Consider the following 60,948-nt stretch of genomic DNA (forward strand, 5'->3'; position numbering starts at 1 on the left):
ATATGGTAGATAAGGAAATTCTTTAGTATCTTTAGTGTGGCCAGATTGATTGATTGTGTACCATCAAGTTATTGTTAACTCTTAGCGATCACATGGATAGGTTTTCTCTAGGACAGTGTTGTCCAAACCTGGCCACTTTAAGATGAGTGGACTTCAACTCCCAGAATTCCCCAGCCAGCATGGCTGGCTGGGGAATTCTGGGAGTTGAAGTCCACTCATCTTAAAGTGGCCAAGTTTGGACAACACTGCTCTTGGAGGATCTGTCCCTAACCTGTTTTTCAGGCCTTCTAATGGTGCCCTCATCGCCACTGTAACTGAGTCCATCTGCCTTGCTGCTGGTCATCTTCTTCCTCTCTTTCCTTCCACTTTTCCCAGCATTAGAATCTTCTCCAGAGAGCTAAGTCTTTGCACAATGGATTCGAAGAAGGATAATTTGAGTCTGGTCATTTGTGCCTCAGGTGAGAACTCTGAGTTGAAGTGTGACCAGAAGCTGCAGTCAAAAACCAGAAGATTATTTCATGCTGTTACAAGGAATGGTCCAATATACTTGGGGACTAGTGTCTTAGATGTCTGCATGGGGAATAGAAACTGAAACCCCTCTGTGGTATCCAGCAGTGATGGGTGGATCCCCTCTATTGATATGTTCATCAAAGTGGATAATAGACAGGTAAAACATTTCTTTTCCTGATTCCAAGATGACGGAGCAGAAAAGATAAATGCCATGGAGGGACTATGGCTAAAAGGACTGCTTTATGCATTCTTGCCTTTTCTAGTGCTGTTCAAGGCAGTATGCAAGGAGAAGATACTGAAGGAGTAATACCAATGCCTGAACCAAAACCTCCTACTGCCAAGGCCCTTGAATTCAAATAAGCCTCCTCAATACCTTGCTTAGGCATTTGCAGATGCTGGCTCATGAGTAATCTTAAATCAGCACTTGTATTTTTGGATGGGAAAATAGGAAGTAACTAACCCCAAAAGCTGACTTGTGCCAACCTCCATTTTATTAACCGTGTATTCTCACTATAAACAGAAAATCAAATCCACGTTATCAAAAATAAGATGATTGGCATTTGACATCATTACTGGTCAGCATTTATTATACAACTATATAAAGGTTGTTTGTATCGTCCTCAGCTGGGTAAACCTTGTGGTCAGTCCCCAGTGCTGTTCAGATGAACTTGGCTCGAGCAAATTGTTGGTCTCCACTCATAAATTGGGTCATGGGGAATTTTTCTCCTTCAATATTCAATGTTTCTAATAGTTACATTTTAACTGAAGAGGCTGTGGTTCTTTCTCCTAGTGGAAATAAGTGAAGAATAATCGTGTCATCTCATAAAATAGCGACTTCCTCATTTAGCAACCATTCGCAGTTACGACGATGATGAAAAAGGTCTGTAAGGCAAAGGAAAGCTGAAGTAAGATCATAAGCACAGTTGTGGTTTCACTTAGTGACTACTTCACTTAACAACCAAGTTGCCAGTCCCAGTTGTGGTTGCTAAATGAGGACTACCTGTATATGCCTGGAAATTGAATAGAAACAATTCCAGGCTTGGTGGTAGAGACCATCTTGAACTCAAGGCAACACGCCATCAGCAAGATTTATCAGCTAGCTTAATGCATTGTTGAATGGTGATACAAAAGTCAGAAACTTGCAGCCCCTGCAACAAGGATCCCTGAACTCTGGGCTTTCTCTTGATGGGGCTAGAGAGGGAGCTAGCAGCAAACATGTTGCATAGAAGGCATCTGCTTTAGGCACTATTCTCCTGGATGGGTGAAAGTTACTCCTTTCAGGACACCCTTCCATATGCCACTTTCTCAGAAGTACATTTCTCTCACCCCCAGTGATTCATCATTTCCCTGCACGGGACTTGTCACTAGTACTCAGGGCCTTAAGAACAGCTCATTTTGAACTCATTGGATTCCTATGAACATTTTTTGCTTGGAGGAGAGCCTTTGATAGCCCTATTGTTGACTAGGAAGATTAGGGAGTTAGGGATGTTTTCAATTAGTGGGGATCTAGATGTGTTCCACCAGGATAAGATGGTTTAATAGCTGGATCCCTACTTCATACCCAAGGTTAATTTCAATTTTTTTCAAACACAAGAGATAGTCCTCCTCAGTTTTTGCCTCAACCCAACCCACTCTAAAGAATGCGTGGCACAAACTAGATGTGTGGAGGGCTGTTAAAATTGATCTGAAATGTACATTAGAGGGGCAGATGGCCCATAGCTTATTTCTTTTAAAGCAGAACATTGGGGGAGTTGAGTTTCTGCTCCACAATTAGTTGATGGTTTGGAGAATGTATTGCCCTGGAGTACCTAGCCAGTAAGAGACAGCTGTCTTCTGGGATCACAGCATATTTCTGTCTATGGCTGTGTTGACTGCCCTAACAGCCAGAGTGATGTTAAAAGATATTTGTAGGGGTGGCTAACTGGGTGGAACCTTCTAGCTTTTTTGAAAAAATGGCCTCTTCATATGTGACCTTTGGCTCCACTGTGTTACAAAAGTGCTATAAACTGTTACAATGAACCACTCTGAGGAAACTGCTGTAGTAGATCCCCTTCCTGTGAGCACCATCTCTGATGACTGAGGTATTTAGAGTTACCATGAAGTATATTTCTGGTCACTAGAAAATAGACCCAACAATCTCCCACTAGGAGGAGGAAACAATTAATAGTCCAAACAGTCCAAGGTGGAGGTGATTTTCCAAAAGCTAAAATGTTCAATTTCTTTGGAAGATAGTCTTAAAAGAGAAAAAGGAATGGTAAGTGAAAGGCTGGTAAGGGTACCATTCTTTGCATATTTACTTAGGGACAAGTCCCACTAAAGTCAACTGGCTTACTTTTGACTTGATGGCTGGTCTCAGTCAGGCTGGAGGGGGTAAACTGGGGGTAAACAATAAAGTATAGGAAGCGGAAGTGGCAGGTTGGCCTGTGTTGGGGAAGCTGATTCTGGTGCAGCACATGGCCATAGCCTGCTGGGGAAATCATGTATCAAGAATAGTGATGCAAAAACATGCTTGTGCAGTGATTTCCAGACCTGGCTGTCATCAGACTGGCCCAAGCATTTTTTGAATATCCAAATGTTATTTCTGACCACTTGCAAAGAAAAAATATATCTAACCTTAGGCAGTCCTTCATGAGTGGAATAGGTATGAAAATATAGGCTTAGGGGGTAGGGGAGGGAGGATGTATTATGGAAGACTGTAAAGAAGTTGGATTGCCAGATATTAAAGACAGTCTGTATTTGCACTATTGCTTCATAGATGGCCCTTCCAATGGAGGCAGAAAACCTAATCCTGACCCCTGCCACTGCAGGTAAAATATCATCTGAGGTGTCCCCTATGTATCAATATTTTTTGCAGATTAGCTGCTGTAGCAAAGAACTGAGGAATGAGCAGTAATGAGCATGGATGAGGAAAGCCACATTCCGTGTCTGCCCATAGGACTCTCCAGTGATGGCTGTGAACGTTTCTGTTGAAATCTGCAATGCATTTTCTTATATTGGTTTGTTCAAGCATGTATATACTTCTTTTACTAAAAAGAAAACTTCAGAAAGACTTACCAGTTGGTTCTCCCATTGCACTAAGCTATGGCTGTTTCCTATGACTGGCACAATGAGAAATCCAAAGTAAGGGGCACCCATTCCTGCACGTCAGAAACTCAAACCAAGAGAACAACAGTGAACTGAATGAGTTGGATAAAGCTACCATGTTCCATTTATCAAGATCTTGAGATGATTGTTAAGGAACTATCAGTATCATAACTGAATTCAAGTCATGGAAGGTACACAACCAAGAATAAATGATCTGAGTATTACAAAGGGACATGGGAGAAGTAAATTAGCAGCTTTATTTGCACATAACCTGAGCCCAAAGCATTTGGCAAAGTTCCAGACCAGGCTGATTCCAGGTGGAAAACATCACCTGCTGCCTGTTTAGAAAAACCACAAGTGCTTCTGCATTGCCTTTGCATATTTTGGGTACAGCAAGCTGAGCACAATCCTACCCTTTGTAAAAAAAAATAAAACCATATGTGAAACAGTGTTTGGTGTTGGACCAGTACAATTCCTCTGAACTCCCTATTTTACAAAGGAAAGGAATGATAAACTCTGCGCTTAAAAGAAGAAATTAGTTCAATGGACAGACCATCTAGCTCTAGAAATTGCTATCTTGAGAAAATGAAAGAGAAGTAGGTAAAAGATTTTACCTTTTCAGACATTTGCATGAATTCATGAGATCTTGAAATGAGTTAGAGATGGGCAACACAAATCTTTGCAAAAGTCTAAATAATGAAAAGAGTTGAATTCAAGGTTTGTGTAAACGTGCATACAACCTTCTTGCAGACCACTTGGGTGAATGCATGGAGGTAAGAGAAAATAAGGAGGCAGATTAGTATATCTCCCTTAGGACTGTGCAGTGCTTTAGATTCAGTCTCCAGACAGTGTTCAGAGCCTACGAAAATAGCATCTGACTGTGACTTCTAGAGGAAGAAATGGTGGACTGAAGACCACTCTGCAAAAAAGTGGAGCTGACGACCACATCAAAGAATGAAGAGCCGATGAGTAAACCAGCTCTTCAAACCTCCCCAGATAAAGAGAGGATGGGAGATGACCCACAAGTTCTCCAGATAGTTGCTCCTGGTGAGGAGACTGCAAGACAGCAGTCTCCAATGGGTTCTGAGCCCTGCAAGAAAAAGGACGAGCCAATTTGCTCAAACTGGTCGGCACCTTTAAAAGGGCACTAAATTTGCATACCTTTTCTAATTACATACAGAAATTGGGTGATTCTGTCTTCAATCCTTAATGAAAGATATTTTTTTACTACAAGCTTAAGAACTTTAAAAAAAGATTGAAATAAACAGCAAAAAGCTAATTAAGACTTTGTTTTTAGAATGTTATAAATGGATTAAAAGTCCAGATAAATTTGAAATAAGATTTTGGAATTAATTATAAAGAATCTTTCCCATGGGAAATTCAAATTGTTTTGAATTTTTTAAAAAACATAAAAAGATAAGATTTTAAAAAATGGACACTAGAGGGAACTAAAGATTTCAGTTAAAGGAGAATAACACATAAACTTGACTAACAGTTACAAAATGGCACAAAATATTCTCACATTGGAAATATTGAAGGACACTTTTGAAAAATGGAGTCAAAAGTGAATACTAACAATGTCAACAGCAATATCTGTTTCTATGGCTAGACTGTGTCTAAAAGATGTTATGGAAGAGGAACAAGTTTTACCTGGCATGACAGAGACTGAGTTGAAAGTGGATTTACAGATGTCAGGCTGCAAGAATGACATGGAAAAAGATGTTACACTGGACATACAAAAGAAACTGGCTGATGTTTTAATATTTAAAAGGGACATATAAACAATAAACCAAGAAAGTGACCTGGATAATTTTTCTATATTGGATTTACAAAAGAGACTTGTTAAAAATTTGAAGAATCTTGTGAAAAAGGACAAAGAAGAAATGAAATCAAGTTTTATGATATTATTTGATGGAATAAAGATTAAGTTGTTAGAAGTAAAAGGAGGGAATATAAAATTGGTTTATCTGATCAAGGTTAAAATAGATATGTTGTTATTTCTGGTAACCCTTAATGGACTTTAGCTGACCCCAGGATTGAAATGATGATACTTTATGGATTTGTTTATAGATAGGAGATGGGATATGGGAAGAAGAGATCATTTGTTGTAATTTAAGGGGTGAAAAGTTGCTAAAATTGTTTATACTTGTGATAAAGGGGAAAGTCAAATGAAGAAGTGCTGCAAGAGAATGGCAATGCTAGCAGTGAGTGACCAGTCAGCCCACCTCGGAATAGCCCACGGAGTACACCATGTAGGGTTTAAGTAGGCAAAATAGCACTGCCTCTCTCCCAAAGTAATATAAATAGTAGAAAGCACAGCCATGCAAAAGCCCTTTAATGTACCCATTTGGGACAGAACCAGCAATATTTCAATTTTTCAGTTTAAACTTTTTCAGTTTAAATGGACTGGCAGGTCCCCTCTTTCTCTCTTTTCTTTCCAGACAGGTCTACTGGTCTTTTCAAAGTGCTGAATATGTGTTTAATAACTGATCTTTTGATCTTCCAGAAGAATAGGATAAGAGTGTATCTAAACAGCCTGCATAAAGACTGAAAGGTGTTTTGCAAAGCAGGGACCAGGCATTATACAGCCAGATGCCTCCACAGAAACCAAATTCTGGTTTCTTCTGCAGCTCAAGCCAAAATGGTCATAGAGGTCAATGTCTAGTGGCAAGAAGGCGGGGGGGGGGGGGAGGGAAGCTTGCAGCAGCCTCGACTGGCCAATAAGGGCTTAGCAGATGTCGACCCCTGAGTGCATCATCACATGCTTGTGCGTGAGGCCTCCTAAATCATTCATACACTAAGTCTTCCTTTGGGAGAAGATTGAAAACACTTCTTTGAGACTGAGATAGCTAAAAATGAATTTAGGCTGCCTCCTCAAAGGAGTGGGGATGAGACAAAGGCTGTGTCGTGAGGGCATGTCCTCTATAAACATTTCAGAAGAGGTCTTCATGCTGCAGTTAGTGGGTTACCTCAATATCTGTTAATGCATGAACATAGCAGAAGATTACTACTATGGGAGACAGCAAACTCAGTTACCTCAGAAAAGGAAATAGCATTATAGTATTTGTTTTGCAATGCTGGCTTCCTCTACTGTACTGGGCAAACAATTTGGCCTGGATAGCCCCTTCCGACTCTGACTAGATGAAATTTCCATAAATGAGTGAATTGTCAAAACCTTTTCTGCTTATTTTATTTTATTTTGGTGTGTCCTGCACATGAATTCTCTCTCACACACATTCACACACACACAAATCACTGAGAATAACACTTCAAACATACTGACAACTCAGTAATTTCATCAAATGCAATTATATTTATGCTTTATTTTTATGTAATAAAATAGTAAGTACACATATTGCAAATGTCCATGTAATATGGACAGTGTTTTAATTTTGTACAGCCAAAAAACATTACATCAAAGAAACGGTTGGCTGGAGCAAGAATCATTCTAGCAGGTTCTTTCTAGCAGGTTCTCATTATGCCTGTAAATTTCGCTGTAGGCTTAGTTTATAATTAGTTGGCTTTCATTCTTCTTTTTTTCTCCCTTGGGGAGAAATATCGCACTATATTGCATCTCCAGGTCACCCCTAGGAGTTGCATTCCTCTGTGACATCTGAGACACTATTATGAACCTAGGTTCTCTGGAAACTACACATTCAGGGAATAACCTGCTTCCCAAGAACTAGTCATTAATTTCCAGGGAGTTCACTTGGTTCCCCTGGAACAGTGTGTTTCTCAAGAACTCTTGGGTCAGCAATACTGCTGCTGCAGCATTCAAGGTACCATAGAGGCAGGAAAGGTGGTGTGGAAAACTCATACTTTACTTGCTGCCTTGGCCAGGTATGAGGAAAGGGAAGTACTTATGGGGTTTGCAGAAAGATTGGTGGGGGAGAAGAAAAAGTTATGCTGGTGATCATCAAGACTAATGAATTGAAATAACTTCCTGTAAACTCAAGTGCTGCAGGGTTTCAAATTGGATGATTGGATGATATGCTATTTTCTTATTACTTTGAAAAACGTTGAGAATGTATGCCCACTCCTGTATCAAGATGAGAGGAATTTGTCCCCCCATCCATACATTCCATCTTTGAATGCTTTGAGGGTAACATACAAATGCTGAACTTTTTAGGAAGTTTCGATACCTGCTCATAAGCAGTACGTGAGTCATTCATCTCTGTTTTTGACATTTTATTATTGTTTCTCTCTCTCTATTAACGGAAGTAAATGTAAGCACTCATGTTTTTGAATTTTCATTCTATTCCACTTACTTACCCTGTTTAAGAATAAGGAGTGGCACCTATCTTGATCTAATAGTTGGGGTGACATTAGGAGCAAAAGTAATATTTCAAACTTCTCTAGCTGAAAGAAAAGGGAAGCAAACTAATGACTAAGTATGATATTTGCACTTGATAGCAAATTACACTGAAATTAATGGGAATTTGAGTAAACATGCAGAATCACATTGCCAGCAAATCAAAAAGAAGGCAGTTCATATCAACAAGTGACAATCTGTTGCAAGAATTTGGAAATGTTTATCCTCTGTTTCTATTATTCAATTTGAAAGGGTAAACTTTCAGATTTGAACCTTTGTTGAAATGCTTCAAAATGTCTGTTAAAATACTAATACTACTAATAAAAATCTCTTGTTTTTTGTAGTGTGAAATATAACTTTCAGTTATTCAACTGTTTTTAGATAATAGCTCCAGAAGATTGTTCTTGCCTTCCGATGCATTTCTGAGCATGTGCAAAATATGCCCTAAATGGGAGGGAGAAAAATCCAAACACAGAACTTGGTGGTGGCTTATTACTTCTAACAACTTTGTAAGGGAAGATTGAGTCTAGACTAGCCTTCCTCTAGATGTGTGGACTTCAACTCCCAATTAGTATAGCTACTGCTGAGAATTCTGTTATTTTAACTCTGTACATTTGGAGGATGGTGCTCGGGGTTGAAAAAGGCTATTTTGTAGGCAAATGATTCTCCTTCAAAAGGTAATCAGAGCTGTTCACTAGAAGAAAGCAGAAGTGTATGCAGACCTATTGCTATCTCCCTCATGTTTTCTTTAAAATAAAAAAGCATTTCCTCATCTGCCTCATTCTCCTTACAGAAATAAGATTTAAAGGACAGGTGGAGGCTTTTCAGTTCTGAATGAACTAATGCAACTGAAGGAATAATTCCCAACATCCTGAAAAATGCAACTCACACTAGCCTCCCTCCTCCCTGCCAATCAATTCTTATACAGAATCAGAGTTCTGAACTCAGTGTCTGATACCAAGGTCCCTGGCTGTCTAAGAATCCACACAATCCCTCACAGCCTACAAAAGCTACCTGTAATGGCTTTCTCTAGCTTGCACAAACTTTTCTACAAGATGACGTATGTGCGTTGCCTAATCTATACTGTATCTCCCTGGTCTAATCATGCCAGTTCTTCTACTGAAATGTTATTTCCCTGCACTCAATCAAATCAGATCATATTATGTTTGGCATTTAATGCTAATTACATTTAATAAATTGACTGGGGAGTAACTGGCTAAATAATTTCCTGGCCCTTCCTTGTAGATGAAGGGGACAATTACAGCGAGACCTCACTCACTTAGCATTTTAACTAGGGAGTAGTTATGTAAATAATGCTGCTAGTATATTGTTTTAGAAGATTTTAGCAGGAATACAATCAGATACTGGGCCTTGTTATCTTTCAACTGTCCAGTTAGTTGTCTCACTTCATCAGTTCATATGGTCAGCCAGCCTGGAATGGTCTCCCTATAAATCTCTCAACTGCAGTTGTAAAAATAATTTTATCACCTTGCTGAGCATGACATGTCCATTCAAAGCACAGCAAGTATAGGATTTTCAGGTCTACAGTCTGGCTTTTATATTGCCAATTGTCAGAAGGTTGGGGAATCATGCCATGGTCAGTTTCCACCAGTCCTCTCTAGACATTTTCCTCCTTTTCTTTGAGAGAAGATTGTTTATATTGCTTCTTTTTTGATAACAGGATTTGCATTATGACTGATCCTAAAGTATTCTCCAAATTTCGATATGTTTTTAATCCTTAAAATAAAATACTGGAACATTCAGAAGTGTGATTCTCCCCCCTTTGAAAGCTGACAAGGTTCAGTTCAAGAACAGCAGGAACTTGTATATTCTATGTGTGCCACACATAGAAAAGGGGGTGGGTGGGGGTTGATTGTGCAGGTTTGGGTGCATGCACCATCTTGACTTTTTTGCCCCCACTGTGACCACCTGATTCTGTGCATTCTTTTTTCTGAGGATTGGGAGCTAAGGTTTATATTGAGTCTTCTGAAAAGGGCTCTGCGCTACTCTTTTTATTTTAGTTTCGGGGAGACTTCTCAATGTTAGGTCCCCCATCAACCTCAGATCTGGGAGCTCCTCATGGTCCATTTCTGGCACATTTATTTAAAATACAAGGATTATGCTTTTTCCACTAAAAGTACTCATACAGCTGACAAATAAAATTAAAACTAAGATTTAAAATACAATATTGATTTTAAAGCAATATTTAAAAATGCAATCTGTACATTTAAAACATTACTTTGGAACAGCATTTCTCAGCCTTAACAACTTTAAGATGTGTGGACCAACTCCCAGAATTCCAACATCTTAAAGTTGCTAAGGTTGAGAAACACTGCTTTAGAATGGGGCAAGACAATTAGAAAATCAGCTAGGACCGGTAAAAACCAAGCTAAAAAGCCAAGTCTTTACTTTATGTTTGCAAACTAGAACTGGACCTTGTGACAGGAGGAAAGATGACACTGATGAGCTGACAGGAAAGTCCACTTCTTGGTGTCTATTTATTTATTTATTTAGATTTTAATCCTGCCTTCTTTTTCATATTCAGCTCATGGCAGAGAATATACTCAATACTCCTTCCTATTTTCCCCACAACAACCACCCTGTGAGGTGAGTTGGGCTGAGAAAAAGGGACTGGCCCAAAGTCACCCAGCTGGTTTTCATGCCTAAGGTGGGACTAGAACTCACTGTCTCCTGCTTTCTAGGCCAACACCTTAACCACTACACCAAACTGGCTCTCCTTATTTTATATATATTTTTTATTTATACAATTTTATTTTATTTATATGATTTTATTTTAACTATAAATATTACATTTAAATAGAATATAAAATATGTATTGTCGAAGGCTTTCACGGCTGGAATACGATGGCTGATGTGGGTCTTCCGGGCTGTGTGGCCGTGTTCTGGAAGTTTTGGTTCCTAATGTTTCACCAGCATCTGTGACTGGCATCTTCAGAGGACAGGAGCACAGACAGGAGCAGTTCTCTCTGTGCCCAGGATGATGGGATCCTCGTGGGTATTTCCATGATGGAAAAACACAACTTCCAAACAATCTTCAGACCCACCAGAAAAATACAACAAATGCTAAAATCAGCAAAAGGCAAGAGGGACCCCCTCACCACCGCAGGAGTATACCGCATACCATGCAGCTGCAGACAAGTATACATTGGAACCACAAAATGCAGCATCCAGACCAGGATAAAAGAACATGAAAGACACTGCAGACTACAGCAACCAGAAAAATCTGCAGTAGCCGAACATGCTCTCAAGCACACTGGCCACAAAATCCTATTTGAAAACACAGAGATACTGGACAACATCAACAGCCACTATACCAGGCTATACTGGGAAGCCACTGAGATTCACAAACACCAGCATAATTTCAATAAAAAAGAAGAAAGTCTAAAAATCAACAAAACCTGGCTACCAATCCTGAAAAATACAGCCTGCAAAAGGTCAATGAACTCAGCTCAACCACCAGGACGCGTGAACAATTCACACAATGAACTTGCTAATCACCCTCAGCAGCCACTCGTTAACAACTCAACAGAAAAAACCCTGCCTAACCCCCAGGAAGATACACACATATGCTGATCACCAAAACAAGCACCCACTCATTAACCCACAACCCCCCCCTGCAGGCACCCCCACTGATCTCTATAAATACCCAGGAGGGTCACATCATCCTGGGCACAGAGAGAACTGGTCCTGTCTGTGCTCCTGTCCTCTGAAGATGCTGGTCACAGATGCTGGCGAAATGTTAGGAACCAAAACTTCCAGAACACGGCCACACAGCCCAGAAGACTCACATCAGCCATAGAATATAAAATACTTTAAAGTATAGCTAATTTTATTATCCTTACTGCTCTCTGAAGATAATTAAACTGTCATAACGTCCTGAGTACCTTGGAATTTAACTCAAACTTCTCAAGAAAAGAAGACAGAGTGGGGAAAAGGAAAAATCTTAACAGAGCAAGTCTCTCAAATTCTACCTGGATCATCCAAGCTCCCAAAAGTCCACAAAGATATGGTGGACCAGGGAAACCTTCAGTGGTAAGCAATTCCACAGAATAGGAAGAGTTACTGAAAATATACCTCCTGTGTAAACATTAATCTTGCTCTGAGAGAAGTGAAGGGAGAAGGATTTGGAGCACCATTCCCCTGCTAGCTTGCCTTGCAGACCAGGCACACTGATGATGCCCTGACGCAATCCTGTCTTCTAATACTTTTTTTTAAAAGTTATTTTGTAGTATGGCCCTGGCCATTTCAGGAGTTGAGATTCACAGCATGGGTTCCTCTCCCTGTTTTTCAGGGTGTGCTGCTCCAGTGCACCTCTGCCAAATATCTCAGAAAACAGACTGCCTCTTCATAGACACTGTCAGTAACATTTCAGTTAACTTGAAATGAAGTCACTAAACATTTTTAAAAGACACTGATGGAGGAAGGGTGCCACAGAGTGGACACTATTGGTCTCTACAACACTAGATTACCTGAGGCTTTTTTGTAATTCTTCCAGTGGAAGTGGCTTAAAGAAGTCTCGGGTAGAGAGGGGTATCTACCAGTAGAGCAACCATCTCCAACTCTGTACCCTCAAATAGTTTGGCGTTCCAAATGGCTTTATTATTCTTCCCCTCATTCCCCGTCAGCATGTTCATTAGCTATGTCTGGCCAAAACAAGAAAATGAGGCTCAATAGAATAAATGCTTGGATTTATTCTGACCACAAAAGTCATAAATCTGTAACCGCATATGTGGTTTTTGATCAGCTTACACTTATGTAAATCAATTGTGCATACACATCACATAATCGCTTCTATTAAATGATACCATCTGGGACCCAGGAAGTGGGCCTTCTCCATAGCGGTACCTGCCCTATGGAACAGCCTCCCCCATGAAATATGGAGGGTTCCTACTCTCTTAGCCTTCCCAAAGGCTGTGAAGACCTGGCTCTTCCCTCAGGATCAGGATGAGCATTGAGCCCAACACATGTGGATTTGGGATGAAAATGTTATGGCACCTTGATAGTGTGTAATAGTTTTAATTTTGTTGAGTTTATTGTTGTATGTTGTTAGCCTCCCAGGATTACATTATATAAGGTGGGTGGCCATATAAAACTTTTGGATAAATAAATGCATGTTATGTGTCTGTGGGACAAAGAGAGAGAAAAAAGTTGTCTTGTCCATTCCCCTTTTCAATGACTTCACCACTAACAATGAAGTGGTTTAATTAATTAATTGAAGAAAAAGCTGAAGATATTTCAAGCTAAGTTAAGGACCACCAAGATGTTTTTTTTTAATTGCTTTTGGAGGATTTATTTATTTATTTGATTTGATTTACATGGCTGCCCATCTCACATATATGACTCTGGGCGGTGCACAACTTTAAAATAAATAAAAATATATACAATTACTAAAAGGAACTTTAAAAATAAAACACCCCCCCCCCAAAAGACACAGCAGCCAGAGAATCATAAAAAGTGTTCAACATAGCTACAAAATGGAGCTCCAGGCTCAGGCACAGAACCAGGTCTTCAGGTAGGCCAGCAAGGTGAAGACCAACCATGAAGGATCCTATGATAGAATCAAAGAATCATAGGGTTGGAAGGGACCTGAAGTCTTCTAGTCCAACCCCCTGCCCAAGGCAGGAGTCCTCATAACCATCCTGGACAAAAGGCTGTCCAATCTTTTCTTGAAAACCTCCAGCAATGGAACATGATCTTCCAGAGGGCGTATGCTATGGCAGAAAAGGCTCTTCTTTGGAGTCCCACCAGCTGACACTGCTTGGCTGACGGTACCTGTAAGATGCCTCTCTTGGCAGATTGGATAAGACAGTAGAAACAACCAGGAAAAGACATTCCCATAAGTAAGCAAGGATGCTATACCGACATTAACGTAAAACTAGACTTTCTTACTTTAGAACATGTTATAAAAACACATTTTTATTCTGGCATTATGTAAAAAGAACCACTGTGCAAAAAGCTGTTCTGAAATTTTCTACCTCTCATAAAAATGGAGAAATCTCATACAATGTAATTTCTGCAGAATCAAACTGTATATGATATGAGGGATCTGTACTCAAAAGGAATTTTTCAAGTGAGGAAGGCAAAAGAATTTTAAAAATCCAAGCAGCCTCAAAAATTCCTGATAGATTGTGATCATGGCTTATATGGTAGTTTACACAGTTAACCGCATGATATGATTCACAGGACAAATCGCAGTTGAGGAGGGCTAGGTTTGGAAGAGATTGCAGTTGAATAAAGAGTAGAAGATAAAGGACTATAGCAACTCCCTTTCAAATCCACAGCCCTGCTTTAATTCAGGTATCTCTCTGCACTGCTTTAATCTTCAGCAAAAACTGCTAAAGGTTCTACTTATAGAACTTCTACATAATGACTAGTTTGATTCTGCCTGTAGCAGTTTTGAAAAGTATTCTAGTTTAGCTCAATAGCTCCCTCTGGCAATACTTTTTTTTTTTTCTATTGCAACCTTAAGAAAACGATTAGTTCAATTTTCTACAATATGAGGCAGAATAAAGACAAGTTCTCGGACCTACAGTACTTGGTGGGTGAAGTACGATAGGTGCTGTCTTCAGCAAGATCCAGTACTTTAACTCTTTAGAACAGGAATAGGCAACATGATCACAGCAGATTTCCTGCCCCGTCTGACTTTTCTTTAAAGACTATTTTTGTATTAAAACAATTAAATAGGAAGATAGCATTCTGCAAAGCAAAGCATTAGACTCTAACTTTATTTACAGAAACATTTGTTTGTTTTTTAGGCCTTCAAGTCAGTATTGACTCTTGGCAACTGCCTAGGCTGGTTCCTGCAGTTTTCTTGGCAGGATTTTCAGAATGGTTTATCACTGTTTCCTTCCTAGGGCTGAGAGACAGGGGCTAGCCCAACGTCACCCAGCCGATTTTTCATGCCAAAGGTGGGACTAGACCGCCCAGTCTCCTGGCTTCTAACTACTACACCAAACAGAACTTTCTAATCTCAAATTATTCATGTCTTTCTGGCACAGAGGCACATCCTGATTCTCCTCCTGCCAAAATGCAAAGAGCCCTGAAAATCAGTGGCCAGGAACCAGAGAGCATGTGTGTATCTGTGCCAGCCTTAGGTGGTCAGTAGATGAAAGGCAGGCCCCCACCTCTCACCTTATGTCATTATGATTGCACTTGAGGCAGACCAGATAGTACAGCTTGTGCTAGAAGAAGTTCCAAAGCACTACTTCTGGAGTGGAACAAAAAAGACAAGCAGATGCTGCCTTTATAATAGGCTGGGAGCATGTTAAGGATGACCTCGGGCACCAATGTCCTCATTAAGCAGTTAGTGGGGTGATTTTGTGCTGCTAAGCTGGGGTGAGGAAGTGAGTCCCAAAACAGAGTGAAGCACTGTAGCTCAGAAGTGGAACATCAGCTTTGCATGCAAGTCTTCCGTTTATGCCCTGACCTCTCCAGTTAGTGCTGGGAAAGACTCTGGTCTGAAATCCAGTACAGTAGTTACTGTGGTCAGTGATGAGCTATACAAAGCACAATCTGAGTTAACACAAAATGAGTTTCGTGTGTTTCTACTCAAAGCAGACAGGCATGAAAAACCCAGCTATATTGTAGCAATGCACTCTATGTGTACAAATTATAACTGCATCCTACACTGTAGCTTCACTTTCCTTCACTGTATAAAAATTCTGGACGACACTCATATATGGGACATTTATGAGAAAAACACAGTCATGCATTGCCTGACTTCACAGTCCTCCATTCTGAACCTAACCGTCAGGTAAGATGATGGTTGAACTGGGCTCCACCCAAGGTCAGCTCAACACCAACCCCACTGGCCTTTGGGAAACCTGACAAGATCTGGTTGTTCCAGAGGAGACTGGTGGTATGGTGGGTTCCCTTCCTGTAGCAGGTAATGGTTGCTGCTAGGACTTTTTTTCTCAGTGTACCAATGGCTAGGAAGATGATCGTATTGGGTCTGGTTGGTTATTCCCTCTCTCCCTCCCTCCCTCCCTCCCTCCCTTCCTTCCTTCCTTCCTTCCTTCCTTCCTTCCTTCCTATTAGTAAGACGCTCTGAGACTTTTTGCAAAGTAGCAGCATATAAATCGGAGAAGAAACATATAAATAAAAGGTATTTACATCCACCTCCCCCCCCCCGCCCCATCCTGGTGCTCTCTGGGTGGACTACAACTTACATCATCCCCAGCCAGCATGGCCAGGGATAGGCAGTGCAGTCCAACATTTCTGAGAGCACCCGTTTAGGGCACGTGCTACAGCTTCTGGGCCAAAGCAGTCGTATATCAGAAACGCTGCATATTTTCGGGTCCTCTGGGCAGACACTTCCGCTTCTAAAGAACCTTCCGGTTGTTTTTCCATCGTGTAACAAACTTTCCGTCGGTAGTTTCCTGACCACACCTCTTGGGGGCGCCCCCGGGCCAGCCGACGAGGCAGCGCCTTGTCCGCCACGGGTTACTTTAGGCTAGCGAGGGCGCGTGCCAGGGGCCGCTCCTTTCCCGGGGTGCCCCGCCCTCCCCGGGGAGGACTGTTGCGAACTTGAGGACGAGCCGTAGAGCGGCTGCGAAAGTTCTTGATGGGGCGAAATTGCGAGCCGGTCGCGAAGGTAAGGACTGGAAAAAGTGGCTAAGGCGTGCCGTGCCTAGAATCGCCGGTGGGCTTTTATCGGGGTAGGTTGGTCGGCTGGGACTGAGTCCTGGGGGCTTCGGAATCTCTTCTTCTCTCCTGGCTTCGGCTGAGCCAAGGAGAAACATCTCAGGGTTTTCTGATTTAATCCGGACTACAGATCGAGAGGAGCGCAGTTCTCTTCTGGAAGGGGGTTTGAACCACTTCGGTGTTTGCTTCAGTTCTGAGCTCGACCGCGGCGAAGGCCAAAGAGAAACCAGCGCTCGGCGGCTGCCACCAAGCCTGGAGCTTTGGGTTGGCCGCTGGGGAAGTAGAATATTTAAACAGAGGGGCGTAGGAGCTCCCGTCCTCTTGTGAAACGTGGTACTTTGGTTGCCCCGGGTCTGTACGAGGGAGTGGAGCGTGAGCGATTACTTGTGCTGACGGAAGCCCTCTGTGTATGCTCGGAGGCCCTCTTATACTACTATTTAGCCAACATAATTGGGAGATTTTGGGACGGAGACTTTGTCCAAATTAAGCCTAGGTGATTTCCTCAGTGATCCCCTGTATAATCTTTACAGGAACTGCAGCAATTAATATGGATTGGGAGGTTCTGTGGTTTGCTTGCTGCTATGTAGACGGTCCATTGTTTGGTTGAGATACTGGACAGCTGCTCTATTTTAATTTGATCTCTGGCTTTCTTTATGATGGGTGGCTATATCAAGGCCTGCCTCTGTGTGCTTCCTATTGCCCTTAGCAGGCATCTATCTCCAGGTTCCTGCACCGCCCAGGATATGGCTAGAGGGAAGAGGGAGTGGCCCAAATGGAGTGCTGTCGCTAGGGAAATTCGCCTGCTTCCTCTTGTGATACACCTTGTTCTCAGGCAGACTTTTATATTTTCTCAGGGCTTCGTTGTCTAATTGGCTAACTTTTATCCTGGCTTTGTAAATACAGTATAAATTCCAAGGGCAACTAACACAGTTGGAAGACACAGACATACCTACACGGCCATATTTAACTTGCATGTTTTAAATTAGATTATGAAGATATGTATTTGTGTATGTAGGTTCCAATGTTGATAGCTGCCCTAGGAATTTACTGAAGGGAGAGTATCGGTTCTTCATGTCAGGGACTTTGACACACCTTACACCTGTGTTCCACAGCCTGGTACTTTCATCCCGAGCCAGTGTGGCTGGTAGGCATGATGGGAGGCGTAGTCTAATAACACCCCTGGGTTCTCCAGTTGGGGGAAGGTTCCTTTATGCAGTGAGAGGCATTGAGTGGAAAATGGGGGGAAAGTTACCGGCAGCAGGGCAGTCTGAATTTCCTCTATGGAGAGATCAAGGAGGCTTCCCCACTAGACTGAGATGATGCTTGAGCATTTCAGAAACCAATACTTGGTGGAGGAAGCCAGCCAAAACCTGGTGACAATTGCGCAGTGATGTAATGGGCGGAGCAGGGCCTTTTCCGAACTGTTTTGGCTGGCACTGCCAAATCCTTGACCTTGCCACACACCAGCAGAGCAGCAAGATCCCTGACCTCTCCAACCCAGTCCAAAACGTGGTGCCTTTAGGTTTCTTTTTCAGTCTGTTACACAACAGCTAGCTGGAAGTTATGAAACCAGCCAAAAACGTCTGGGCAAACATGAAACTAATGTGTTGACGCTGAAGTTGCTTCATCATGGGTTTTAAGAAGCTAGCACAGTTGGTGCTGGCAGGGCTGGGAACATGGCTGCCCTGGGTCTGCTCTCCTGTGAAAAGCATTTGGCTTGTTCTTATACTATTCATAGCAGTTTCACCTACAGACACCAGCCGATGTAGTTGGGTGATAGATTGCTCATAGGTGGTGAGCTACAATAGGGAACTCCCTTCCCTCCCGGTGTAGTCCCATGACTGTGGCCACTTTGTGTCATAAAAGTGTCACAGATGGAGGAAACAGAAAACCAGGGGCTGAGGAGGAGAATATCCTTAGAAGAAGATGTGGCTGGATCGGTAGCACTTTAGTCCACAATTCTTCACATTGCAACATTTAGTTCCAGGCCACACCTGTCATTTGCTACGTCTGCAAACAAAACTGCTATTGAAAGTATGGGTGTAGCAAAAGGTAATACAGAAATGGCCAAAGCTCTTTGGAAAAAAGAGGTGGAGTGAGAAATGGATCTCATCCCATCTCTGAAGGCCGTGGTTGTTTTCTGTTTTGTTTTTTTATGCGCCCCTCTTATTTCCAGGCGTTTTTGTTTAACCATCAATTAAAGTGAGTGGGCTTCAGCTCCTTCAGAGTCCCAGGGGTTCAAAACACATAACTTGCATGCAGGTGTTTTAGATGAAGAGTTAGTCCAGCCTTCCTGACCTGCCCCTGCCCAGATAGGTTTATCTACAAGTCCCAGAAACCCCAGCTACCACAGCCTGCAAAGTCTGCTTTAACCCCACATTATCTTCTCTGCTGACTGGCAGCAGGTCTCCTTGAATGAAAGGCTTCTATGTACAACACAAAGGCTCTATCAGTGAGCTGAGTCCCTCCATTTTCTTAGACTGTTTCAGAAAATCAGCTTGTAATGCCTTCTCTACCAGGTTAAGGTAGATATGCAGTCCTTGCCAAGCACCCTTGCCATGTGCTTATCTCAGCTTATTTGCAATCCCCTGAATTTTGATCTAGCTTATGTATGCAGCTCAGTTTTGTATTTTGAATAAGGAATTGGCAATCTAGAACCAGCTTCAGACTATGCTTCTAGCTCCAAAAGGTGGGATTTAAATGAACAGCCGTTGCTTACAAAGGTCTAAGTAGCTTAAGCTGGGGAACATCATTTGTGCGCTTCCATCCCCTACCCCAGCCTTCCCCAAGTCGGGATATCCTCCAGCTTTGCTGGACTACAACTTCCATTCACTGAGCTAAGGAGATGCTGTCCAGGGACGGTGGGCATTATAATCCAAAAAACTAGAGGGTATCTGGTTGGGGAAGGCTGCCCTACTCTAAAAGACTGATAAGCTGAAGAATGTATTTACTTATTTTATTATATCAATCTATATGGCTACCCACTCACCATGTGATTCACGGTAGCTAACAAAAACAGCAACAAACAGACAATTAATAAACCAAAAATGTAACACCCATCACAGTGAAGACAGTTCATACATTCAAACAATTTAAATCTGATCTCAGAACTCTTGACTCAATGCCTGGGGCAGAGCTAGGTCTTCAAGGCCTTTCAAAAGGCAGGGAGAGTCAGGGCCATCTGGATCTCAAGGGAAATGCTGTTTCAAGGGGCAGGTGTGGTGAGAAAGAAGGCATATCTTCTGAGTCTCATAACACGATACTACTTCAGTGATGGGACCCAGGACATGCCAACCTTGTCAGAACTTATAGGATAAGCAGTTGGAGGCAAGTGGTCCTATAAGTAGCCAGCTCAGGTGCCATAAAGGGCTTTATGGGTGATGACCAGTATCTTGAATGGCACCCAGAAGCCCACTGGCAACTAGTGCAGGTTGCATAGTAGAGGTGCTACATGCTTTGGTATGCCCATAACTACTTGTGCCACTCTGTCCTGGACCAGCTGTAGCTTTCAACAGGTTTTCAAGGGCAGTCCTATGTAGACCATATTACAGTAGTCCAAATGAGAGATGACCAGGGCATGAATGACCACAAGTATGGACCCAAACCAGGAACGGATGCAATTGGCACACAGTAAATTTGTGCAAAGGCTGCCACTTGCTTTTCAAGCAGAAGCTCTGGGTCTGAAGCCCAAAATGTGGAACAGTTCTACCTGGGATAATCTGAACCCATCCAAAATCAGAGATGGATGATCTCCTGATCCAGGCCTCAAAATCTACAGCCGCTCAGTGTTGCTAAGGTTGATCCTAAACCAGTCCTTCCCCATCCAGGCTCCCACAGCCTCCAGACACAGACAGAACCTGGTTGGCTGGCCTAGAGTACATAACTGATAATTAGTTAGGGTACAAACTAATTACAGTGGTACCTCGGGATACGAACTTAATCTGTTCCGTGACTCTGGGCGTATCCCGAGTTGGTCGTAACCCGAAGGAAATTTCCCCATAGGGTTCAATGTAAATCCGGTTAATCCGTTCCGCCCTCCGAATTTGGTCGCACCCCGAAGCAAATTTTCCCATAAGGTTCAATGTAATTACCGTTAATCCGTTCTGGCGTCCGCGGACCATGCGTCAGGGGCGGGAAAACGGCCGGGCGTGGCGCGACACGAAAACGGCCGGGTGCCGCGCGGTGTGGCGGAAAAATGGCCTTGGACCACGTGTCAGGCGGAAAAATGGCCGCGGACCACATGTCAGGGCGGAAAAATGACCGTACCCCGAGGCGGAGTTCGCACATCGGGGTAAATTTTTGCGGCTGGAGCTGGTCGTAATCCGAAAAGTTTGTTAGTAGAGGCGTTCGTATCCTGAGGTACCACTGTATCAGCATACTGATGTCACTTAACTACAGGGTGATGGATGACTCTACTCAGCAGCTTCATGCAAATCAAGCCCTGAGGCACCCCACAAAGTAAGGACATAAGGCATCCTGTGGTACCCCACAAAGCAAGGGCATCTCTCTGCCCCCAACATGACTGGAACCAGTCCTGGAGGTGGGAAGAGACCACCGCAACACCATGCCTCCAGATTCCTTCACCTGAGCCAGTCCAGAAGAATATCATGCTTGATGGTATTTGAAAGTTGCCAAGAGATCAAAGAGGGCCAGGCTAGAATCCACAAGCCTAACCCCTGCTGTCTCAGGCCTGTGTCCAGGCTTGAAACCTGACTGGAAGGGATCCAGACAATTTGCTTCCTCCATGCATTTAGAACGTATTCTGACAACATCTGTTAAAAGAAGTCAAAACACAGTGCAGAACAAGACTAAAACACAGTATGATTTTAATGCAAAGTCTAATCAGCCACCTTCCCAGTTTGAAGCCAAGGAGCGGGTCAGATTAGACCAGCAGATTGGCCCAGGCTTCTCCAGCTGAGGAATTCCTAGAGCCCAGGATTCCTTCATGGAAGTACTGCTTCCCTAACATGGGTTCTCTTCTCTCTGCCCACCGCTTGAAGAACTAGAAAAGGAACCAAAATAAAGGAGGAGAGAAACATGACCAGACTTTTCCATTCTGATTTACTCCACCCTGGCTGGAAGTCAGAAGACTGCTTTCCCTCCATGGCTTTGTACTTAAACTCACCTGTTCTTCAGCTGAGCAGGGCTGAAGAACTGAAGGTTTTCCTGTTTCTAAGGACTTCAGAATGGAACATAGAAAAAGTTTAACTCTCCAGGTTTCTAGAAGAATGCCATATCCATATTCCACTCTAAAAGAAGGTATGCTATTGTTTCTTTCCCCTGAAAGATCCTATGTAAGCCCCATCCATCCATCCATCCATCCATCCATCCATCCATCCATCCATCCATCTGATTTATATAGCCGCCCATCTCACAAAAAGTGACTCTGGGTGGGGTACAACGAGTTCTTATGCAGAACTTGTTCCTTCAAGGCTAAACCAGGCAGTATGGCTTGCTTGATTTTTAAAAATCTTCATTTAAAAAAAAAGGTGGGGGGTAGGTCAAATTCTGGCCCTATTAATAATAATAATGGGACTAAGGAGAGGAGCTGCCCATCCTTTCTCTTTCTGTGAGGTAGATGAGCATTTAGTTGATTTCACATGTCATCCTAAAGTCCTTGTCTGCTTAACTGGTTTATTAAAGTAGAAGTGCTTGGTTCACACATGTTCAGTCATAATTTTAAAAGTATTTTATACCTAAACACAGTGCTGATCAGACATGAATGTAAACACCAATAAAAAAGGGGAGAGGAAATCAGTATTGTATCAGTTGATTCCATTCACTGTGTACATGGATCTAATGAACGTATATGAAAATACATATATGGGAACAAGTGGATATAATAGTTAATAAGCTGCATTTAAAAAAAAGAGGTTACATATCCATTAGTTTGGGTGTATATGAGAAGAAACTGCAGACAGAACAGTGGACATGCCTACTACCCTCCCTCTCAGCCATGCACTATTTTTTTTTAAATTAACTCTACAACAAGAATTTTAATTTTAAAAAAATTAATTTTTTAAAAATTAATTCTTCAAAGATAGCCAGTTTGATCTAGTGCATGCTGGCTGGGGAATTCTGGGAGTTGAAGTCCACACATCTTCAAGTGACCAAGGTTGAGAAACACCGGTCTAGAGGTTAAGACTCCAGGCTAGAAACCAGGAGACTGTGAGGCATGAAAGCCAGCTGGGTGTGGGCCAGTCATACTCTCTCAGCCCAACCCACCTCACACGATTATTGTTGTGGGGAAAATAGGAGGAGGAAGGAGTATTAGGTATGTTCGCCGCCTTGAGTTTATAAAAAAAAAAAGGTGGGATAAAAAAAATCTTTAAAAAAAATACTACAGTTGTACCATGTGGTGCTACATATATGGAAGTGGTAAGAATCATGTAGCTGTGACTGAAGGCACGAGGGGTGAGATTCATAGGGTCAAAGCTTAGTGGGAGAGGGATGAATCAATAAGAGCCCAGCTTTTAGCTGGTTTTGATAGCTAAAGCATGTTTTTCATGAGCTGCATTTTAAAGTGCATGTCATTTTTATAGCCAGTCAGGTGCTATAGGAGTATGCAAGCATTCCTTGCTTTCAAGCATGTCTATTCCCAGATTAGAAGGGAGCAATCTTGAAACAGGAACTCATGAAGAGATGCAACCGGTATCCCCTCCAGAGCTGGGTCTTTCTGTTAAGAATGTTTGATTGTTTCAGTCACACTGTGTGCAGAGACAGGAGTGAATTACATTTGCTAATAGAAGCAATTGGAAAGATGCCAAGGCAGAGCAGAAAACCATACCGAGACACAGCAGAAAGATTTTTCTTTGGGACAGATTCTTAGGAGAGTACTTCTTAGGGCAGAAAAGCAATGATGCTGCTGCTGCTGCTGAAGATATTTTGGAATTCTTACTTTTTCTTTTTTAGCCCACTGGATATAATGTTTGTGCAATAGGACATTTAAGGGGAATACATACACCCTTGTGAATTTTAATAGCTATTAAATAACTACCAGTTCTAACTAGCTTGTGGCCATTTCAAAGCAGACGAATTGGATGCATTCATTGTGTCTGTAAACATTTAGTTGTTTATATGATTCAAAGGAACTGAAGACTCCTCTTGCAGTTATATAAGAAAATCTGGCATTCTTTGGGGAAAAACATTTTGCATGGGGTGGCTTCCAGATAGACTGGCAGAATACAGCTGAAGAGGATTACCCCACCACCAATTTTTTTAGCTATGCACAAACTTAAGGAAAAACAAGATTATTAAAGCAGATGAACGGAAAACCAAAAAATTAGATTCTCTATTATGAAATAGCCCAATTTTGCACGGGCTGCCTTTGGACCAATAAATGCAACATAGCTATCCCATATAGATGCATTTCAACAGTTACAGAAGGTTGCATGGAGAAAAAAGAATTGGGACTCCATATAATATTGTGTCTTTTACACCATATAGATATGAAGCTTAGCTTGGAGTACTCTCCCCCTGCCCCCCAATGAAAGGTCCCCAGATATGGTGGATTATAAATCCCATCAATGTTAGCTAGTTTGAGTGAGAGTTGTAGTTAAACAACTCCAGCAAATTCCATGATGGAAAAAGCTGAGTCAAGCTAATTTAGTAGTTCCATATGCTTTGCCTACTTTCTCCTAAGCCATCTCCCTTATCATACAGTTGGCATGGATCTCTTCTTCCACAGTCTTTTGCCTTCCAAATGTGTTACTCCCAGCTCTAACAAATAGCTCTTTGAATTTTTAAAGAACTCCAGGCTGTGCTGCCTCAGATATGCAGATGATACCACCCTAATGGCAGAAAGCGAAGAAGAACTAAAGAGCCTCTTGATGAGGGTGAAAGAGGAGAGTGCGAAAGCTGGCTTGAAACTCAACATTAAAAAAACTAAGATCATGGCATCTGGACACATCAATTCCTGGCAAATAGAAGGGGTAGAAATGGAAGCAGTAACAGACTTCATTTATTTGGGCTCCAAGATCACCGCAGACGGAGACTGCAGCCATGAAATTAAAAGACACTTGCTCCTTGGGAGGAAAGCTATGGAAAGCCTAGATAGCATATTAAAAAGCAGAGACGTCACCTTGCCGACAAAGATCCGCATAGTCAAAGCTATGGTTTTTCCAGTAGTAATGTATGGCTGCGAGAGCTGGACCATAAAGAAGGCTGAGCGCCAAAGAATTGATGCCTTTGAACTGTGGTGCTGGAGAAGACTCTTGAGAGTCCCCTGGACTGCTAGGAGGTCAAACCAGTCAATGTTAAAGGAAATCAACCCTGATTGCTCATTGGAAGGATCGATAATGAAGCTCAAGCTCAGATACTTTGGTCACCTAATGCGAAGAGAGATCTCTTTGGAGAAGACCCTGATGCTGGGAAAGATTGAAGGCAAAAGGAGAAGAGGACGGCAGAGGATAAGATGGTTAGATAGCATCACTGAAGCAATGAGCATGAAACTGAGCAAACTCAGGGAGGCAGTGAAGGACAGGAAGGCCTGGCGCAATATGGTTCATGGGGTCACGAAGAGTCGGACACGACTTAACGACTAAACAACAACAACAATTCCCTGAAATACGGTTCAGCTTGCAAGCCTTCTATAGGCTGTACTTCACATTCTTTCCATAGGATAATTAGGTTTAGCAAAGTCTAGGCCCATTTCTATTATTTTATCTTTCTCAGTTTGAGGATATTATACGCAGACCATTTGGATTCAATACAGAGAATCTGGTACAGTATTCCATTTTCAGAATGAATGTATTTCTTTTAAATACAACTATACTAAACTGATTTTCATTAAAAGTGGCCCCAATAATTATTCAAAGGTTTTTTATTGTTGTTGTTCAGTACTCTGCATATAGGTTAAATAAGCAGGGTGACAGTATACAGCCTTGTCGTACACCTTTCCCTATTTTGAACCAATCGGTTGTTCCATGACCTGTTCTAACTGTTGCTTCTTGGCCTGCATACAGATTTCTCAGGAGACAGGTAAGGTGGTCTGGTACTCACATCTCTTTAAGAATTTGCCACAGTTTGTTGTGATCCACACACAATCAAAGGCTTTTGCATAGTCAATGAAGCAGAAGTAGATGTTTTTCTAGAACTCTCGTGCTTTCTCCATGATCCAGCGAATGTTGGCAATTTGATCTCTAGTTCCTCTGCCTCTTTGTAACCCAGCTTGTACATCCGGTAGTTCTCGGTTCATGTATTGCTGAAGCCTAGCTTGTAGGATTTTGAGCATAACCTTGCTAGCATGTGAAATGAGTACAATTGTGCGATAGTTTGAGCATTCTTTGGCATTGCCCTTCTTTGGAATTGGAACATAAACTGACCTTTTCCAATCCCGTGGCCACTGTTGCGTTTTCCAAACTTGCTGGCATATTGAGTGCAGCACTTTAACACCATCGTCTTTTAGTATTTTAAATAACTCAGCTGGAATACTGTCATCTCCACTAGCTTTGTTGTTAGCAATGCTTCCTAAGGCCCACTTGACTTCACTCTCTAGGATGTTTGGCTCAAGGTCAGTGATCACACCAGCGTGGACATCAGGGACATTAAGATCTTTCTTGTATAGTTCTTCTGTGTATTCTTGCCACCTCTTCTTAATCTCTTCTGCTTCTGTTAGGTCCCTGCCTTTTTTGTCCTTTATCATGCCCATCTTTGCACTAAACGTTCCTTTTATATCTCCAATTTTCTTGTAGAGATCTCTAGTCTTCCCCATTCTATTGTTTTCCTCGATTTCTTTGCATTGTTCATTTAAGAAGGCCTTCTCATCTCTCCTTGCTATTCTCCGGAAATCTGCATTCAGTTGCTTATATCTTTCCCTTTCACCCTTGCTTTTCGCATTCCTTCTTTCCACAGCTATTTGTAAAGCCTCATCAGACAGCCATTTTGCTTTCTTGCATTTCTTTTTCTTTGGGATGGTTTTAGTTGCTGCCTCCTGTACAATGTTACGGACCTCCGTCCATAGTTCTTCAGGCACTCTGTCTACCAAATCTAATCCTCTAAATCTATTCATCACCTTCACTGTGTACTCACAAGGAATATGATCTAAGTCATACCTGAGTGGTCTAGTGGTTTTCCCTACATTCTTCAATTTAAGCCTAAATTTTGCAGTAAGAAGCTCATGATCTGAGCCACAGTCAGCTCCTGGTCTTGTTTTTGCTGTCTGTATAGAGCTTCTCCATCTTTGGCTGCAAAGTATATAATCAATCTGGTTTCGGTATTGACCATCTGGTGATGTCCATGTGTAGAGTCGTCTCTTGTGTTGTTGGAAAAGAGTGTTTGGTATGACTAGCTTGTTCTCTTGACAGAACTCTATTAGCCTTTGCCCTGCTTCATTTTGTACTCCAAGGCCAAACTTGCCTGTTATTCCAGTTACTCCTTGACTTCCTACTTTAGCATTCCAATCCCCTATGATGAAAAGGACATCTTTTTTTGGTGCTAGTTCTAGAAGGTGTTGTAGGTCTTCATAGAAGCAGTCAACTTCAGCTTCTTCGGCATCAGTGGTTGGGGCATAGACTTGGATGACTGTGATATTGAATGGTTTGCCTTGGATACGCACTGAGATAATTCTTTCGTTTTTGAGGTTGTACCCCATTACTGCCTTTCCCACTCTCTTATTGACTATGAGTGCAACTCCATTTCTTCTAAGGGTTTCTTGCCCACAGTAGTAGATATAATGGTCACCCGAATTAAATTCACCCATTCCCGTCCATTTCAATTCGCTGATTCCCAAGATGTTGATGTTCAATCTTGTCATCTCACCTCTGACCACATCCAGCTTGCCTTGGTTCATAGATCTTACATTCCAGGTACCTATACAATATTGTTCTTTACAGCATCGGACCTTCTTTTTGCTTCCAGATACATCCGCAGCTGAACGTCCTTTCGGCTTTGGCCCAGCCGCTTCACTCTTTCTGGAGCTACTTGGAATTGCCCTCCGCTCTTCCCCAGTAGCATATTGGACACCTTCCGACCTGAGGGGCTCCTCTTCCGGTGTCATATCTTTTAGCCTTTTAACATTGTCCATGGGGTTTTCTTGGCAAGGATACTGGAGTGGGTTGCCATTTCCTTCTCCAGTGGACGACATTTTGTCAGAACTCTCTGTCATGACCTGTCCGTCTTGGGTGGCCCTGCACGGTATAGCTCATGGCTTCACTGAGTTACGCAAGCCCCTTCGCCACGACAAGGCAGTGATCCATGAAGGGGATTTCAGGGAATGCTCTCTGCTATTTCAGTATGAACTTCCTGTCACTTCTAGAACAATTCATGTTCTGGCACTTGTAATGACTGAATGGTGGAACTGAGATGTGACAGCACTGGAGTCTCTTGCTAGGAATGCTAGGTGGACAGAATTGTGAGATCCTTCCTGACCTGTTCCTAATCCTGCTTTTCCTGTTTTGTCATTAGTTTTCAAGGAACGTTCTCATTTTAAAAAAGTGATTGGAGTCTAGCAATGGAATTCTTTGCATCAGGATGATCTCTGCACCATTGAAGAGGGAAAAGATATAGAACAAAAATAGTACTATTCTGAGGGATTTGGGATTATTTTATGAGAAAACCATGACTGATGGGACTGTGTATGTTTTGGTCTGGGATTATGTGCACATAAGTGAGTGATCCACTCTCCTGATATTTTTAATTCAGCCACATGTATTCTCCAAATATTAAGAAAAGCGCTTCTTTGGAGGGAGATTTTTTTTCTTCTCTTCCACATCCCCTCTGGAAATTGCTGTTATCTTCATGTTCTAGTAGAAAAATAGGTTCATCTGAAGAAGTGGGAAGAGAATTAAAACATCCTTTCTTCAGTGCTTTTCCTTCTTTGTTCTAATTTAGAGTTACCCTTTTCTATTGCTGAATTAAGCAAAAAAAAAAAAAAAGGAAAAAATCAGAAGGAAATATCACAGCTCTGTCACATAATGTACAACTTGGCCCTTTATAGGGAGAAGAGGTGTGGCTCCAGAATGGCCAAAGATGTCATTCATCAACATCTGGATTAATTGCTGCAATGGCTGTGTACAGATGTGTGGCTGAGTCTCTTGTCCTAAGCTCAGGTGCCTGGAGTTGGATGACTTGGTTTCTGCACCTGTAATATTCAGATAGAGAAAGGAATTTCAGCAGATTGAACAACTGCACCAATGAAATGGTGCAATTACAAAAGGCGTGGGAGTCCTATAGGACACCTTACTTTCAAGTAAGCCCCACTGGGTTCAATGGGGCCTATTTCTGAGTATAGGATTGTGCTATAAGAGAAAGATGGTATTAAGGGAGGGGCTTGCAACAAAAGGTTGCAGTATGGAATGCAGTTGTTCAGGATTCCAGCAACACCAATCCATTTCTGTGGCTACTTTGCATGCTAAGTCCTCATTGGGCTATTTTGTGGGTTCCCTCTGTAAAATGTTGTCCTTCTGCAATCCATGGGCTTCCCTCTAAGGAGCTGCTTTTTTTTTTTTTTTAAACCATATACATAGTACAGTGTTGTCCAAACTAGGCCACTTTAAGACGAGTGGACTTCAACTCCCAGAATTCCCCAGCCAGCATGGGTGGCTGGGGAATTCTGGGAGTTGAAGTCCACTCATCTTAAAGTGGCCAAGTTTGGATGACACTGACATAGTAGAATGACTAATACTTAAACATGTATGCTGATCATGTGAAATCTTTGTAAAAGGCACTAGTGTTGCTTAGATGTTCTGTTTTTTTCCTTGGGTTGGAGTAATAATTAGCACTACTGGAGTCCCATGACTTGGAAAGAATGACAACTTGCAATGAATTCAGTGGATGTTGCCTCACATTTATTTGAGAATGATTCAGTTTCTAGGCATAAGAATTTGTCATTAGAAACAGTTAACTCCTTTGCTTTTGCGTCCAATTCTTAACCTGAAACACAATTTACTCCCAGCTCTTGATTTAGCTCTGATAGGAAAACCAGCTAACACATGAAACCTGAAGGCATTGATAAGAAATATTTTCTAAGTGGCTTCTTATCAACGTTTTTCCTACCTTGCTTTTGTTTCTAAAATTAGGCTCAGTTCATCAGTGCGTGTTTTTTTTTCTAAGTATATAGATTTAGAGCGAGTTCATGCATTGCAGTTAAGTATAATGGGGTTTACTTATTGGTGGATTGATGAACCAGTCACGGTGGTGGAATATGGCCACATATGATGAATAATCTAAACCAACTGTATATTTAACAAACTGGCTTGGCACAACCAGGTGTTAGACTGTATGCACTGTTACCTAAGTAAGATTCACTTAATTTAGTAGAACCTGTTGGTAAGGATTATTTGCATAGGATTAAGGCAGCTATTAGTTTCCTCTCCCCTGCACCCCAGTACTCAGTGGGTCAGTTGGTTTACTGGTTAGCCAGTGACCTTCAGCTGGGACTGATTGCCCATAGTCAAGATAGATACCTTCATTCTTGTTGCTGCAAGTCAAAAAGTAGCTTTTGGAATGAGCGCCTCAACCAAGCACAATAATCATCCTGGATTCTAAGTTGCTGTTTTGAACTGGGATACAATATTCTCGCAGCCTATAATTAAGCCAGGTTGTTTAGGTCAGTGAATACAGTGTTGGATGTGAGCACAGTGGACAAGGTTCAAAATTTAAATGTCACCATGAACGTAGTAAGTTGCTTGGGATCCCAACTCTCTGCATGTAAAGTAACAATCAACTTGCCAGGTTGCTAAGATTCATGGAGAATAATAGGTCAAAGATCCCCAACATTTTTGGGCTGGTGGGCACATTTGGAATTTTGAGAGCACGTTATTCTGAGTGCTCTCATAAAATGGTTGCCATTGTGGGTATAGCCAATCACAAAATATTCAAATTTCAGAAGGCACATAATGCCATGGAGTCCAGCCACCCACTGTTTAGTTTTTTAAAGAATACCTTGGGGTGTTGTCACTATACAGTACAGAGTTTTTTGGGGTGAGTACAGAGGAATTCTCTTCTTAAAATATCTATAAATAGAGGGCAGTAGATGTGAGGAACCCTTATCTTCTAAATATATTGCAGAACTACAGCTCCAATAAGCTCCAGCCAGTATGGCCAATGGTGAGCTTAGCAACTTTTGGAGAAATGCAAGCCCCATCTTTGCAGAACAGAGTAGTGTATTTCTAAAACTGGAAGTGGCTGTAGAAACAAAGCAAACTTCTTTGACACATTATTGCCAGTTTTGTTTTTCTTTCTTTCTATGAACTGGTTCTCTTTGTATAGTTAAGTTGCTGCCTGGCACCAAGCTACTGTTTCCAGGAAAAAGTAGGGCTTTGCCCAGTTCTTTAATCACATCAATTCCGTAAGCTCCAAGATTTTTAATAGGCTCTTTTCTTTGGCAATTGTATAGTAAATGGACTATACAATTCCAGTAGCTAGTATCCTATAAGTAGAGATGGGCAATCTTCATGCTTGTTAGATTTATGCAGTTTCTCACTAGAATCTCAAGATCTGTCCAGCCTGATGTAAAAGATATACACGTGAAATTAAAGAACAGGATACTTTTGAGTCCATTCTGGACTTAGGAATCTGATTTTAGTGGGTGGGATTTGCATAATATAATAGACTGAAAAATGGTTGGCTAATTTGCACTTTAGTCTCCTGTGTGTGAATCCAGCCAGTGTGGATAATTTAGTGTGTTATTCAAACCTAAACCATTGGGTTAATTTAATAAACCATGGCTTAATTAACCATGCAGGGACACATTGTGCAAACACAAGCACCTATAAAAACTGAACTAAGTTAATGCTTTTTGTCTAAATGTCTGATCCTGCCTACTCAAACTTTCTTCTTTTCAGCAATCTAATATTGTATGTAGTAAGGGAATAATAATAATGTTCTCAGTGCAGTGGTTATATGAATCAGAACTGTTGATAATCTACTGCAAACCAGTCCAGAGATTTATCAATAAATCCCTATTTATCTTCTACAAGGTAAATTCTCTGAGTCAGCATAACTCTTGGTGACTTCATGGATACATCCGTGTAGCTTTCTTTGCAACCATATAGAATGGGTTTACTTTTGCCTTCTTTCAGGATTCCCAGTCTAGCCTACAGCCCTGTTTCCCATCCACACACCCTTGGTAGCTTGAGATCACTCAAGATTGGCTAGGTTTCTCCAAGTGGATGTTTGATTTACTCCTGTTTAGGGATTTTATAATTACTGTATTATAGTATTAATTATTGATCATAGTATTAATTAGCTAATACTTGGATGGGCTGTCAGTTAGACTAGGAAGTTGAACAAGCTTCCTGGAGGAAGGCAGGAGTAAATCACTTCCTTTATTTTTTATTTTATTTTATTTTATTTTATTTTATTTTATTTTATTTTATTTTATTTTATTTTATTTTATTTTATTTTATTTATTTTGACATACTACGGGTCTCATTGGATAGGGAGGTACATTTGGCGGGTCCTAGGTGGTGGATCTTCTCTGCTGTGGCCTGCTTTATGGAGCATCCTCCCCGCTCCCCCGAAGTGTTAATTTTCTGGAAGTCCCTCAAAACCAGGTTGTGCCATTAGGCCTGGGGCCCCCAGGGGATTGGTGAAATACTGAGATGGCTCCATTGTTATTAACATCTGCTCTTAGCCTAATATCTGTTCTCTCTTAGTTTTGTGTTTTTTAAAAGTTTTTAATAATAATAATAATAATAATAGTTTTTTATATATTTATTATTTTTAGTCTTGTTGTTTGCTACCCGGAGTCACCTGTTTGTGAGATGAGTGGCCATATAAATTTTATATACATACATACATAGATACAAATATTGCTGTTAAAGTTTCAAGGGGCTGAGCTTGTCTTGAAAGAGATTTTACTTTTCATTGCTTTTGAATCGGGGGTCAGATGGGGACTTGTATTTTATCATCTGCTCTACGTCAACATCCCAAACTTATTCATTTATTTGAGTTATAACCTATTTTATTCAGGAGCTGAAGACGGTATATATAGTGTTACCTCCTCCTAATTTCTCCCACAACTCCTCAGTATGGAAGACTGGGCTGAGAGAGGTTGACCATCAGAAAGTCACCCAGTAAACTTCTGTGGCTATAGGTCAGCTAAAACTTGGCTTTCCCCAGTCCTAGTCAAGAACTTTAACCACTACACCATACCCGCTCTCAGTCTTAAATCTATGGCAGTGTTTTAAAGGACCACTGACTTCATTACTGATTTGTAGTTAATGATTCAAGTTACAATGTATCAGGCTCCTAAGATCAGCAAACTGTAAAGTTTCATGCTAGACAATGAATATATATTGTCACATCCAGCCAAAATCAACTAAAGAAATCATTCCACACATTCAATTGAAGCCCTCTCAGAAGAATTACACACACACACATACATGTTTTATTTACAGCGTTACTAGATTGGACTGGCCTTGTTCAAATATATGCAGATCTTTGCCATGACAATGATGAATTCAACAAGAGATGTCAATTTGGTACATATAATCTAAAATCCAATTTACTAGTCAATGTCCCAATCTTTTGCTAGCTAGTAATATTTCAGGTTTTTTTCCCCCTGTTTTGGAGGATTCCTCTTGTTGAATAGGATACTGACTCTTTCATCTATCTGTAAAATTACGTACAAGTAAAATAAGAATTCTATTTCAAAACGTGCTTAGATTCTTGTATATTATTGGCCTTACATTTTGGTGCTCTTTTGAATTTAGTCCGTTTTTGATTTTACAATGTATTTTATTATCTTTGGGCATTTTTAATGTTTTTACTTCAGTGAACTTGACAAAGAGTTTTGGCTATTAACAGACAGACAGGTACTTATCACACTATTTCAGGGTAAGCATCATTATACAAAGCACATAAAAGGAGTAAAAAATAGTAAGTCAAAGAAATTAAAGGCATGAGATCAGAAAAAAAGAAAAATAAATCTCATTTATACCAACACTGCTCATTATATCTCTTTATACTGCTAGAAAGAAAACTTATGAAGTTCGTCTCCGAGCCGGAAATAAAGCACGCAGGGAGTTGCTTGAAGGAGAGAGAAGACTTTATTTCCCAGATCCTGATACACAAGACGGACAGCTGGTTTCCCCAGGAGTTCCTTCTATAGGGAAGATCCTACTACTGTTCCTTGAAAGGTGTGAAGGGATACCCAACCTCTAGGAATTCTTAGAAAAGGTAATTAGCTGGGATTCCAATGGAGGGGGCATTCTGGTGAAAGTGTAATTGACTAGATCTTTAGAAGGGAGCCTTCTAAGGTCAGGCACCCTACTGAGCTGGGGTTTTCTGTGTTTGCCTTGTCTGGTGTTGTCTAATTGGAATGTAGATCTCTTCGGGGAAGAAATCTTTTTATGATTTGATTATGGCTTCAAGGAATGTTGGCCCTTCCTGTTAGGTCTTTAGTTATTTAATTTTGAGCTGGGGTGGAGGACTCTTGATTTTTTCTGCTACGTTTTTAATCTTTTTAGGTGAGCCCATTCTTACTATAATTTAATCATATGCCTTGATTGCTGTTACGATAAACATTGGTAGGGTGAGACAAATGGGAAGCTTTGACTTTCCTGATGACATGGGGGTGGGGAAGAATTTGATTTCCTTCTCACAATACCTTTCTCTCCTTGGAAATCATCCTTGCTTTATCACATCCATATAGCTTTTTATGCATTGCTTTTTGTTCTGTAAATTTCTCCCCTCTCTCTTTTGAAGGATTTCATCAATTCCATCCAACCACAGCTTTCTCAGTCTTCCCCTTCATCTCGATCCATTCATTCTGCCTTCTATTATTTGTTTTGCAATTCCAGGGATGATTCACGCCTGAAACAAAGTCTCTTTTGTCCACAACACCATGTCTGGAACATCTTAAACATCTTGCAGTTGGAAGGATTTACTTCCAGAATTTGCCAGACTGGCCTTAGAACAACACGGTTTGGGAGGAGTTTCAGTGTAATCCAGAAAGAAATGGAATAATTTAGAATTTCACAGTGTTGGACTCCCAAATCAGTTAATTTTGTCTATGTCTGTAGAGCACACATTCATTCTTGAGCCTATCAGTTTTTGTTTTATCACACGTGCTTCCTAAGTTCCCCATTCCCACTGCATTGAACCCTAATTTGTCTCCTGACATACCCCACTCTCACTTCCATTTAACAGAGTGAGTAGAAGCATGTACTTATACACAACTATGTTTGTTTTTTTCAATAAACTTTCTTCAGAAGAGAGTCATTACTTTTTTTCAAGCATTTGCATTTCTTAAATTTCTCTATCCATTTTCCCATCTTTAATAATCATTCTGTCAAAGTATACAAAGTCATCTACTAGTTTTTCACCATTTATGCTTAACTTGCAATTCACTCCATTTTCCCTGTCAGATACAACTACTTTGGGTTTCTGATACAGTAATTTTCAGAACTGCATTCTGTATTGCATCATATAATCTAGCTTTATCATATTCATACATTTCTCAATGACTTGCTAAGGAACAAAAACCTGGATCTGAAAAACCCTTGCCTAACATAAAGCCACAATGGACTTCCCAGATTTTGCTCATTGTTCTGTTATGCTTTTCCCTCAGAATTCTGCCAAGCGCCTTCATATCTGGTCCTTTATTATTATCATTCACAAATGCATGCATTCCTTTTTCATACACACAATCTGAATAATATCAAATTATATATTCATTCATAATTAATCTTGCATTTTCACTTACCTGCATGTCTTCATTAACCTGATTCCACAACATCAGACCATATTCATTACGATGTATTATTTCCTTTCCCTTTTTCAGTTTCACAAATGCACAACATACACTGGTTTTCCATTTCATTTGTTAATCTATGCTGTTTACCATTTATTCTAGCGTTTTAAGTCATAGTCTTACAAATGCCATGATCATCACCAGATCAGCTCATGAGTATTAACTTTCACTGTCCATCATGCTTTGGCAACTGAGGCTTTCATATAACTCTTTCTAATAAAATAAGATATTTAAAAAGTTACCAACCTGAATTGTATCCATGCCCATCAGCCTTCTCTGGTAATGATAAAGACCATACTGGCCAATTTGGGCACATTTCAGCAGGAAGCCACAAGTGCCTCATCTGTTCTATGCAAGGTAGGATCTGTGGTCTAGAGATACCTTGCAAGCCAACATATTATTGCCTGCATCCCACCAACTAAGAACACATGCAGCGTACTGACAGTTATTCTAGAAATGCACTAACCATATTGTAAGGCATGATATAGTGAAAAAATGAGCGTCCAGTGATACAAATAAAATATAGAGACATTTCTGATCTCCTTCCAAAATCAGTGTAGAGCAGGCTTCGAAATTAGGATAGTGAGTAGCAGATTGGCTGTGACAAGCAAGGAATAGTTGGCAATATGTGCTAAGGGGCCAGTGAACACTGTCCATCAGAATAAAGTTGTTCTGAATGACCTGTTTAAAATTAGTGCCTTTCAGGTGATTTGGACTAGAATACTTAGTCTGCAAGATTGTTGATTGGAGATGATAAGCACTGCAATTCGACACAGCCTTTTCCAGTATCATGCTCTCCTGATCTGCTGGTCCTCCTCTCCCATAATTTCAAGGCATCATAGCCTGGAAAGACTGATCTGTCACATTGTTAGATACAGAGAGGTTTGTCTAAAAACACTTTGGTTTTCAGCTGTGAAGTGTTATTGCTAAAGCATTAACCAAGTTCTATGAATTCAGGGTCTGGTGACATAATTCATGAAAAGTAAAACAATTGCTGATTATGAGCCTCAGAAATAATAGTGGTTGGAACAGTCTGGAGTTCAGAGGGAGAAAGATGCTATGTATAAATGTAGAGGTGGTATTTTGTTTTGTTTTTTTACTCTGACAAGTAAACTGCTATCTTCTGCCAGGAGCATGGCTGTGAGTGAAACCATGCTTTGTTTCTGGAAACAATGGTAGTCTCAAGAGAAGAGAGAGGGCTTGTAATAGACTAACCTGAAATGTACAACAGTGCTTTTGAAAGGGATGGGAATGCAGGGAGAGAAGGCAGTATGGACTACCAGACATGAGATATCTAGCCCTGGTGAAGCTTAGCATTATGTTTGTTTAATCTGAAACCTTCAGCAATGGTCATTGCTGAGAACTGTAGTGCAAAGAAAGGCAAAAGATGGGAATGGCAGATTCAGGTGCTGTAGTCACTCACTTTCTGGAATGTGGTTGCACGCTAACCTTCCCTCCACCCTCTTGATTTCTGCCACAGAGAGATGTTAATTGTTTTGTGCTCTTCCAAAAACTTTATGATGTGCCTGGGAAACTTTTGATTAACACAACTAGTGCTCGAAAGAGTATGCACTTCTGAGATAAAATATTGAGTACGCCAAGATAATTTGCAATGAACATGAGCTACTGGTTTTACCACTGACAATGCTTCTTTAGTGCTACCTTCATTTTCAGCCCAGCTTTTTCTTCTTTCTACGGCTTCAGATGACCTGAGCAGCTCTCTTTTTTAAAAATGTTCTTTAAAGAAGAAGCATGGAACTTTTTGGAACCCTGAACAGCAGTAGCTGTTGTGAAATATCAGAGACAAAATCCCTGGGTTGAGCTTCTAGATTATGGATGGGGCTACTAAAATACATACAATTTAATTGTACATGTAATTAAGATAAATTAATAGGATTATTCCTCACACATTTAATAATTTCCTGCTTCTCAATTACAACTCAGCAGGAACTATTCCTTAGTTTTCCCAAAGAGAAGATTGTGCATCTCTGTTCTGAAGTACATGAATCTTCATGGCCTACCTGTTTATTATCTGCTTTGTTAAAGTGTATCATTTTTTTTTAACCTGAGAAATGTTAAATTAAAAAAAAAAATCCATGCTCTGGCACTGGGGGAAAGGAAGCTTCCTGGGGAAGACATGAAAGTAGGAGGTAAGTGCCCTGCCATACTGGCCCCAAATGGCATGACTGTTTTTTTTCCTCTGTCAGAGCTTGATACTAAGGATGGAAGAAGATATATTTGAGTTAAATATATTTCAGCATGGATTCACTGCTTGGAAAAGAAAGTTTACATCAGTTTTCAGCCCTCAAGTTGTAGCAGGAAAGATTACAGAGGAGCCAGACTAAAGTAAAAGGGAGGTGAATGGACTGTTACTCTGGTGTTACCTTGTGCTTTGTCAACTAATTACATAATGTTTGTTTACATACTGTCACATGGATCTGTGCCAGCCTTCTGACTTGGCACTTCTAGATGTGTTGGACTATGACTCTCAGGCCATTCAACACATTTAGGTAATACCAGGTTGGGAGAGGCTGGCTCAAATCTGAGAATCTATGGAAGGTGTAGTCTTTGGCATCTGGAAGGTGCCAAATTAAAGGGGAAAGAGATATAGAGCCTAACCTTGTTATATTGTTAAAACACAGTTTCCCAGATACTGGATTGTCCTGAAATTCCCTTCTAGATATGGCAGCTCTATTTTATCTTCCATGATCCTGGACAGAATCCTGAAATTGCAGAAACTGTAGCTCTCTGCCTCTTTTCAAATTCTTCTCCTAATTAAACATTTTCTCCAGCCCCAACTTCAAGCAACCAAGCACCTTCCTGAGCACTTTTTTTTTTTTTTTTTTCTGATTTAGGAGCTGCTAGGCAGTCTGGGTCCTGTGACCAATTACAACCCTTTTCCCAGTGAGGCCAGAAAAGTCTATTTTCAGCAGGAGCGGTCTAGAATATCTGCTACTGAGACGCTATAGGTGGGCCCTCAAGCACCAAGCTCTCGGACTCTGCTCGATTCTGCTCTGCTTTGTAGCTGCTGCTGTTGCTGCTGTTGTCTCCAGAGGACTTTTCTCTGTGCTATGCGCGTTGGGAGGCCACTCCCTTTGCTCAAGCAGCCAAATGCTTAAAGCCTGACTCAGAGGGCGGGCACCTGGGTCAGGAAGCCAAGAATAGAACAAACTCTGTAGGAAGAGAAAACAGTATTGCATTTGGTAGCAGTGTACATAGCAACTGCAACGTGCTTAAGGGTTTTAGGGCCTCAACCCCCACCCCCAATCATTCAGTTGAACTAATAGCTTCCCTGTGTACTGGGCTGTATCAGGCACAGAGCTGATCCTTCACCCACCGAGGCTCAAATGCCAGATTGCTTTGTTCCTAAGTTGTAACTGTCTGGTAGCATATATTGAATAATAAAAAAAAAGGTTGATGCTTGGTGAAGGCACAAGTATAACCCCCATGTCTATTTCCAGGACAAGAAATGTGCCCTTATTTATATTTTTTAAGATTGTAAACTATCTTGAGAAACTTTTGTCCTGAAATATGACATTTAAATTATTTTTTAAAAATCATCACCTTCATTCTGTCATAGCGTATACTTCCAAGATAGTGATCAGTAAATTCGGTAAAGCAAAGTATATACAAATGATAAATAAAAAAGGCTGGAATATATGAGCAGAAAGATTTGTGAAATTTCATTTTTCCAGAATTTTCCATAAATAGATTAGAATGACGAAAAGTTCTAGAGAAGCTGAATGTTTCCCATTAGTTTGTTAGTGGACATTTTTCTCCTCCTTAGAGACCATCTCTGAGGTACCTCCAAGGTAGCATCCAAGGTAAACTCAAAAGAATTCTGGATTTTTTTTTCCTCTAGGGCTTTTGGACCTGTGGAGATGACTGCTTCTACCTTATTTGACCAATTTTTCAAGGGAGTGGATATAAAAATAAACAAGTGCCTTTTTTAAAATCTCTGCTAAATACCAGTGGGTAGGTCAGGTGGTAAAGAAGTCATTGTGGAATCATCCAACTCTTGCTGGGTAGGAAAACACAGCCTAGAAGTATGGTTTCTGTACAAACATTTTAGGATGAAAAATATCTACCCAGCCTTGAGCCTCCCTGTTCTTAGTTTCAGGAGACGAAAGTTGAAGTTCAGTTCTTTGCTTAAATAAGAAGGTCTTAAGTGAAGGCATCTCTTCACTTAAGTTTAGTTATTGCCCCACTGTTAAGATACTCTTTGTACTCATCTTGCATTGATCCTCTTTATGTTGCTTCATAGTACCTCACAGATCAAGCACTGTACATGGAATGGAGCCTGGCTAGACTTGGAATCCCAGGGGTTATTCCTTCTATGCTTGTCTTGTGTTGTTAGATCTGGAATCTCCAACGTGTCACCTGTGGCCTCCAGTGTGCCCACAGACTCTTCCCCTCCCCTGCTCTCTGATTTTTTTTTAAAGTTCTTAAAGAAGTTGGCTTAAATTTTAAACCTTTTTTAAAAAAAGGGAGCTGGCTTGCTGCAAAGCATAATTGTCAGCCTTTGGAATAATTTTTACTGCCAAGAATGCTTTGCATATTGGCCTCATAGGCATTCTTGGCAATAACGATGATGATTGGCTGTACCCCAGGGATTTATAAGTGGATTAATCCATTTGTCAAGAACAAAAGACAAAAAGGAGAGAGGGAGCAATCCTTGTTTGCCTTCTGTCAGTGAGTGTTTGCAACTGGCCTCATCTAGTATGGCTGTCCTTGTGTGAATGGGGGAATCCTCATTCCCCTTTTTTGTTTTGTTTTCGGAATGAGCACAATACACTCCCAGAAGGTCTGATGTGCCTAGTTCTCTAAAGCCTGTTGAGCTTTGCTTTAAGCGCTGGAAAGGAATCAGTCAGTCCTTTACTCCACTGGATTGATCATGCTATATACAGTAAGTGTCTCTTCCTTTCCAGTCCTCCCATGGTTCATAGTTCTACTGTGGATACAAATGGACTTTGTCACTGCCCTTTGAAATTTAACAAATGTTTGTGCACATCTTCTCCCAGGTATGGATTTTCCAGTCTCTAGTTACTTGTTTAACTGCATCAACCTTCCCCTTCTGGCACTCTGAACTCTGAGTGCATGCTAGATGTATGACTCCAGGAGCTGAATTCTTTGCTCTTCTATCAGATAAGACTACCGGACTATTATTTGTTGCTGTTGTTTGGAGGAGGGAGTAAATGTGCTTTAGAATATTCTCTTTTTCTTCTGTTGAGGGATTTCTTTTATAACAGTTCCTGTGTTGATCAATACTGTAAACTTTGAAAGATGCGGTATTGGGCCCGTGTGACTGTCTGCTCTGTCTTCCTGTTCTGGACTTTCATAAGTTGCCTGATTCACATTAAAAGTTGTAGGCAGTCATTCCATGTGCTTTAAAGGACCATGCCTTCTCTGTAATGCTAGTTTAGGGAAGTGTTACATAATTACTCACCTGTTACAGATTGCTAGCTTTCTGCTGCAACCAGTAGTAGTAAGGCACCAATACAGATCGTCCTCAGGTTACGATGGCAATTGGGACCAAAATTTCCATCGCTAAGTGATTCGATCATAAAGTGAGGCATAAAATGATTGCATCAGTCCCCATTGCTGCTGTTAAGTGAGGACCTCACATGACTGCAACCTGTGAAGAGGTGCTGAAACTGTCCCAAGCAAGCAGGCTAGTGGGCAAGAGTTATAGGTGAGTGGGCACTATGGAATGCGAATGGGCACCATGGGCAGGTGCTATGGTATACTAGATCCCCATGACGCCTAGGGGCTTCTTGGGAGAAGAAGTGGTGGGAGCGACTTGCAAGAGTGATTTGTGACCTTCTGCCAGCTTCCCCATTGACTTTGCTTGTGGGAAGCTATCAGGGAAGGTCAGAAATGGCGATTGTGTGTGACCACGGGATGCTGCAATTGTCATAACTGCAAGCTGATTGCCAAGTGCCTGAATCACGATCATGTGACTGTGGGGATGCTGCGATGCTGCAATGGCCGCAACTTCAAGGGCTGGTTGTAAGTCCACCCCATTCAGCAGTCTTAACTTTGAACGGTCGCTGAATGAGTGGTCATAACCTGAGGACTCCTGAATAGTCCCTGCCATCCCCTGATCAGCTGACTGGCAGATTGCTGGTTCCTGGCAGGAAGGAAATAGTGGATTGTTCCTTGTGGGAGGGGCTCCCCAACACTCCATTGACTGCACTTGCGAACCATGGATTGGCCAGCCTTGAAATAAGGGCTGACTTAGTCTTAAATGTCTTAAATAAAATATGTCTCTAAAATCTACTTTTTATCTCATGAGGTAGATTCAGAATGATTTCTATGTTTTTAGCACTGATATGCATGGTCCAAGGGACTTTGCTGCCTAAGGCAGAGCAGCAGCATCTGGCACTGCTCTTGACCCTTCACTGGCTCCCAAATCCAGATGCATATCAGAGGCTAGACTAATTAGCTACCTGAGTAGATGGCCTTTTATATATCATCCCCAAAATAAGACAGAAGAGGACATTGCATTATCTTAAACTTGCATATCCCACTGCATAGACCTAATGGTTATCATTTCAATAGAAAGATAGCATGTCTCATCATAGCAGGAAAGTTTGTAACCAAATGTTTTATGGGCCTATTATTGATGGACCATTTTTAGCCCTTCAAACAGAGGACTGTTGAGCAGAGCATATATTGTCCCTAGGTCTTAGTCATACCAGGAGTAGGATCTGCCCTACTATGCAAATGGTTTCATTGACCATTTGTGGCCATGCTGTTCAGCAAATACTTCTAATCTTTATAGGGTCAAAGATGCTGATTTTGTGGTTCTTTGCATTTATGACCCCACTTGGCATCTGTTCAAGTTTTGATTGTATAACATTTGCAAAACCTGGAGCTTACACCTCATTTCCTTCCCTCCTTAGCTCTGTTAACCATTTGATGAGTGGTGAGATGCTTGTAGTCCTATCAGAATGGTATATACAGTCCATTTTCCATTAGCTCTCAGAGCAGAGAGATACAGATGTTACATTATGTTGAGCCCCTATGTCGGGGGGGGAGGGGATTTCTGTATTTTTACATAGTGTATATGCAGTGTGTAAGAACCTTTTGCCTCTTCTTTAAAAGCCATCCATTAGTCATGCTAAGGAGCCCAGAAATAAGTTTACGGTGCTCTTGGGTGGTTTTTCCCATGTAGTTACACAGGAGATTAGGTATGCTGAAAAGGCCCATTTTATGTTTGCTGTGAGGACAGTTAAATGATGTTTTCCTGGCCTGATTTCCTTGTTCCTTTTTGTTTAACTCTCTGAATGATTACAGCACTCTTTTGTGGTGCCGAAGTCTCTTCCACGAATGAGGAAGATTAAATAATAACATATAAACTAATTGTGAGTGGAAGTAAAGGATTACGTCACTGCAGCCTCCCTTGGAATTATTCTGATAAGCTTTCCATGAAAAATTTCCTTTTATGACCCTAATTACTTTCCCTTTATCATTCTCTATCTCCACTACCCCTTTCTGTTGCACATGACAATTAAACATTCTCCCTTTCCCCCAATTTTTATTAATTATAAAACTGTTATTCCTGACCTTTTTTTTCCTATTCCTAACAACAACTTTTGCTAATTGTTGTAACTTACTAAGAAATAATATGATATGCACGCGTGTGCACACACACACACACTCCTTGTGCCAGATTTCTCCTCCATGTTACCTTCCTTTTCTGGATCCAGATTTCCCTGTGAACTAACTCTGCTAGTTCTGTATGTGTCTCCAAGGATTCCCACTTCCCTCCCACTGTTCTCCTACTCACAATTAATTTGTTTGTGGGGGGGAAAGAGCTGTGACATACTTTGCATGTATAAGCATGCTAGTTGTCTCCTCTTTACAATAAATACATGTTCTTGAAATAGAAAGAAGAGGAAGAAGAATGCCTAGAAGTCAGTTCCTAACCATGAGAGTGCCAAAATTACATGTGCTTCATCACAATGCAATCTTGTCTCTTTCATACTTGCATTGCAATCTCGCATGCAAATACATCAGGGGTGGAGTTTATGTTGTGATGTCATGCTGTGTGTTTCATTTCTTGCCCCTCTTGCCTCCCTCTGTGGATGCCTGTGGAAGGATGGTGCATGCTAGCTTGGAAGGTATCAAGTTGGGGAAAGCCGGACTATGAGATACCATTTTCTCTCATTCCTCCATAAGCTTGCCACTTAGCCCATTTATAGTTGGTCTATATTAATTCACCCAAGCTCTTTCCTGAAACTGTTTCCTCTGAAGAAATGTACATCCCCTTTACAAGGAGCTCTTGATTGGTGTCAACATGTCGCAAGGGAGCGCCACTGTCTTTAGAGATACTTCAGTTTAAGGCAGGGGTTCCTAAAAATTTTTCCATCACACCTTCCTTTAGTGTAATCTTAATGAACACACCTCCCCTAAGAGTCCAAACATCAAAATGAACATAAATGAACGATGAAAACAATACAATGAAACTTTAGTTTTAAGAAAGACATAAAAATTAAAAATCTTCACACCTCCCCTGGACTCTGTCTGCACCTCCCCAAGGGAGGTACACCTCACAGTTTGGGAAACCCTGGTTTAAGGAAAAGGAATCACTGAGGTAATGAGTTTTGCTTTTCCCCTAAAGGGAGGCAGGATCTGCTATATCCGCTTATGCGAGTTGTAAAAAGTCTATAGTATATGTTTCTTGAATTTCTGGTATCTAAGTTTATTAATCCCAAAGTGTGTAACTGCAGTGAATCTAGTTGGAAACTGTTTTGGTCTAATACAGTAGCAAGAAATGGAAGAGTTTCCTTTCAAAAGGAAGACTGCTGATTTTTCCAACGTAGCGAAGACATCTGTAGTAGTAATAAGTAGGCTTGCACATACTTTCTATGGGTATGTTTAGGTTTGGGGAAGTCCCATGGGATATCTGCAAGCAAATCTATGCCTGCCACTCTCCTACCCCCCTATTTCAATTTTTTATAGTTTCTTTTAATTAAAGAAGGACGTGGGAATGTGGCAAAGCCCCAATAACTGGCATCACTTAAAGCACTCTTAGGCATGCTTTAAAAACAGTGGCAGATGAGTGTAGCTCAGTGGTTTGTTAAGAAGTGTACCCATCTGCCAGGAAAAAAAAAAGACAAGGGTCAAGTGAGGGTGAGGAGCGAGATAGTAGGAGTAAGAGGAGCTACCTTTATGGACCTGGCCAGCATGTTGCAGATAACTGAACTTCCCATGGCAGCCATTTTAGGTGAGTGCCCATAACATGTCCTAAATTCGAAATGTAAAACTTGCCTAAAAAGATTGGGAACCCTTGGTTTAGACGATAACTTATCCACGCTCTGAGATAGATGCAAGTGAGGGAGAAGAATCAGCTTTTTTTTTCCAATTTAGCTTAAAAATTTCTTCATGTCCCACTTGAGGTGATTCAGTTTCCAGGCAAATCACTACACAGGACCCGGGAATGATAGCTTCATTCCCTTGCATATGTATGCCACATCTATTAGAGCATAGTCCCACTCGGGCAGTGTTTTTCAACCTTGGCAACTTTAAGATGTGTAGACTTCAACTCCCAGAATTCCCCAGCCAGCCATGGAGGCCAGGGGATTCTGGGAGTTGAAGTCCCCATATCTTAAAGTTGCTAAGGTTGAAAAACACTGTACTAGGGAGTAGATCCTGAGGCAGTATATATTTGGGTTGAGCTAGACCATGATTTGTCACTGGGCTTCTCTTTGCTGTGATCACACAATGTTCAGTGATAACTAAAGAACACCTGATGCCTTTTTTCCTGGAAGGTGGCTTCTCAGTTCATTAAATAAATAAATCGTGCATCCAGGTGCTCTGTTCTGGGCACGCATAGCACTTTTTGAGCATTTTATAGCATTGTCAAAAGAAAAAGGACAACATGAGATATACATTTGTATAAGCTAGTAAATGAATCATTAATGCCAAAGGACCAGTTAGGAACCTGAGATATGCTAACAGGGGAAGAAGTTACTCCTTGCAGCTTCTGGCGTATCCAGAGACTGTGCTTTGTTCTTTCCCTCTGCCCCAGTTGATAGTTCCTAATTGCCACCATTTAACAAAGGTCACAATTGTTGTTATATGAGCAGTTGCTGCTGTTGTTCAGTCATTAAATTGTGTCTGACTCTTCATGACCCCATGAACCATATTGCGCCAGGCCTTCCTGTCCTTCACTGCCTCCCTGTGTTTGCTCAGTTTCATGCTCATTGCTTCAGTGATGCTATCTAACCATCTGCCGTCCCCTTCTCCTTTTGCCGCAGTACAATCTGCCATATACCTAGCAAATCTATTCAGGGAAGACTGCTAAGTATCTTCTGCACTACACCCTACACATGCTGAAGGAGGACTGTTTTATATTTTGGCCGATCACACGTGTGGGTGTAAAACAAGAGTTACTGCCATGTTGGATCTGATAGGAAGGGAATGGGGAATTACATTTTTTTCTGCTATTCCTATGGAATCTCACTGTTCAGATAGACTGCTGCTGCGCAGTCTGTTGGCTCAAACTCGTGTGGCAATAAAACAACTTAGTGAAGCCTATGGAATCAGTTTTTTCCAGAGATGCATATATCCAGTTCTCTGCTTTATGTTACCAGCTATTTCAAACGATTGAATGTGCTGCTCTGTCTTAGGCTGCTTCTATAGGAACAGTGAAAGCGGGCTGTTCTGTCTTCCTGTTGTCTTCATTTAGCTTCATTTAGCACTTACTTAAGGAAGAAAAAACTTCCACCCATTCCCGGCATTCAGAATGACATCTGAATAATAATACAAAGATAAAATCCAGCACAAACAGCACTTCAACTAAGCAAGAAGAAACAGCAGCCTGAAATCAGCCATCTACACCTGCCTCATTTTTTATCCAGATCTTCTCCCCTCCCCCTCCTCCTCCTCTCCTTCACCAAGATGTGGCAGAAAACAAAAATACAACAAAATAATTCCAAATCAGTCCAATAAAGTTAGCTCAGAACCAAGTGAATAAATCAATGCAGCAATGAGTTTAAAACAACACCCTGGATTTACATCTATGATAATTTAAAATTTAAAAGGTGATAACTTGGCACTGTCAACTAAATATGAGTAGGTAACCAAAGCACACACTGGACCCATTAATAAAAGGGTATTTAAACCCCTTTTAAAGGCCATGGCGTTTCCAGAGATGAAAGGAGCTAGTTCTAGAATGGTGTGGCCAAGTCTTTAAAGCTCAGATTTTGGACACCCTGGAACAAGGAACTATAGAGGTCTATGCTCAGAGGAAAGTAAAAAATAATTCTAGGGAGGGCCCCAAGTACAGCCACCAGTGAAAATTAGGAAAACTTACTAAGATAATTCCATCACAGGTGACCACACACTGTTGTCAAGGGCCACAGAGTACTGGCAGACTTGACTAACAGACTTGAGTGTCATCGAAGTTATAATGAAATTGAAAGCCTTGATCATGAATCAGAGCGCCCAAGGGAAGAACATGAAAGGCACACAGAATAGAAGCTTTGGCGAGGATGGGTGAGATCCCCTTTGGATTGTGGGTTTGCTTCTTTTCATCCCTGTCTGTTGTGTGTGTGTGTGTGTGTGTGTGTCATCCTCATCATCTTTACTCCTCATTTTGTCTATCGTATTTTTTTCTTGATTTTAACATTTTTATTTGTAACCACCCAGAGTTGTTGGAATCAAGCGGCATATAAATTTTAATCATCATCATCATCATCAGTGGTTACAATATGCATATCACAATGAAAAAGGAAAAAGAATTCCCCCAAATCCACCCCCAAACCTAACCCTCCCTGCATGTGATGCCATCCCAACCACTGAGCCTTCCCCATCTTGGAAACGTTAAGTGTGGTCCATGGTTCACAAAGGTCGTCCTTCCCTAACCTAATAGGAAGAAGACAGAGAACTCAGATCTGGCCAGCTGGGACATAGTATTCCAAATGGGCAAAACCAGGCAATCCCATTCAAGGGCTATTCTTCATTCCTGGAACTGCCAGCAAGTGCTGGCACGTGTTATGCTGCCCTCATTGCCTATTGTTATTCTGCCACGAGAACACACTGATGCTGTCCTTAGTGATTTAATGTGGGACGAAGATTAGGAAAATGATTGGTGGATTCCCCTGATTCATTTATCCCCCTACAAAGCATCGCTTGCCAGCAGAAAAACAACCACCTAACACTTTCTCTAACATAGAACCAGGCAAGGGTAGGCAGGTGCTTAGAATCCCACATTTGTTTTTTTTCTGTTTATTTGAGGCGTTTTGCGTACTTCTTCAATCCACAGGGACTCCAAAGTTGCCTGATGATCAGACTGCAGGTATGGAGCTCTCCTACACCTCTGACTTGTCAGTAGGACTATTTCTGAACATAGCTTTAGTGCTCTTCTGAAGCTAAACTTGGGTTAAGAAATTAACCTGGCTGATGGGTAACAGTGTGTTGGTCATCATGACATTAACAATTTTTTTTAAAAAACAGGTCTAATGCTCTTTCGAAAGAGCTCTAAACTGATGTTTATAAGGAGCTTGCATAAGACCTGCCAAAGCACCAGTCATTATGTAGGCAAGGCATTGGCAGAAGTCAGTATCTCCTGTAGTTCAGTGCAAAATAATTATGAGAACAGTGACCAGAGGAGAAAGGCCTAAAGTCACCAATGGTTGCTAGGCAGATTTCAATCTCTGGCCACATCAGCAACCATATTTTTGGTAAAGTGTGCTGGATCATGTGTGTGTGGCTGGACTAGTCCCTGCAGTTTTCTTGACAAGATTTCAGAATTGGTTTGCCCTTGCCTGCTTCCTAGGGTGCAGAAAGAGTGACTGGCTCAAGCTGAATCATGCCTAAGGCAGGACTAGAACTCAGAGTCTCCTAGTTTCTAGCCTGGTGCCTTATCACTATACTAAACTGGATCTCCAGATGTGCCGGATCACGTCCACGGTTAAAATTGTGTTGAGAGAAGAGGAAAACCACTGCTTTAAAACTGGAATAGCTAAGGTCAAGGTGAAGCTATTTCAGCTACGGTCTGGGGATGAGATGAAAGCCTCATCATGAGGATATGGCATGTTCATGCCACAGATAGGGGGTTGCTTGAAGCTGAGCCTCTGTTTTAAGATGGCTGTATTCCATGCTGCCAGAGTGATCAGCACATAGCATTTGGAATGAAGAGGCTATGTGTGGCTGTTGCCTTGATGCTTGCAAAGTGGTAGGAAGGAGAGAGGGTGCAGAAGAATGCAGCCATTGGATCGTTCCATTCTTCCCTTTCCCCCTAGCTGAAGGCAGCCATGTGACTTGCATGAAAATCTGAGCTCTCCTTAACTTTCAGGATGTTGTTCTGGCTTGTCCCAGGCGAACAAACAGGTGACTATTTGCATGTCCCTGTTTTGTCATATTAGTGTGCTTGGGTTTCATGCTCTTCCCCTTCCCTCTCCCCCCCCCACCCCCATTGTAGTTAGTAAAATCTGTTGTGAAGGAAACTGAAGACTTTGCCTTCCTACCAAAGCCAGGCTGTAACAGACTTTACCTTTGTTCTGGCAAATAGGGAGTTGATTGTAATGAGATTAATAGGCATGTCCCAGTCCCCAAAATGTGGGGCCTTCAAGTATATTTGCTCTTTCTTCATATTTTGCACTCTAACCTATTTAACACATTCAGATTTAGACAGTGCAGAACAAACCATTTATTTCGAGAATGAGCCCCGAATCCAGCTGTGACCCACCGGAGGCCTCGGGACCAGAGAAGAACCCCTTTTTTGAGGTCCCTGTTGCCATCTCTGGCCATGCTGAGCCAGGAAACCATGACAAACACAAGTACTGTACTGCATAACCCCTACAAGAATCTTACTCCGCTTACTTTGATGGTTTACTGTTGGCTCCCTCTGCAGGCCATTTTGTGGGATATTCTCGGAAAGTCAGGCTATATAAACAGGATACAAAGGGTGTGAAGGGAAATTCTGATGGTGTTCCTTTATGGAAGTTATGCTTGACAAAGAAATGCCTCTTTGTTTTTCAGTGCTGAGGCATCATGTCACAACCCACTGCTCCTCCAAGCTATGAAGATCGAAACCCCCTCTATCCTCCACCAGCGGGAGGATATCCTGGAGCCTATCCACAACCACCACCCTATGGTGGTGGGTATCCACAGACTGGAGGCTACTCCCAACCAGGAGGGTATCCCCAGCCAGTTCCTCCTATGCCTACAGTACCAATGAACTTGGGTAACGTTTAGCTTTTCCTTCTTTTTCTCTTCCTAGAATGTGCAGTAGAATGTGTGGGGGCTAACTAACTGGGGAGTGGCAGGGGGAGAGAAGGCATAAAAGTGGAAACTTCCATAATTGCAAGTTTTAAGAGCAGACATAGTTAAAATGTGATGTTCTGGCTTAATCCTTATAAAGGGCCATTTTAGAATGCAGTAAAGATATGGAAAGATGTGAGACTTTCTGCATCTGATTCTAAAGTTTGCGTTCTAAGAAACAAGATAAGGAAAATGTTTGGGAGGGGAAAGAAGGGAAGAACAGGCATGGTATCTATGTAGTATATCATATGTCTGTATATTTAATTTCATCATGTTGACCCAAATTATGCAGAATACATTGTGTCATCTACTGCTGTATCTGTTTCCTCTCCGGTTATTTCTCTGCTTAATTTGCACTGACTTGTCTTAGCCATCTTTCTATATTAAACAAAGAATTAATCTCAGCTTATTAATACCTCTGCTTGCCTTGCATGAGACTGAATTCCAGCATTGAGGAACTGGATTTCGTTGGGTGGATTGGCATGACTTATGTCAATCTAAATATGACTATGTGGGAATTAATTAACTCTTACCAACCTTTAATCACCCAGGTACCTTTTCAGTCAGACTGATTAAACTAGTATTGACTACTCAATTATGTTCTGACTGGTTTTAGCGATTTCTAAACACGGAACCATGAAGTAATAGTAATAAAATCCAGTTTGTTAGTAGTAGAATCCGATTTGTTAATGTGAAATTAAAGGATGTGATTTTGTGTTTAATGTGGAGAAAGAAAGAGGTTTATGTTAAAACAACATAACGGTTTCCTAAGAACTAAAGGACTGACACTCGGAACACACCGTCTCTCAGGACAAAGGCCTTGAGATAAAATGGCCTTTGATGAGGAACTTAATGCAACAAGTTGCACAATGTGAAGAGAATTTGCAAGGAAGAAGTTTCTGCAGGTGTCCGGCAATAATTTGGTGCTAACTAATCTTGTGATCCATGCAAAGAGAGCATGAGACAAATTAATCTGTCATGGAAGTCAAGGAGTTGCTGGAGGCAGAGTGAAAGTGGGGCCTTGAACTATTATGAGCCTTTTGTAGAAATGGTGTTGTGTATGTATCTCTCTCTCTCTCTGTGTACGGTGTGCCAGTTTTGAAAATGCCCCGTCACTTTAGGAGAGGGGAGCTTGCTGGCTTGTTCCTCCTTCCCCTTTGCAGAATGGCACAAATACCCGGGGTCATGATGTCTTGTCTTTCTTGGCAGGGGACAGCTATATCGTTCATTCGGGAGAGGATGGTGCTTTCCATGTTGCTGATTGGGATGATAAGAAAGTGAGGCATACCTTCATCCGCAAGGTAACCTGAAGGCACTTACCGTGCACAGGTTTTGTTGAAAACTGCTTTCTTGAATGCTGCTTTTGGAAAACTCTGAGTTTACATAACAGCAATATACAGGCTTGTTCAGGGAAGTTCAGTGTTTCAAATGGTCTTTGGTACAAGACCAAGAAATCTTGACTTGCACTGCAAGATGAAAAGAAATGAACTGTGATCACCAGGAGGGATCTAGGCATCTGTACTTGAAAGGTTTGGGAATTCCTGTTAGGGAGTGAAGCACGATTATTAACAAGAAACACTGTTATACCAGATTGCATTTGGGGTTTTTTTTTTGGTTTTTTGGTTTATTTTGGATAGCTCCCCTTCTCAAGCGCTTATTCCAAAACACAGAATTTCAAGAAACAGCAGCTGAGCCCCCACTGAAATATCATGGGAGACAAAAAGCTATTTGGAACTGCATCCCTAGCTCTCTCTTTGGGTGAGCATGATAGGGGATAGCCATCTAGGTTTGCACCCCTCTTAGTGGTAGTCAGTCTGCTGTTCTCCAGATGTTCAGGCCTACAACTCATACAATCTCATGCTGTTGGCATAGGACTGATGGGAGCTGAATTCCAAAAGACCCCAGGTTAAGAGACAAGGATAAGAAAACTCTGGTCTGCAGCCAGAGCATTTGTATCCAATAATATCTGTTAGTGGAATAGAAAGAGTGGTTGCAGCAGGCCAAATTCTCCTCTTCCATGCTGTTAGTATAATATTGCACGTAGTTCTAAGGAGGTCCTTGCGGTGGTATACTAATTGAAGGGATATCTGACTGTTTGAAGCAATTCACTCCTACACAAATGCATTTTATTTGTTGATTCCCAGGTATATAGCATTATCTCAGTGCAGTTGCTTGTGACAGTGGGCATCATTTCAATCTTCACCTTTGTGTAAGTACTCTGAGATCAGTCCTGCTTTTCTCTGGCCATGAATGTCTGTCAAACAACCTTCCACATCTTGCTACAATCCAGGATTGGATGGAGGCATGTTCAGTGAGATAGAAACACTGGTTATGTGTGCATGTATGTGTATGGAGGAGTCAGTTGGATAGTTGTAGGACCGCTGCTGACCTTTGTGCAAAAGGTTTTTTGCCACCAGAGCATCAAGTCATGTCACGTGTAGCTTCCCGGTACTTCATTCTCCCATTTCTTCTACAGCACATGTGCAGGCACACGGAATAGTAACTGGACGGGCTTCTTCCCCTACTGTTCCCATTGTTTGGTGCCCCCCATGTCATGGCATCTTTGTGCAGTGCACAACTTGCATACCTGCTTGTGGTAGCCCCGGATAGTTGGGTCCTGCTTTCAACACTTACTAAAATATATTCTGCAATTAGATGTGCCTTCTGACTGAATTTTGACAAGTGGCAGTTTGCTTCTGCAATATTTATGATACATGGGAAATTATTAGGTTGTTGTTGTTTTTTTAACCTGGGAGAAGGAAATTGGAAATTAAAGAAACAACCAGATGTTTTTATAGTACCAGTAACTTGGTGTCAGAATGGAGAGAGGAACAAAATATTCATTGTTAAAGTTGAACCTAATGTGACCATGGGTAACTTATTTTCTATATGATTTTCAATCTCCACAGTGAACCTGTGTCAACTTTTGTGCGGCGCAATATCGCTATATACTATGCATCTTAGTAAGTACCACCTTTTCTCTTATATGCTTAGAGGATCATATTCATTTTACGCTTCTTAATTTTATAGCAGAACTAGACAACCTGTGACCCATTGGGTCATCGTTTCAGAGGTATTTCCTTACCTAAACAGAAACAGAATGACCAAGGGCAAAAAAGCAGTGGGAGTATGAGTGATTTGCTGCAGGCTTCCCCATTGACTTTGCTTGTGGAAAGCTGGCAGGGAGCATCAGAAATTAAATTTGTGTAGTGGCTAGAAGTATTAGTATCTTCTGAAGCTTTGGCTGTTTAGGTTGGGACCTATTGACTAACTGGTACAGTAGCTATAGCTGTCTTCAGGGAGGCAAACAAAAAGAACATCTGCTTCTTTGACTTTAGAGCAAACAAGGGAACTTTTTCCTGCTTCTGCTATCAGCTGATGCTACTGGAAGATTTTCTGAGCTTTTCAGCAGTAACTGTAAAGCACCCTTCTCCTTAAAAACCCTTCTTGAGATCTGGGGAAGAGCTGGGTACAAACTGGATGAAACTAAATATGGGACTTGCTCATGACCCTCAGGCTGGATAAAGATCCTTGCCTCTGTGCTATACCCAGTCACCCGTAAGTGATACAATAAAGCTAACATAAAAAATATCTGTGGTGAGGGCTAACTCTGCTGAGACATGAAGGATACAAAAAAAAGCACAGAGCACTTGATGTTGAAGATGAGAGGTCAGCGTGCTCCCAAAAGTCTCCTGATAAAGGGTAAACACCACAATGTACAGGTAGCCCTCAACTTCTGACCATTTGTTTAGCAACCATTCAAAGTTACAATGGTGCTGAAAAAAGTGACTTACGACTGGCCCTCACACTTACAACAGTTGTAGTATCCCCGAAGTCACGTGATCACCATTTGCAACCTTCCCAGGCAGCTTCCAACAAGCAAAGTCAATGGGGAAGCCAGCACGGAAGGTCACAAGTCACAGTCAATGACCACACTGCTTAATGATGAATTTTCTGGTCCCTATTGTGATCGTAAGTTGAGGACTACCTATAGAAGACTTGCAGTGTCATTATCCCTGGGCTGGACTTTGCCATATTATAGCCTTTGTGTTTTTGCAATGGAGTGCTAGGCTCTTGACAAGGATATATTGAAATTTAATAATATAATGCTTGTTTTATCTTCCCAGTGGTGTATTCCTGGTCACTTACCTGGTGCTGGTGTGTTGTGAGGGCCCACGGTGAGTTTACGCTAGGGATATTGGCCTTTTGATTTGAGTGAGAATCAGCTCACTTCACTTGATTAATGTTCATTGATCAGTACTTATCGATATAGATGGACACCTAAGAATGGGAATCGTATCATCTATCATGTCTCTCCTTGAAGTAACCGTGTTACTGAATTGATCTGCTTTTGCTAATTTCTTGCAGGAGACGTTTTCCGTGGAACCTCATCCTTCTGTCTATCTTCGTAAGTGAATGCTTTTGTTGTGAACTTTGGTTGAAATTACATAAATTCCCCAGTGATATTGATGGTAGGATTTTTAAAATTTTTCATTATTAAGTTGCTGTTTTGCCCTCCTTTTAAAATACCACACGTGCTTCTCCCTTTCCCATGTATCCTTTAAAAATGCAACAAAGACCAAATTGAGAGGCTCAAGGTTAAAACCAGGGAATATTAGGGCATGGATCCAGTCATATTTTGAAAGTAGAATGAGGTGGGAAGTATAGGTTGATGTGGTTTTGATATCGAAATGGGCAGCAGTAAAACTAGGTGTTGTGGAATAAAAGGTCATAGAAATAAGGTCTTTGATTTTGGGCAAAAGGGAATCAGAAGTTGCTAATGATAATAAAATTCAGGACAATACAAAGTTACCATAAACTTTAAGGACAATACAAAGTTATCATAAAAACAAACAAAAACCCATCAATTGAAATACACATTGAAAAATAGTACCCATCAATTAAGAGTTGCTTCAGAATAGTAGTCAGCTTAGACATCCAGTGTCAGTCTTGGAGAAAGAGAAGTTTTCCTGCACAGATGGGCAAAGGGAGACACTGAGCCTGCCATTTGTAATCTGATGTTTATGAATTAAACAAACTATGTAGTGGAGGCCAAGATTATTGGTGTACGTGTGTGCATATGTGTGCAAAGGGACCAGCTGGTCATCTTCTTCTTCTCCCTTAGACACTGGCTCTGGGATTCATGACAGGCACCATTGCTAGGTAAAGTACAACAGTAATCCATGTTTAATCTGCTTCTGTCTGCTCTACAATTAAACTTGGTTTCTGGCTAGATATTTTGAATGTCTACTTGGTGGGAGGCTGTCCAATACCTGTATCAAGAAAACAAACCTCACTTCTGGGTCTCCACTTAACCACCCCATTTGTTGTAACTTTATTCAACACTTCTCTAGCAATTCAATTTTTAGAAAATAGCTTTATTGAACAGATGCTTAAGGGAAAGTTGTGGATAAAAGGATGCCTCCTTTAAATATATAGGGAAGTCCCATTCCCACAACTGCTCTTTCCTCATTTGTATCTCTTGACTGACTGGGGAGATGACATAGATACACACATTGCTGCTGCTGTGTCTACTCTCAGCCCCTTTGAAGACCATATGGGTCTGTCTTCAGATCTGCCAGCCCCACAACCTTGAAAACAAGGCAAGAAAATCACTGTCCTGATCTGAGGTGCTGCAAATTCTGAACCTCCAAGCTGAAGGGGAAGAAAGGAAATAAGCAGGTCAGCAGTGTGGTGTCTGCAGGTTCGGTCTTCTGCTGAAATTGGCCAAATCTTGTAGATGTCACACTTATTCACTGTCCTGGGAGTGCTGAGGGGCAGATGCCCTATTTCCCTTAAAGGACTGACTAGGGCGGCTGAAGCAGGAGAGCCTGGGGTGAAGGGAGAGAGGCAAGAGTTCCCTCCATGCCATAGAGCTCTAGCATTTTCAGCTAGAAACTGGCTGCAGAGCTGAATAGCAGCTGCACAGAAGTCAAACCACAGGCAGACAATCTGCTAGGCTGCTGGAGATGATGTGTAAGATCACAGAAGTGTGGAGTTGATCCAGGAGTGGTGGAAACACTTCATGGAGAAGTGCCTTGATAATTGTTGAAGCTCTGGGTATCATACTGAAGGTCAGTTTTGGAGAAACAGTTAATATCTACAGATTCTGTGGCACAAAAATAGGAATGTATTTATTTATTTATTTGGCCATCCACTCAATGGTGACTCAGGGTAGCTAATAATGTTAAAAACAGCAAAGAACCACAAATAATTACAATCCAGGAAAAAAAGGAAAACGGAAATAAGAGCACAGACACACCTATAGTGCAGGGGTCAAAATTCATTTCATGTGACTATTAACACACTGACAGTTCCTGCAACATCCTGGGCCTATGAGTAAAGGAAGAGCCATGTCTTCAGGGGTTTTCTAAAGGCCAGCAGACCCAGACCCATCCAGATCTCAGGGGGAATGTTGTTCTCTGTGACAGAGAAGGTACGCTTCCTAGATCCCATCAGATGGTACTGTTTAACAGATAGGACCTAGAGCATGCCAATCCTGTCTCATTTTAGGCAGACAGAGACAATTGGAAATAGATGGCTCCTCAAAATCCTGGTTCTGTGCCAGGAAGAGATTTTGTAGGTGACAGCCAGCACCTTGAATTTCAACTGAAAGCCTGCCAGTAATCACTGCAGCTCGCACAGGACGGGTGCTTCATGGGCCTACTGCACTGCTGCATTCTGGATTAATTGTGGCTTTCAAGTGGTCTTCAAGGGCAGCCCCCACATAGTGTGTTGTAATAATCTGAGCATTGAGATGCACATTTCATGTTCCACTATGGTCATTTAATCTGCAATTCTGATATAGGTGAAGGAATTTGAGGTGCCCATGATTGTTTTTGTATTAACTGGAACAAACCACTTTGGCCAAAGTGCACTTTTGTTACTATATAGTTCCTTCCATACCTAATGAAGAAGACAGTACCACTGAATCTATCATATGGTGAAATTATTCTGTTTAACTTTTTCTTTGCAGCATCCACAGTACAAAGGCTGTTGTAATTGCCATGACCATTACAGCAATTGTGTCCATTATCGTAACCATCTTCTGTTTCCAGACAAAGGTGAGAGGTGTTCTTCTTTGAGGCAACACCAGCATGGTTAGGAGATACGTAGGTTGTGTTCCTCCACTGTGTCACCAGAAACGTCTTGCCTCTTTTTGATAAGTGAAGGTTGAGCAGCTGACCTTTCGGTGTGCTGTCTTGCTTCGGGCTTCGACCTTGAAATGAGACTGATTCAAAGTCAGAACTTTTCTGGTGAGCTTGAAGGCTCAAAATGGCTCAGATTCAAAAATTTTATACTCTTCTACAGAATGACTATGCACAAAAGGCAGTTTTCTTGTAATTCATAATATACACTAAATATAGAATACATATAGGCCTGTATCAAGTATCCATATCAAGTCCGAGGCTTGCGTACGATTTCGAAGTCCATATTGTTCTATCTCTGTTGTTTGGATGGTGACATTTCCTGTATCAGCTCTTTAAGGACTATGGGGTGGGGGGGAGAGAGAGAGAAATAGGCTCTTCACCATTAGGAAGGGCATATGGTCAGTCATAGCAATGCATAAATAATGAGGACACTCTCCAAAAGATCTTCTCAATATTCATCACAATCTTGATTTTCCTGAAGTTTGAAATAATATTTATAACAGTAAAATGTGTATGAAGTATTTATATATATTATTTAAAATATTCCCATCCTTTTTCCCCCCAAGGTCTTTAAATAGAAAGTGATTCATTGATTCTTCCAAAATTATTGGTTGCATTATACATATGAGAACAAAAACTTGCAAATCTTTCCCCTACACAATTTGCATTTTGTGTACCATTTCAGTATGGTGTTAATGTGTCTATGCATATGCTTGTGTGTCTTTTACATAATGGGGTTGGTGGGGCTAAGGAGTTTCCTACAAGGGATGCTAATACTGTGTGAACAAAAGGTGATCTGCTATCTGCCATCTTCTCCCATACCATCTTTTGTTTTCATTGGCAGGTGGATTTCACATCCTGTACTGGTTTCTTCTGTGTGCTGAGCATTGTTGTCATGGTGACTGGAATTATCACAGCCATAGTCCTGGCCTTCCAATATGTAAGGAACTATTGGTAGAAATTTAGTGGGCTTGGAGTCAACAGGCCTTCTAGATGTGTGACTCTAAATAATGCAAGGAATGTCTGACTGCATGTGGAAGGGAATTCCCATCCTAGAGCCAGGATGCTGTAGTGGTTAACGTGTTGCTTCTGAACTGGGGAGACCCAGGTTCAACTCCTCACTTTTTCAATAGCCCAATCTACCACTACAGTATGGGGATAAAAACAGGACAGTCTTTATATCTACTGCTCTGAGAGAGCACTCTTGAGAAAGAACATGTAGACAGGAATGAATATATTGTCAAGTTCTGTTTTGGGGAATCTCATTTATGATGGAGAAATTGTTGAGTAATCAGTAGCCTTTTTTCCTAAAATGTTTAAGCCCTTGTCTCTTAAAATGGGTGATGAGCTGGTAACGATTTCCTTCTTCTGTTATTTGTGCTGCAATCTGGAGAAACTCTTGTTAGAGTTAATTAAATCAAAACCTCTAAATATGTGGAAACCAAACTCATTTCTTCTTCTTCTTGCAGATAAAGTGGCTCCATATGCTATACGCAGGTATTGGTGCAATCGCCTTCACCCTGGTTAGTAGGAAATTGCCTTCTTCATCCTCTATCACACAAGACTAAAATCAAACAAAATAGGTGCAAAACCACAACTGTAATTAAAATCATAATATTGCCCTCCTTTGAAGGCACTTTTTTTTTTTTTGGATCCATGGGTGCAGGAGTAGATAAACTAGATTACTTTTATAAAGTTTATCTTTATTTCTGTAAAGACTGCATGCTTGCATATATTTAGAGGGGGTGCTAAATAATATCTAGAAAAGGAAAAGGTGATAGGAACTTTGAACTATGGAGTGAATCACTATGTTGTGATTCACAAATGGAACTGAAATATTTTTTCCCTTTATTGCTCTTCGTTGCATCTGGTCACCATAGATTAAATCCAAGGAAATCCAATATTCTAGACTGCTGGAATAGTAAATTCTGTATTTACTCTTGCATGATATTATTTTTGGCTTCAATTCCCAAGTGCCTTTTGAAAATGATTTTTACCCGAAGTTATAACTTTCCTGTTGTATTTAAAGGTATTCATATTTGCTCTGTTTCAATTAATTTCATTCTTCAATGAACTGGAAAGTTTTTTTTTTTAATCTATTTTTGAACATTTTTTAAAAGCTTTCATTCCAAATTTGGAGGGGTGGGGGGAGAAGGGAAATGGCTGTTCCTTAAAATCTGTTGAATGGAAGTAAACATGGAGAGAGAAAAGGAGACTTTTTGATGACTCTTGGGCAGATTTAGGATTCTACTCATGCCATTATGCATCCTTTCTGCTTGTGACCTATGGATATTGGGATGTGTTTCCATCTTCTGTAATGCAGCTCTTGGCAAGAAGAATGTTATTACTGTTGGATAATTTTTTGCACCTTGTAACTAACTGCTGCCTTGTGGCTTTTTACAGTTTCTTGCCTATGATACCCAATTGGTGTTGGGCAACAGGAAGCATACCATCAGTCCTGAAGAATACGTCTATGGAGCCCTCAAGATCTACACAGATATTGTTTATATCTTTACCTTCCTCTTGCAGATTGTGGGCAGCAGAAATTAGATGGCTGAAACTATTTAAGACTTTGACAATCTTCCCCAGAGATCAGGAAATATAACTTCCTGATTCTAATGTACTGTTATGTGCTTGCCTCTAGCCCATGCATAAAAGCTATGAAAGGATTCGCAGAGTGGACAGGAAAGCATAATGGGGAATCATCTATTGTATTCAGTGAGATATGGGTCCTGATCTTTCTGTTTTACTTCTCCATTTGCACATGTGGCATTCCCTTCTTTAACTTGTGCCCTGGATTCATGAATGTAGTGTATATTACCACTCTGATATGACGTAGTCTTTTCAACTTATCCTTTTATTTGTATTTTTGTCAGCCTCTAAGATGCAGATGACTCTTCTAATCAGAAAATCCACTGCTCCAAGGCTCTATTACATAAGTGCAAATAAAAATATATATTTTTGAATTAAGCCTTCGTGTATTTATGTAAGGGGAGGTTGTACTGCTTACCTATTCAACCAAGATTGTCCTCTAGCAATCATCTGAATCATCTGAATGAGAGATCTGAAGGAGGGATTTGCTTTGCCTTGAATATGAGTTGAATTTACTGTGTGATTGGAAACCAGGGTTTATTGAAGTCCTTATTCACACAGAGTTTCATTTGCATTCAAGAGAAAAGGATAGCATTGTCGGAGCTTGCTATCAACTTCCAGAGTCCTTTGGCTTGTTCTTTGTCTACTTGTCTTGCCTTGAGTAAGCAGTGTGGATTGTAACCAAAGGAGAACAGGAAGTGAACAAACAGTATCGTTATGGCAATGAGCTGGGCCTATTCAGCGGATGTTTCCAACAGCCCCCCAAAACCTGGAACTAACTTTAGTAACTGGATTTTAAAAGATGTGTGTGAAATGATTCTCGGTGTAATGCATGACATAATCACAAGTGTCATTTTGTCAAACTTTAGGACAACTTGCCTGTGCAGTTTCCACTAAGCACTAAGATTACTAGAAGGCACAATATTTTTTTGCAGTTCGATTTTTGGAGGGTTTTTTGACCAGCAAATTATTGCATCAAGTCTTGACTTTTGTCTTTAAAGAAATATTTGAAAACATAGAATAATAAATGTGGAATAAAAAGAATGAACAATGGAGAACAAGAAGTCATTACTGTAATTTCATAATTGTTTCAATTTGTAGGCTATTTACTATAGGAGATATATACATATGCAGTAGAAATTCTTTTAACTTGACAACCATCAAGTATGAACCATAAATAAGTGATTCCCCCTCCCCCTGCCTGTTTTTGTTGTTCCTACTTTCTCCTTCAGCTTGGAAGTATAAAGGGGAAGAAATGAAGGTTGAGTGGCCTAATCCCACAACCTAATTTAGACTACCCTTTGCTACTGGAAGTTTCCATCTTTAATTGGTCTTTGGAGATTCCCTAACTCAGATGCTAATTTGTCAAACACAGAATGCCCATCAGTAACATTACACTTTACTGGATTTGGACTGTTACAAATACATTGTCCAGCTTCACTTTCATCTTTGTAACTCTAGCTCAAAATCAATTAACAAGCTGCTTCAAGTTAATGATTCCAGAATCACTTTATAATTGTACGTGTGTCATACAGCCATTGTGATTAGTGGGACTCAAAGACAGGCTCTCCATGGACATAACGACTGACTGTCTTTTAAGCATTCTAGTTATCAAAACATTTTTTGATAAACAGTTCTGTAGTTTAATCATATACTGTGTTGAC

The 60,948-nt window shown here is 41.1% G+C and overlaps 1 protein-coding gene across 2 annotated transcripts; it reads left to right on the forward strand.

The window, feature by feature from the left end:
• Window positions 1–16,358: 16,358 nt before the first annotated feature.
• LOC103048315 (protein lifeguard 3) lies at window positions 16,359–59,658 on the forward strand. 2 transcript variants are annotated; one of them, XM_088146380.1, is made up of 13 exons: window positions 16,363–16,520; window positions 33,487–33,691; window positions 49,260–49,464; window positions 50,751–50,842; window positions 51,686–51,750; window positions 52,451–52,504; window positions 53,669–53,719; window positions 53,910–53,949; window positions 54,667–54,704; window positions 56,518–56,605; window positions 57,537–57,632; window positions 58,162–58,215; window positions 59,096–59,658. In XM_088146380.1, the coding sequence occupies exons 3-13, from the start codon at window positions 49,272–49,274 to the stop codon at window positions 59,240–59,242; spliced, it is 918 nt and encodes a 305-aa protein (XP_088002506.1). In that variant the 5' UTR covers window positions 16,363–16,520; window positions 33,487–33,691; window positions 49,260–49,271; the 3' UTR covers window positions 59,243–59,658. The 2 variants fall into 2 exon arrangements, with proteins under 2 accessions (XP_088002507.1, XP_088002506.1); XM_088146381.1 differs by lacking the exon at window positions 33,487–33,691 and having other exon boundaries at window positions 16,359–16,520.
• Window positions 59,659–60,948: the final 1,290 nt, after the last annotated feature.

The sequence above is a fragment of the Python bivittatus genome, unplaced genomic scaffold (genome assembly GCF_059951505.1).
Source record: "Python bivittatus isolate LINGU-HERP-01145 unplaced genomic scaffold, Pbiv_v1 ctg000480_np1212, whole genome shotgun sequence".
NCBI classification, from domain to species: domain Eukaryota; kingdom Metazoa; phylum Chordata; class Lepidosauria; order Squamata; family Pythonidae; genus Python; species Python bivittatus.

Excerpts from the sequence above, each read along its gene's own strand:
- LOC103048315 (XM_088146381.1), top strand. The coding sequence starts at position 49,272 with ATGTCACAACCCACTGCTCCTCCAAGCTATGAAGATCGAAACCCCCTC. Across the intron at positions 53,950-54,666 it reads TCATCCTTCTGTCTATCTTC|ACACTGGCTCTGGGATTCAT; the intron begins GTAAGTGAATGC and ends CTTCTCCCTTAG. Across the intron at positions 58,216-59,095 it reads GTGCAATCGCCTTCACCCTG|TTTCTTGCCTATGATACCCA; the intron begins GTTAGTAGGAAA and ends GGCTTTTTACAG.